The sequence below is a fragment of the Poromitra crassiceps genome (genome assembly GCF_964638095.1).
Source record: "Poromitra crassiceps genome assembly, chromosome: 16".
Lineage (NCBI taxonomy): Eukaryota > Metazoa > Chordata > Actinopteri > Beryciformes > Melamphaidae > Poromitra > Poromitra crassiceps.
Window position 1 is genome coordinate 26,851,946 of NC_139645.1, and position 72,089 is coordinate 26,924,034.

The following is a 72,089-nucleotide window of genomic DNA, read 5'->3' on the forward strand; positions in this document are numbered from 1 at the left end:
TTTCTATAGAACTCCCACAACATACAGGGTAGTCAAACAGACTTCTATAGAACTCCCACAACATACAGGGTAGTCCAATAGACTTCTAGAGAACTCCCACAACATACAGGGTAGTCCAATAGACTTCTAGAGAACTCCCACAACATGCAGGGTAGTCCAATAGACTTCTATAGAACTCCCACAACATGCAGGGTAGTCCAATAGACTTCTATAGAACTCTTACATCAGTCTGTCTCCTCAACACTGCAGCTGCTCCTCCAGTTCTGTGTCTTGAGGTGGGCAAAGAGAAACCACACCGCTGTCTGTCAGTGAGTCAGTTTATTATAATCTGATGGAGAAACTGAGGCCTCTGGTTACTGGTGTCCAGTAAAATGAAAACACAGGAAGGAGTGGAGTGACTCGTGTTAGCTTACAGACTCAGTCTGGTCATCTGACTCCAGTCTGTACCAACATATGAACATGTGAACGGAGCTATTGAGAAGCTGAGGAATATTGTTTGATGTTGAATGGAGGATATGAGTGACGGTGTCTGGAAAATCACTCCTATGGAAGATTATGAAGGTTATTTGTTGATTAGCAGAGATTATGCTAACTTTATTTACCCCCCTCCCCCACAGTGTGGACCATGATGCAATGCGGTGGTTGAAACCAGGCCTGAGGAAGTGTAAGTGTGTATTTAGTTTGATTCTTGAAAACAAAGCAGCACATTCAGTTTCTATTGAAATACAAAGCTCATGTGTGACATCTATTCATTCAAATCCTATTCTGAAACAAGATGGCTGACAAAATGTGTCATGATGAAATTGAAGAAATTAACTGTCAGTCTGGTAATGCCATAAAAACTTCAATTAAAAGCCAAGTCCCTTGCTTACATTCAAACGTCAGTCCCAGGTCAGATAAATCTGCGACCTGAATTTCAAGCTGTCAGGTTTTTTATTTTTTTTTATTTTTTTGGCTGAACAAAAGTCAGAAGCAGCAGCAAAACATTTCTCCATTGATTCCAAGAGAGAGAGAGAATGGTGAAAAAAATAATGGTGATCTATGCAGTTTGGCATTTATTGTTGTTACGATGATTTAAGATGCTTAGCGGCATTAGCCAATGTATCACATTAGTTGATAGTTGATCCGCATCACATTAAAACGTGGCCAAAAGCAGCCAATAGGCTACATTGCACACTTTGATTGAGCACATTGGTTTCAGCTTCATATTCATTACGAGCTCACAGCAGCGTTTGACTGCGTTCCACTTGACTCACTTGCTTATTGTAGAATCTGCCATTCGTCTCCTCTGTCTCTCCTGTGCTCTTTTGGAAAGGAAATCCACTTCCTTCCTCTTCAATCCTTTCAGTCTTTCAGCTTAAATGTGTCCAGGGGACTTGAATAATCCTCAACATATAGACAGTTTTCACAGAATTGTGTTGCTAGGGAACATCTTATTTCCTGTCAGCTATTGTATTAGCAAACACTGTAACAGGAAGTATAGGGGAATTTAGAATGTTTATGTTGTCTGCGTGGGTCAGGCTTTTTTAAGGCCCAAAACGTTAAGAGAGCGTTAAGGTAGACCATACGTTTTCTGTACAACTTTCCATATTTGCAATGTGAATTTAGTCCACCTGTTCATACAGCCATCTCCCAAAGGAAGTCCCAAAAAGGGTATACTGCTAACCCATGTTGACATGTATTTCTCCATGTTTAACCATCGAGTATCTACTTCATTTCTTATCCATACAGTCATTGGCTTCACTTGACCTGCCCTTTTTTTGTTGTTGCAAATTTGGGAGTGCTACGCCTCCGTCCACCTTTGGGAGTTGCAATGTTTCATATCTTAGATGGGGGGAAAAAGAGTCCAAATCCACATGAAGCTTTAAACAAACCTCAAACTCCAAAACAAATATAGGCTAATAATAACATTTTCCCCAAGGCCAACACTGATAATTACTGTTAGTTTAATTACCAGATCTAGTGTCACTGGTGGGTCCCAGCTCTTTCATGCCTTGTATCACTTTGTGGCTCATCAGCTCTGCTGGGCAGCGACGTCCGCTTCCGCCGCTGTCTGCCAACCTCCGCAGTGGAGGTCCCTCACCGTCTGCTCCTCCTCCTCCTCCTCCTCCTCCTCCGACAAGCTAGCTGATCATGTTGCCGAGTCCCTGCAGGCCCTCCGCCGCCTCCCAAGATGAGTGGAAGGTCTTGATCGCGCTGTCTAGGTTGACTTTCAGTAATGCTGGATAAGGTGTCTGATATCTGATGTTCCTCTCACGTAGCTGCTTTTTTATTTCCCCATATTCACGCCGTCTCCTTTGCAGCGCCGGTGAGTAGTCTTGGTCCATCGTAATTGACCTATCGCTAAGCCACGCCCCGAACGCAGATGAGCCAATCACAGCGTGTGTAGCTCCCCAATACACTCGGACACCCGGAGCCGAGAGCTCCATAGATAACCATATAGAGAAGCAGAATAAATCGGGATTCTCCTCTGGTTTTATGGTGTTTCATACAGTTATAAGTAGAACAAAATGGTCAAACGATGTGCATGGGGGTAAATGCAACATTACGAGGTATCCTGGGAGGCTAGGCAATGGATAATAAGAAACTAGTAAACGTAGATCCACTCACATCCACAATGATGCTGCTGTTTGGATGTTAAATCTGCAATCGTGGTGACAGCGAGTCTTCTCCCTGATTTGCCTTCCGTGATCCAAAGGTATCATGAAATCATCATGGTATTCAGAAATTCTGCAAAAGAAAATGCTGAATTATGCGAGTTTCCAGCCATTACGTTATGCACATAATGCCGGAGTTGGTTGAAGAGGAAGTGCATTGATTGATGTGATTAAAACATCGCCAGACACCAGTCAAACTCGTTCCCCAAATAAATGTGAGGTAGTCTAAAGAGAAAACATGATGGAAAAAGTGGTCTGCTGTAGGCTATGCCTCTCTTGATCTGCTACACCCATGCGTGCGTGCTGTTGTCTCGCTATGAAAAACATTGACACTAAGTTTCTTGATTATACAGAGGTAGGCCTACATAAAATAGATTGACAGGCGGCACTCTTCAATTCAGCATATATATAATCCACGGAGAGGTTACTCAAGTGAATAAAATGTAAATTCTGGATGTGAGTTGCCTGTTATCCCCACCGGTTATTGCGGTAATTTCAAAATATTTATGAGAAAACCATCTGTTATGGGATCAGGGTAACTACGTGCGTAGCCATTTAAGAGAATGGGAGGTGCTAGTGGTTTTACGTAGCGAGTGCGTGGTGGAACGAGAGAGAGCGAGTGGGCGTGTGCGTGCGTCAGTCAACGTCGGGTCGGACAAGGAAGAGGCTGTGCGTGGGTGAGACCGCGCTCAGCAAGACAAGGAAGAGGCTGCGTGTGAATGAATGAGCGGACAAGTCTAACGTTAATAGCAAAGTTAGCACGTAACATAGAATAATAATAACAACTGTACTGTACGGAAGAAGTGGTCGGTAATAAATGCAACATCATCTCAAGGCTGAAGGTGTGTTCCGGTGTGCTGTTGTGTCTCCCGCTGCTGTGTATTGTGGGTGGTTGGTCCCGAGGCTAGCAAGTAAGCTACTTCGGCCCTGGAGGACAGAGGAAACCTCCCCTGTGCTTCTCGACTACGGTCTGGGAGCAGAAGCAGGAAAGATCTTCCAACACTGGCGACCGCGGCAGGACGTTCTAACGTCCAACAAGCAGCAGTGGTGAGCACAAAAACAGTGAAATAAACCGGGACAATTACCAAGCCCACCTGGCTAAAAGCTAGCTACCAGGGGTGCTAACTGCTAATTGCTAACTGCTAAGAAGACCACGTGCGATGGTACGCATACTACGCAACGGAAAATGGCCGTCGCTGAACGGGGGGAAGGAGCTTATACTGGGTCCCCTTATAGTGGCGTTCAGCTCGATGCTGGCGGGCATGGAAGCCCGTGTGTTAAAGGAGGTCGGACGGCTGTTGGAAGCCACGCCTGCCTGGGCAGAGGAGCTGATGCGGGCGCTACGAGATGATACGCAGCGTGTGGACTTGCTGAGCGCGGTGGTGGCGCAGCGTGGTGCACGGCCGGAGGAGCCGCAAGAGAGACTGTGCTGGACATGCAAGGAGCCGGGGCACCGAGCGAGGTGGTGTCGCAGCGGTCCTGGGGAACAGACCAGGTACGCGGGACAACGACCTGGACAGCAGGGAGCCTGCTGGGCATGCGGCGCGATTGGACACCTGGCTAGAGAGTGTCAAAAGGCTGTCGGAGATCGGAGGACAGCGGGAGAAGAGAGACGTGCAGGCGGCGGGCAGGTGAGACTCTGCTGGACTTGCCGTTCGCCGGAGCACTTAGCCAGAGACTGCACTGAGAGTGTGAGTGGACGGAGAGAAGAGAACGTTTTTTCGGTCAGGAGAACGGTGCTCCAGGGGAACCGCCAGAAGGAAGAGAGAGACATCCCCTGCAACGCTGTGACGGCCGGGGGAGCGACGCTCGTGTCTCCGGGGGAGCGAGAGGGGTTGCCGCCGGAGGAGCCGGCCCAGCCTAGCTGCTGCACACCCCCCACGGTTGCTGCGGAGGTGGAGGTCGCTGTCGTTGGTGTTCCCCCTGCTGTCCTGAACACGCCGCCCCCTGGGGGAGGGGGACAGGAGGACGAGCGAGGGCGACATGGCGAGGGCGACATGGCCATTTGGTCGGTCGAAGCGGAGGAGTGGAAACGCAGGCAGGCGGAGGACGCGGATATCGGTCCGGTGTACACGTGGGTGGTGGCCGGACGCCGGCCCCCTGTGGAGGAGATTCACACGTTTTCCGGTGCCACGAGGGGACTGTGGGATATGTTTGCGAAGCTGCGTCTGAGTGAGGATGGAGTTTTGGAGAGGGGGGAGAAAAGAGGGTTCCAGACGGTTGTACCCAGCTCCCTCCGAGGGCTGGTACTGCGGTGGGCGCACAAGGGCCCCGGCTGTCTCGGGCATCGCGGGCCTGAGGAGACGCTCCGCCGTGTTCGTGGGGGACACTACTGGGGCAAACACAAGGAGGATGTGCGGAACTACTGCAGTGCGTGTGAGGACTGTGGGACACAGGGGGGGAGTCGAGGAGAGTCACCTGGCGGAGGAGTGACCCCACTTGGGGAGTCGAGGGCCCCCAGATCCGGTCCCCCCGGATCCGGTCTCTTAAGCCACGAAGAGACACTCCGCCATCTTCATGCAGTTGGCTTCTGGAAAAATCTTCCGGATATAATGAAAGGAGGAGAGGAGATGAAGGACTAACCCCACTGGGGGTTGGAAGGGAGTCTGAGGATAGTGGGGGTGGTGTCGCGGCGCGACATCAGCGGGGCCCTCGTTCCCAAAGGCCGAACCGCCGGCGAAGATCACCCACCAGGCATGGTGAGTGGGTGGATCACTGAGTTGAACAGTTTGATGGACAGTTGCTGAGTTCAAAGGATAACTCATCCTGACAAGGTGCAAGCCGAGCGCTGCCTTGGTCAGAGGAAGAAGAAATGTTTTGCTGCTGTCCAAATGTTTTATATGTTCTAGAAGAAAAAGAGAGAAAAAAAAGCCTTGAGTAGTGGTTTGCATACCACATGTGATGTGATCAGAACTTGAAGCTGTGCTATAATTCCCTGTGAGGGTAATGTTTTTGACTTAAAAGAAGTTTAAGATTGAATTTTCACGCTCGCTAATTTGCTCAAGATAAGCCATAGTCTGTATTATGGGTGTTATGAATGCCTTTGTCATGGTTTATGTCCACTGTGATATATGCTCACTCTAGAAAGCTTGTTGCTGCTACTTAATTAGATAGCACTGAAAACCTGTACCTTTACTATTGCCCACTGTCTTACACCTAGACTGAATGCAATAAGGATTGCTTAAATGCATGTTAAGAAAAGAAAACATGTTGTATCTACGGTGCTGGAGTGCAATTGTTGTGCTGAAAATTGCTATCCAGAGTGGGGGTAGTGTTATGGGATCAGGGTAACTACGTGCGTAGCCATTTAAGAGAATGGGAGGTGCTAGTGGTTTTACGTAGCGAGTGCGTGGTGGAACGAGAGAGAGCGAGTGGGCGTGTGCGTGCGTCAGTCAACGTCGGGTCGGACAAGGAAGAGGCTGTGCGTGGGTGAGACCGCGCTCAGCAAGACAAGGAAGAGGCTGCGTGTGAATGAATGAGCGGACAAGTCTAACGTTAATAGCAAAGTTAGCACGTAACATAGAATAATAATAACAACTGTACTGTACGGAAGAAGTGGTCGGTAATAAATGCAACATCATCTCAAGGCTGAAGGTGTGTTCCGGTGTGCTGTTGTGTCTCCCGCTGCTGTGTATTGTGGGTGGTTGGTCCCGAGGCTAGCAAGTAAGCTACTTCGGCCCTGGAGGACAGAGGAAACCTCCCCTGTGCTTCTCGACTACGGTCTGGGAGCAGAAGCAGGAAAGATCTTCCAACACATCCATCCATCTTTTTAAATTTGATCATCTATGTCAGTCAATGATTCTCAACCCTATAGATGGTGCCTATTAGGCTATTTTTCACAGCTTTTACAGTAACATTTATGGAATAATTATGAACTTAAATCAAACTATTACGAAACATGAACTTGACCACTGCATTTGCACGAATATTTTTTGTCTGTTTTTGAAAGTATAATTAATCAAGCGTGATATCTTCACTCGCAGCGATGTAAGTTTTATTATGTGAAGTTCATGCCACCTTTGCTCATCTGGACACAGACGAGATGTGATGTGATATTACAAAATACATGTTAATTCATGCCATATTTAAATCGCCCAATGCTCCATTCAGTAAGTTACTGTCAACCAGACGTGCTAATACACTTCCTGTCATTCTTGCAAGTCAAGTCACTGCAGCTCTATGAGCAGCCTCAACGCGAGACTCTTCAGTCATTCATCCTTCAGAGTCTGGGATGCGTGGTCCCCTCAGCCACTGCAACACCGGCTAAGTGGCTGCACACGATATACATGCTATTAGTATTAATCACAATAAAACTGTACCTACCTCCGAGCTACTGGTGCCCTGGCACTCCCAAATAGTGCGTAGTTTCCAATACCGAGCACTTTTTCACATGGCAGAGCCGATGCTCAAAATTGTAAGCTGCACTACACCCTCCCAGCCTCTGAGTACCGAACCGATACATCCAGCGCTGCACCTAAAAACTTCACACACACACACACACACACACACACACACACACACACACACACACACACACACACACACACACACACACACACACACACACACACACACACACGCACACACACACACACACGTGACAGTTGTGGATGAGCACAGACGCAGCGGTTCTTTCGTGTCATTATTAGTTATTTCTGCGTCGTCATGACAAACTTTAAATATCACGCTGTCTTCAATGAGCCACAAAAGGTCTCAAAAGGAGGTCGGCCGACACAAACACTCCTTATTCTTTACAATATCTTTTCATTCAAGTTGAAGAATAGATCAAAGTCCATTAACACTCAACTCTGTGGTGGAATTAGTTTATGGACACTTCAGATAATAATGACAACTGAATCATCCTACTGTCAGACGTGTGTGTGTGTGTGTGTGTGTGTGTGTGTGTGTGTGTGTCTGTGTGTACGTGTGTGTGTGTGTGTGTGTGTGTGTGTGTGTGTGTGTGTGTGTGTGTGTGTGTGTGTGTGTGTATGTGTGTGTCTGTGTGTGTGTGTGTGTGTGTGTGTGTGTGTGTGTGCGCACGTGCGTGCGTGCGTGCGTGTGTGTGTGCGTGTGCGCGTGTGTGTGTGAGAGAGAGTTCATGTCTTTAGTAAAGTGTTGTCTGCTTGTCAAAATCCGCATTGGATATTTTTAGTCTGTTCCCGAATGACTGTCTAAAGTTACCACTTTTATTCACATCAGTCATTTATTTGAAGAGCGGTTTCTGCCTCCACGTATCCTACAGCAGCTGAATTCACCCTCTCAATAAACTGCGAGTGGAAGCAATGTGTAGCCTAATGTCTCAGTCCAAAATCCGTAGCCTATGTATAGACCATTTAGGCTCAACGAATAATAATGATGTCATGATGTGTTTAGTCGCACTGATTGAATAATTCCTATAGGCTATCAATAAAAAAAAGAATGATAATAAAATTAAAAGAGGCTTCTGAACGACACGGTACGTGCGGGCATAGATTTCATTTATAAAAAATAGCCTATTTTGTGGTCACATATATTGTCAGCAGAGTCGCATATCTCCATATTTCATATAATGATGCTGGAAATATGAACTTCAATCACATCATACAGGCCAAAAGCAACACAGTTGCAGCTGCAAAATGCAGGAGTAGCCTAGATATGAATCATCTTAATATGGGATCGCCTGTGTGCAGGTGATCCCATATTAAATTGCTTAGATGTAGTAGGCTATGCCAGCATGTAGGCTATGACCATTTCAATTCCAACCCAACGTCAGTCTCAGCTCCGTTGCACACACGACACAGTGCGCTTTGGAGATGTTTATGTAACCTTTTTATGCCGGTTTAGTGATATTTCTCCACTCACTATTCAGCTGCAATCGATCAGCGGGATCAAACAACGTATCTAGGCTACTTGAGAGCACAAAAATGAATATATAAAAACATATTCCAAAGTGGTAAGTAGGGCTTAATTAAAATAGCCAACAAGTGCAAGGCTTTAGTCCTTGATTAACATTAACATTGATTAACATTACTCATTCAACATTACAATTCGTGCTCCTTCCTAGATGGGAAACTCGTCCAGAAAGGGGTTGGCCATTTTTCCAAACTGCTGATTCGATTGGTTCGTGGGCGGTGTATTTAAGGTCTAATCTTATCCTTGCAACTTAACCTGCTGCGGACCAGGTTAAGTGTGAAGCATAAGTTGCTATGGAAATATATGTCGGTAAGAAGTTAACTTGCTTTGTAGTACCGCCAAACCAGGTTTAAACCTGAAGTTACCTCGCTAAACCACTAATCTTGCTTTGTAGTACAGGCCCCGGGACTCTATATAGTCATTTTTATAGAAGTCATATTCATACTGGGTAAAATATAAATAGTCTTTCCAAACTTTGCTGAGCTTTTGAGTGTGAAGGAAACTAAACAGCAGACGCAGGTCTCAAATATACACCGGTTGAATTCAGTGATTGAAGCAAATAAAAAAACGTGATTAAAAACACGATTTCAGACGGACAAGCCCGTCTTTATTGTCACACGGTTACACATCAACACATGCACGGAGGGCCACAAACACACACATGCTGACGGTGGCCGGTGAAATTTGTCCTCTGCATTTAACCCATCCTGGCTTTGTCCTTTCCTCCGGGGGGCAGGCCAGGAGCAGTGGTCGCTTTCTCGTACAGCGCCCGGGGACCGACTTCGGATGTTGTCGTCACTGGTCGGATGACGATGACGATCTGATCTTCTGCATGTTTTTAATGGGGGGGGGGTGTTATATACGGAGGAACCCCCCTGGGGGAGCACGGGGAGAACATGCAAACTCCACACAGACAGAAAGGCCCCCACGACGAGATACCCCACCTGGGCAGTAGGCACTGAAGATATAGGGGGAACACAACCACAGCGCCCGCAGTGTCCCAGGCGAGAATCGAACTCAGGACCTTCTGACTGCGAGGCGACAGCTCTACCACTGAAATAAAAGGCTATTAATTGAAGTTTGATGGTAAATCATCCAATAATAAACACAACAGATGTGTTAGATGAGAAGCTGCTGTTGTATTGAGTCTTGTTGTCTCATCAGATGCCTGTGAACTCACACTGGACCCAAACACAGCAAACAGAGAGCTGCTCCTGTCTGAAGACAACATAAAGGTGACCGTGGTGGAAGAGGAGCAGCCATATCCTGATCAACCAGAGAGATTTGACTCCTATTATCAGCTGCTGTGCAGAGATGGTCTGACTGGTCGCTGTTACTGGGAGGTGGAGAGGGAAGGAGTGGTTGTTATAGGCGTGACTTACAGAGGAATCAGCAGGAGAGGAGAGCGTGATGACTGTGAGCTTGGATATAATGAAAAGTCCTGGTGTCTGTTCTGCTCTGATGGTGTTTACACTGCCCGGCACAATGACAGAGACACAGCCATACCTCTCCCCTCCTCCTCTGTCTCTAACAGAGTTGCAGTGTATCTTGACTGGCCTGCTGGCTCTCTGTCATTCTACAAAGTTTCCTCTGACACACTGACCCACCTCCACACCTTCTACTCATCATTCACTGAACCACTCTACCCTGGGTTTGGGTTTGGGTTTGATGGTTCCTCAGTGTCTCTGTGTCAGATTAAGGAGTGAGAGAGAAACACACTGTGACCAATCACAGCTGCTCAGATGATGCTTCACTCTGTACAGGATCACACACACACACACACACACACACACACACACACACACACACACACACACACACACACACACACACACACACACTCACACACACACACACACACACACACACACACACACACACACACACACACACACACACACACACACACACACACACATTTTGGAGTAAGCCAAAACATTCTAGAAACTGTATATAAGAGCCTAGTGGAAAGTATTTTATCTTTTGATATGATTATGTGGTATGGCAATCTGAACATTAAATGGAGAAACTAGCTGCAGAGAATAGTGAATATGGCCTCCAAGATCCTAGGGAAGCCACAGAAGCAGCTAAGTAGTCTGTACGATGAAATAATTAGAAGTAAAGCTGAGAGGATCATTAACGACTCCTCTCATCCACTGTTCAGTGAACTTGAACTTTGACCCTCAGAGCGTTGCAGACTACCGATGGCATCTATAAGAAGTTCTTTGTCCCAGCTGCTGTAATGGCAATAAATAAAACTAGGATGCGGTAGATACTGCATATAGGGTGGTGTTTTTACTTTTTTACTTTGCTGAGGTTTTTTGTAAAGCAGGTTTTTTCCTGAATGTTTTATTATTGTTCTTGTTTTTGAATTGGACAGGTCCTAGACCTATGATTTATAAATATGACCTGTATGAGGTGTAGCCTACTTTTATGCATCGGTATGCCTTTGAATGTGGATGAATGTGTGTCGACTGCATTGTAAATGTCTCATCATATTGGAAATGTCTAGTCATATTTCTTATCACTTTGCATTAATTCATGTTTTGTTGTGTTTTATGCTTTTAAGACATGTCTATAGTGGAACCAAAGACACATTTCCACTTGTGGATAATAAAGTTTTCATCATCGTTATCATAAAATTAAATGTTAACGCGAGCCCTTCCTGGGTGCTGGGACAATGCAAGGCATTGGGGGTAATCTGGTAGGCTACTGCTACTGTGGACAAGAGAAAAGCCAGCACTCCAAATGTCTTTTTGTTGATTTATTTCCTCAGTACACCTGGGCAGCAGCAACGAACGTTTCAGTCAGAGACCTTCCTCAGCGTTGCGTTGAGGAAGGTCTCTGACTGAAACGTTCGTTGCTGCTGCCCAGGTGTACTGAGGAAATAAATCAACAAAAAGACATTTGGAGTGCTGGCTTTTCTCTTGTTCATAATTCGTGCTTGCCTTGCACCCAGTGAGTTTTTAAATATTTTCGAGTGTGCTTGCAACCTGACTTTCTACTGCTACTGTGGCTAATGCTAGCGGCTAATGTTAGTTATGTTACATGGCAGTAAAACGCCACTGTATGACCAGATTGATATAATTTTTAACCATTTAAATAATGACATATAGGCCTACATTAAGGAGCCTATAAATTAACAAACCTGAAAATGTGTTCTTGTTTAGTTTTGTGGTAGCCTAATTCAGTATTCAGTAGCAGACACAATTTGATTTTGATTTGAGGCAAGTGATAATTCAAAACCAGACAGATCATCATCCTATAATGTGTTGCATCTAAAACCTGCATCAGTGCAGATGGATTCATCAACAGTGAAGAACCTAACTTGGTCATTTATATTTGTGCTTCTGTGGTGATATCATGGTGATATGACCATCTAGAGTGTTTCCCAGGGTGTTTTCCTGTGAAATATGTGCTAGACCAGACGCTTAGCTAAACTGGAGCTTTAGAGATTGCGAGCGGTGTTACACGCATATCCACCCCCCTGTACATGCGTGCCCCCCCTATGTAAATGCATGCATCCACTAGGGGGCGCATGTACTCCACCACTGACTTCATTGTCTTCACTTTCTTGAAGCAAAACTCATTAGCAAAAACTCGAGTCTGCTCGTGTCTGCTGCGGGGGCGGGGCTTGGTGGGGAGGCAGTTTGGTCCGACCAGCAAACAAGCTTTGTTGGAACACCCAGGTGTATCTTGCTAATACGTTGAATTAACAGGAGATTCATGTTGTATTCTTCACCATTAAGCTTCTAATTTACTAAGGTCTCAGAATCTTTCATTGCTAATCATTCCTTAGCAGACTTGTGCTATAGTCAAAATGGTTTGTCGTTGATATTTTGTTGTATTTTATTTGGTCAAGTACTATTTTAAATAAACAAGTTAAATGCAATTCTTAGCCTCATTTTGATATGCAGGCAGGCTCCTTCTTTCTTTTTGTGTTCAAAGCAAGTCACAATTGGCTGTCTGAAACAAACCAGATAGCATATAGGTTTTAATCTACTTAGTGACAGATGCTGAAATGCTATTATTTTCAAGCAAAACACATGTAGGCCTATTCCTTGTTGATCAGCCTACCAACCATTAATAAATGTTATTTCATTTTAAATGTTATTTCTGTGATTGTTGCATTCTGCTGCAGTACTGCATTTCAGCCATCACACATGCTAGCTGTACAAATGTGTCCCCTGTGGATGGTTTTCATGTTAAAAAAGAACCTCATTGAGTATTTTCTGTACACAATGTTCAAAGGGAAAGAGGTCCCAACGTATATCCTGGCAGTGAATTGCAGTACCAACGTCTTAGAATTCTGGAATTCGGAGTTAACCCATAAATCACTTTAAATTGTTGAATGTAGACTAGCCTAACTGTCCAGTACAAAAATAAAGAACCTCTGCTTGTTGCATTCTCTCATACATACAGCCTGACGAAGACCAGAGAGGCTGAAACGCGTTGCGTTTTGTGCCCCTGTCTATTGAAGATGTACATTGTTTGTTTAACTATTGCAGTAGAAATGTACTTTACTTAATTAAAACCTGTCTATAAATATCCAAGAAGCTATTTTTTCCCCTTTTCTGATTCACTTTTGGCTTGCAGAGCTTAATTCCTTGTGCCACATTTTTGCTTTTTCCTTTTTCCATTCTCTCATACATGCAATTATGAGACATGATCATCATGATGATTGTGAGAAATAGTTGACACCTAAGATAATAGTAGAGTTACCACTGCGCCCAGACTGGTGCGTCGTCCCAAAAAGACTTAATGGAAGGAAGGAGAAGTGGGGACCGCACTCGAATGCAATAAAAAGTTTTAATGTACTTTGGCACGGGCCCGGCGCCACGAGGGGGCGCCAGGGGGCTTTGCACCCTCAGTTCAATTTTCTGCCCCCTCACTTTATTATTTTTTTCTTCTTTCTTTAAGAATAGTTCATCTATAAAGGCCAGTTAGGCAATGTTTGTACCTGACATGTTTCGGCTGCTGTTTCTGCAGTCTTTATCAAATTTGATCAGTTTAAGTTGATGTAGGCTACCCTCTATAAACATAGCTCTGTTGTTTCAGAATTGGCAGGGAAGCGCTATTTGCTGTGCTTTGGTTGTCACAAGGTGTCAGAAATGTAGCTATTTATTAAATTTCAACCTCACTGCATGTTGTAGTGATCATGACGTGATTAAAACACACACACACACACACACACACACACACACACAGAAATCAGCTGCACCCAAGCACACAGCATGCCATGAGCAGAAAGATGGAGACAACGCATCTGATCACTTTATTTCTTTAATTTAATGAACCTGGCATTGACTGGCTATTATTTTGTTTAGTTGTTTGTCGATTTTTGCAGCAATTGTTTATTCTATGACTTTTCATATAGACATATATGTTCAGAGTAATCCAGACAGGTCCCGCATTTCACGTTATGCAAAGCTCAGCTCTATTAATGCCTTAATCTACTGCTGTGAAATAAATGTTTTATTTGATTTTGAATAGTAGTCTTTCTTGTGTTGTTATTGCGCTTTTCAGAGGTTATTATGGTTAAAAAGTCCAGAAATAGGCATAGCGGGTATATAACCTATGTTTTACGGTATAAAAATATCATATAAAAAAAATAAAAATAAAAACAACCAAAAAAACAAAAAAACAGCCCCCTCCCCAGTTATAACTGCCCCCTCAGTCATTTCATCCTGGCGCCGGCCCTGCTTTGGCACAGAACGTTTTCGGCCGTCCGGCCATCATCAGTGTGCTTGCTGGAATGGTGTACAAACAGGCCTTGAATAGGCAGTGAGGCAACATGAATGATCAGGTGGTAAATCTTGACAGGTGACAATCATCAGTCATCAGCACCTAATTAGGTGATTGGGAGTCAAGCTCCAGCTTGTTCAGCTATACACATGTGACATGTCTATGTCACAGAAAACATTATCAATATGTTCACAATAGACCCTTCTCACGGGGGCCATTTTGTGTCGAGAAGCCAGGGTAAACACAGGTGCAAGCAAAACACTAATGAGGGTTTCCAAATTCCAATCATGGAAGTTGGAAACCCTCATTAGTGTTTTGCTTGCACCTGTGTTTACCCTGGCTTCTCGACACAAAATGGCCCCCGTGAGAAGGGTCTATTCACATTAAAACAATAACCTGCTTATGCAAATCAATTATAGCTCACTGGCATCAGGTTGTTTAGACCGTTCATAAATCAGTATAGGCTGACAAAACAATTGTTTACAAACAATAGACAAGACAAGAGGGTGAGTACATAGTACATAGTTTTCCCTAGCGTACCTATGTTCCCCGGGTTCTATGTTCCCCGGGTTCTATGTTCCCCCGCTCCTGCTAAAAAGGGTCCTATGTTCCCCGGGTCCTATGTTCCCCGCTCGTATGTGTGAAGTCGGCGAGTGCAAACCGCAATATCTCGAGGTTGTGAAACTTCATTAACAGACTGCATGAGGGAAACCCCCCCTCCCTCCTACAGTAGCGCACCGCCGCACGCCTCCACAACCATCCTTCACTTCACTTCACCCCCAGCACCCCACACCCACTGCCCAGAGACAGCGGCGCGCACCTTTTTAAGCTTGACTCCATACTACAGTGCACTGCCTCGGGTCTCTGGCTCTCTCGGGCTCATCTTGAAAATATGGGGTTCGGCTTGCAAAAGTTCCAGTTTCAGAGCCGCATTTAAACGAGAAATAAATACACAATTTAACTTTGAAACAACAGTATTTATTGTGTTTATTGTGTATTTTCAGGGGATATGGATGTTTCTGATGCGCTATGGCGCAGTAGGCTATGCCTCACGTTTTCCTGGCACAATGCCACGATAAGAAAGTTTTCCCTAGCAATTTGTAACATTCATACAGGAAAGCTAAATTAAACAATTTATTTGAATGGCTTTACAGAACTTGTGCATGTCTGTGGGTTATATAGGCAGAGGCGATTTCTGCTGCGTGAATGTTGCAAATATTGATCTCTCTCTCTCTCTCTCTCTCTCTCTCTCTCTCTCTCTCTCTCTCTCTGAAAAATGTAATATTATGGATAGCATGTTGCTGCTCCTGCTGCTGAATGTGTGCATATGATATATCTGAGCCTATAGACTCGAGCTTTCCCTCATGCAATCTGTCAATGAAGTCTCACAACCTTTTTTTTGCGGTTTGCACTCACCGACTTTATGCATACGAGCGGGGAACATAGGACCCGGGGAACATAGGACCCTTTTTCGGGAGCGGGGAACATAGGACCCGGGGAACATAGAACCCTTTTTAGCAGGAGCAGGTAACATAGAACCCGGGGAACATAGAACCCGGGGAACATAGGCATGACCCCAGTACATATGCCCCCTACAGGAAAGGAGTCATGTTAAGTTCTTCATTCATTCCTGTGGGGAACATGGAATTAAGCCTGTGAATCCATAAGCACTCCCGCTGCAATAATAGTTGCTCGTGGTTGCCACCTCTTCTGTTGAGCCATACCCTTTCTAAGCCAATGCATTTGAGATCACTAGTTTTATGATCCATTTCAGCGAAATGTCGTGCCACAGGAGAGTTTATATCACCCCGTACAATGTTGCTTCTGTGTTCATTAAGTCTCACTTTCAATTTACGGGATGTTTGTCCTACATAATATTTCTGGCACGGGCATGATAGTACATAAACAACTTGGGTTGTATTACAAGTGATAAGAGATCGAATCTTGTAATTTTTCCCTGTGTGGGTGTCATTGAATGTATTGGTCTTGATCATGTTGCTGCATGATGTACAAGATATACATGGGAAATTCCCATAAATAAAGGGTTCTGGTTTTGAATATGTATCTGCCGGCGTGTCTTCATCGTTGAGCTGACGGTCCCTTGGGAGGATGCCATCGATGAGGCATACGAAAGGAAAAGCCTGCGCTATGCCAACTTAGCAGCTGAAGCAGAGGAGCGAGGCTGGAGTGTGAGGCTGCGTCCAGTGGAGGTGGGCTGCAGAGGCTTTGTAGCCAGTTCCACCACAAGGCTCCTGAAGGAAGTAGGGATCAGAGGGCAGGCCCAACGGAAGGTCATCAAAGAACTTGCCACTGTTGCCGAAAGGAGCAGTCACTGGCTGTGGCTGAAACGAAAGGACACAGCATGGGCTGCAAAATGACCACAAGGAGCAACCATGCAACACAGACCCAGGCCTGATCAGCCTGTGGTGGGCCAGCCTCGGACGAGGGTGTATTGTGATAAAAGGCCGAAACACCCAGTGAGTCTGGGGTACACAACTGACGATGTGTTGTGCTGGTGGCTCCTGGTGGTCATCGCCAGTTCCAACCCCACCAAAGAGAACATCTCCAACCCTACTCAAGAAGACATCTCTCAAGTGTTGTGCTGATTTCATCAGGGATTGTAACATCTAGTCCTATTAAGCATTCATTCTGCCCTTACGAGGCGGTCTCTGAGACTGGTCGCCCGTTTGTGTGTAAAGAGTGGTGAATTGGAACCGGTTGTTCAACGCTTTGTCGTTGTCGCACGCACTCACAGAGGGTGAATTGTGAATGGAGGAGATGCCTTCTCCATGCAGTGATCTACCTGGTATTTGTGAAACAAGATCACTGAAGTGAAAGTTCTGTCACAAAACTATATTGTTGCATATCCCTGCGCATTTTTAAGTGGGTATACTGTGTGTGTATGTATACCTGCGTATCACGTAGACGCAACACGGCAGGGGACTATTTACAGCGACACACAGAGAGGAGGGAGCGGAAGCCGCTCTGATTGACATGGTCGGATTGACATGACAGAGCTTATCCGGCAGCGTCTGAAATCGACGCTTCCGATGGGAGAGCAGCTGTAGAGCAGGGGAGGGCTTATCCCAGCAGCCTGTTTCTGTGCAGCCAGACTCCTCTCACGGAAGGGAGGGGAGGCTGGCCAGCGAGACTACTGAACCCCTAACTGCTCCCGGCGAGCAGTTGGCACCTTGCATGGCTGCAGACGCCGTCGGTGTGCGAATGTGAGTGTGAATGGGTGAATGTGAGGTCTTCATGTAAAAGTGCTTTGGGTAGTTGATAGACTATATAAAAAATGTGCTCTATAAATACAGTCCATTTATCATTTACAAGGGCTGGACAGCTCCCCCCTCAGGCAGGGACGATAACAGCTCAGATAAATACACTCAAAATAGACAAAACAGACTCCCAGGGTTAAAACACATGAAGGTGTAAAGGGCAGACGTGGCAATCTGGACCACAGAGGAGCTGCAGGTGAGCAAGTCAAATACCTGTTATGGGGAAAGACTCAGGTCATGTAGAACAACATATACCATGACATTGGCTGAGTTTCCCAACAAAGAAGCTTCTTAAGAGTTAAGAAGCTTCTTAAGGAGTTAAGAAGGCTCCAAAGAAGTGTTTCCCAAACGCCTTCTTAACAGCCTTCTTAACACATCGCTAAAGAAGGCTCTTAAGAAGCATCTTAACTGGAGCTGTCCAACATCTCGATGTGAGAGGTCCTCTGCCGCCCACTAGATGGCACTCTGAGCCCACCAGTGGGCCACGACCCAGTGGTTGAGAAACACTGTTGTAGAATAACCTAATCGTGGTCATGTTAACACGTTGACTGCCACTGACGTATTAATACGTCAAAAAAAATCCAGCGGTTCACTGCCATTGACGTATTAATACGTCAAAAAAATAGTTTTTTTTTTTTTGACGGTGCTACGTGGATCAATGCCCCCCGCGTCTCCTATGGAGATATTGGAAGTATTGAATGTGTATAATCTATTTTACCGACCAGCTAGGTGGCGACGGTGCCCTCCCGACAGAGAGAAAGTCAACCAAAAGCAGCCGCCTCCCGCGGCTGCTTCCTCCATTCTCAAGGAAATGGCTTGCCGATTTTACAGTCATCAGTCACCAGACTCGCCGCTCTCGGGCCGCGCCAGCAGCAGCACACGGGGGATTGCAAATTTGCATAATATATTATGGGTAAAACACACTTTGAAACGCCCGCAGAAAGGCCAGAATCGCACGCATTCCGAAAACCCAGAAACGAACGAGCCTCATTCTCATACTGTAGGCGGGGAGGGAGGCTGCTCAAACTCGCTGCCAGGGAGGGAGGCTGCAGCAGAGCACTCGCTTGTGACAAACGCAGGCTGAAAGCCACTAGACACGCCCACGGAGGGAGGAGTTGAAGGAGAGGGCGTTCGGAACTATATTGTTTGGATGTCTGATCTCTCACTGATGCCAAAAATAAATGGTTAAAGTGACTGTTCTGCCTGTTTGATTGAATTTCACAAAACTGCGATTATCTCAGCTTTCACTCTCAGACAGCTGAAACCATGCTGTACTCAACGGCTAATATCTACATAACTACTAACTCTACAAACTAACTCTTTTAGACAGAGAAAGCACACATTCTATTAGTACTTTTGTGAACTTCGTGTTCACAAACTCCAAGCAGAAAAGAATCCTCGGCTCTTGTAAAATGAGCCAGAATCCTCAAAAAACGGCCTGGCAGAAGCTACCTACAGCAAAAAAAAAACGGCTGGCAGTCAATGTGTTAAACAAGAACTTCTTCTATTAAACATTATTTATTTCAGACATGGACTGCAGTTCAAATTGCTTTATATACACAGCATACAACAAAATTGCGAGAAACTCTACAGAATTTAAGCGACCTTGGGTTCTGTGAAAGGTGCTATATAAATCCACAACATTCTTATTATAAAAGGAATCCATTCTGATTAGAGGAATATAGCCTTTGGTAAAACATTTAAAACACAAGTAACCATACATACAGGGGAGATTTTCAAGTGTTCCCCAATTTTAAACACTAAAGGGTGCATGAAAGAAAGGAAAAAGGGAAAAACACAAGAGGAACAGTGGACACAAGTATCTCCTTTTGCCTGACGCGGCTGGATCTGCCAGTGTTTCGTCATTAAGAAGGTGTTAAGAATGCCCCAGAGCCTTCTTACAAAACCTTCTTAACGAAAGATCATCTTAGCGCTAAGAAGCTTTTGGGAAACGCAGCCTTCTTAACGGAAGATAATTTTAGGCTAAGAAGCAATCGGGAAACGCGTTGGCTTCGTTGGCTTCTTACGGAAGCCTTAAGAAGGGTCAAAGAAGCTTCTTAGCGCTAAGAGGCTTTTGGGAAACGCATGCCTTCGTAACGAAAGATCATCTTAGGCTAAGAAGCAATTAGGAAATGCGTTTGCTTCTTAAGGGGGCCTTAAAGGAGAACTTACCTCCAAAACACTTTTTTTCAGCTTTTAACCAATATATATGACTTTGGGGGTGATGTGTGAAGAATTCTGGTCAGAATTTCCACATTTGACACCAAACTGTTGCCATTTTACCATTTGTATCATTTTTCAGCAGCATACCTGGCATAAGCGCCCTCTAAGGGTGGAACACTGCTTTTTTTTGTGCCCTCAAATGAATGGGATATTTGGTACAACCTGACGTCACGGTGGGTTTAGCGCGTGCATCTGGTGCATCTCCAAAGCCTATACAACTAGGCAAGATGGAAAAACCTTACTTAGTATCAGGCTCCAGAGGGCTCTAACTGAAGTAAAAAAAAATCTGTTTGCTCTTAAAATACTGAACCAAACGTCGTCAAAGTTGGCACATGTCTTAATTATAGTTAGTTTCCCGCTGAAGGTGTCATTACTTTATTGATATCTTACCTGGATAAGCTCGAATGATGATGTTTATATTATCAGTCCGAGTTGCAAGCACTGTCTCCAGCCCAGGCAGGCGGGAGAGAGTCGTACTGTAACATGGACGAGCCCCAAGCTCCGCGGGCGCGCGCAGCAGGCCAGCAGCAGCTGGGCTCTCTGTGCTCTGAGAGCAGAGAGAGCAGTCTGATATTTCCGCAAACAAATATGGTCGCAGTTTAGCGCACATGTAAAATATAACGCTATACTACGACGTGACAACGTGACAAAGCTTCTCTAAACACATCGGCTACTATCATATTTCCCTGCATCCCTCCTACTGAGATTATATCGGTAATGATTTTGGACAGACTGAATGCGCGGAGGAGGAGGAGGAGAGATCTGCAGCTGTGCCCTGAGTAGCCCTGAGAGACACTCGCCTCGCTCCGACTACTGTGCCCGTCTGTGAAAAGCGTCCTGTCCAGTCGCACCTTCGCAAACAGATGCGGGATTCCCTCAATCCTGTACCCAATCTCAGACTGTATTCTCTAAATCGCACACCAGCTATTTCTGTCTGTGTTTGTTTGTTGCTCCGTGAGGTTAGAGCGCCCCATGCATGCAGCAGGCTGTTTCGCCAGCCTGGGTCTGGCAGGAGGGAGGAGGCGCAGCCTGCCCTGCACTGCGCTGAGAGGAAAACTTTTGCACAACTTTTAACAAGAATCACGAAAAGCCCCCAAACTAAAATGAAAAAGGGACTATATGGCAACTTGGACGAGGGAATGACGTAGAGAAATCTCGCATTGTGTTACCCCAGAACGGGGGGTTTGTCGTATTGTGCGGTGTGCTGCTGTAACGAGCCCACGTCACTTTGCTCTCGTAACGTAGTTTTGACACACTGCCATAGAGATACATGCAGAAAAATAATTAAATTTCTAGTTCGCCACTGAATTACCAAATTGATATAACTTTCAACCATTTTGAGCAAAGCTCTTTCCAAACAGGCCACCAGCGTTGGCTAGTTGTTGATATTTATAAAGATATGGCCCCTCTCAAATAAATTATTTTTGAGGCAGTAGGCAAACTGTAATGGCGTCGATTTCCGAAAAAGAATCTTGACTTAAACACAGCCAAAGAGTCCAGTATAGACAAGAGCATATGTCATTTCTTGGTTTTTTCCATAGGTATTTTCAAATCACTGTTCTAATACATATCTAGGGGGTAAGTCCTCCTTTAAGCTTAAGCTTCTTAGCGCTAAGAAGCTTTTGGGAAACCCAGCCATTATCAATTACCTTGATGTCTCTGGTACAGTAGGCTACAGTAGGGTTACTTTTTTTATAATAATTTTTTGGGCAGTTGTGGCCTTTATTCGATAGGACATGGCAGTAGGCAGACAGGAAGACTATCAGCTGACCATCAGCATAGGAGCGCCCCAGGGGTGCGTCTCCAGCCCCTTCTGGTACGACCTCTACACCCACGACTGCGTGGCGACTCAAACTTCGAACACCATCGTGAAGTTTGCAGACGACACAGCAGTCGTGGGGCTGATCTCGGGGGGCGACGAGACGGCCTACAGAGAGGAGGTGGGGGCCCTGGAACAATGGTGCCAGGACAACCACCTCTCTCTGAACGTCTCCAAAACCAAGGAGATCATTGTAGACTACAGGAGGGGGGGGGGGGCGCACACCTCCCAATCACCATCAACGGCACAGTGGTGGAAAGGGTGGACAGCTTCAAGTACCTGGGAGTCAACATCCACCAGGACCTGACGTGGGCCGGTCACACCGCCACGGTTGTCAAAAAGGCCCAACAGCGAATACACGGACTCAGGCGCCTGAAGAAATTTGGGCTAAGGCCAGAAATCCTTAGGGACTTCTACAGAGGCACCATTGAAAGCCTGCTGACTGGCTGCTTCACCACCTGGTACGGGAACTGTACCACCATGGACCGCAGGGCGCTACGGAGAGTGAGACGCGCGGCCCAGCACGTAACAGGATGTGAGTTGCCAGAACTGCATGAACTGTATAAACAGCGGTGCCTCAGGAGGTCCCTGAAGATCATCAAAGACACAAACCATCCCCACAACAGCCTGTTCTCCCTGTTACCCTCAGGGAGGAGATACAGGGTTCCAAAAGCACGCACAAATCGCTTGAGGAACAGTTTCTTCCCGCAGGCCACGAGACTCCTTAACATACACAAATAGTGTAGTAGCCGTACTGTACCGTACTGTAGCTGCTACCATTACGTATGTCTAATGTTTAATTGTATGTTTAATAAGGTATATGCTATTAGCACCTGTATGTCAAATACGTCGAATTTAAAATGTTTAAGCACGTCTAAAGTATGCACACGACATGTGCACCTATGTGTAGTGAATATGCCACCGTCTCTGACTTGTCTTATCACTATACTGCCTTATTGTTGTTGTGTCTCTTGCTGTTTTTGCACTCATATGCCCTGTTATATTTGTACTATGTTGTAAACGGAGTCCACAGCACAATAATTTCACACGTGATACTTGTACCATGGAGTGACAATAAAAATCTTGAATCTTGAATCTTGAAAAGTGGGGACAGAGAGAGGGGATGACATGCGGCAAAGGACCTCGGGTCGGATTCGAACCCGCGTCGGCCACGCGAAGGACTGAGCCTCTGTATCCGTGCTACCAGGTGAGCCACCAGGAAGCACGGGAGGGTTACTTTTAAAATATATTCCACTTCAAAATTGCTGAGCCCATTTGTCTGGGTCACTCTGAATGTAGTTACCACTTGCTTTAGGCCTACATGGTGTAGTTAACACTTGCTTATGATACATGGACAGTTTATGTTAGCCTATTATCCCTAACAGTGTCCTGGCTGTGTGTCTCCTCATACGTTGCCATTACCTTGTGGTGTGTAGCACGTGCACTGTTGCACATTTTTCAAATCTGCTTATTGGAAATGTATGCTTCATATGAATTTTAGAGCAAATGAAACAAAATAAACAATTAAAGTAATACCTTAAAGTAATTATTTTTAAAGACAGTAACTGTATTCCGAAAACCACCCATTTAAAATGTAACTGTAATGGAACACAGTTCCTTATTTTGTATTTTAAACACTGTATTTTGTATTCCGTTACTCCCCAACACTGACTGTCACACACACAGTGTCACATGACTTGTGGTTGGCTCGATGAAGAAAGTTTGCAGCCTTGGAGGAAGTGGCTGCTTCCTGTCAGTATGTGGTTTCTATAGCAACCAAAAGCAGATCCTGCTCTGATTGGTTGGCAGTAGCAGAGAGTTTGCACCATGCTTACACCTTGTGGCTGTGCAGACTCAGAACGGACGAAAAACAGGAAACATCATTCTGTCAGTCTCCTCTACAGACAACATTAGAAAGTCCGTTTGTCTGATCGGGATGTGATTTGAGGTAAAGATCCTACCAGGAAACATTAGACCTGTTTGATAGATGAAGTATGGAGAATTGTGTTGTGTTTGTATGACTGTTATGACTGTGATGATGATGTGAAATCTTTCATGATGTGTATTTGATGCGCACAGATGCACAGATGTGAATATTCATTGGATTTCCAAAATTTGACTTTGGAGTCAAAGTGATTCTTCTCTTAAAAATGTTTTATTTTATGTTGCCAGATCAAATCAACACTAGGTCACCAGTTAGACCGCTGCCACGCAATGTTTCACATCTTGCGTTCATGAGGAAGTCAACAAAGAAGCAACAATGGCGGCGGATACAGAGAAACGCTCAGCTGAACTGCTCATTTTCAGTGCACTGCTAAGTTTGGGAAAGGAAGAGTTCAGAAACTTTCAGTGGTTCCTGCGGCAGCCTGAGATCCTGGAAGGCTGTCCAGCCATCCCAAAGAGCCGACTGGAGGAGGCAGACAGGCAGGACACTGTGGATCTGCTGGTACAAACCTACACCACACGCTCTCTGGAGATGACCAAGACGATTTTGACGAGGATCAACAGGAATGATCTTGTGCAGAGTTTGTCAACCAGCAGCTCAGGACCTGAAGGTAACGTGCCTCTCTGCCTCTCAAACTATCCCTCCCTCCCTCCCTCCCTCCCTCTATTTCTTTCTCTCTCTCTCTGCCTCTCAAACTATCCCTCCCTCCCTCCCTCCCTCTATTTCTGTCTCTCTCTCTCTGCCTCCTAAACTCTCCCTCCCTCTCTCTATCTCTGCCTCTCAAACTCCCCCTCCCTCTCACTCCTCCCTCCCTCTATCTCTATCTCTGTCTCTCTCTCTCTGCCTCCCCCCTCCCTCTCTCTCTCTCTCTCTCTCTCTGCCTCCCCCCCTCCTCTCTCTCTCTCTCTCTCTCTCTCTCTCTATCTCTGTCTCTCTCTCTCTCTCTCTGCCTCCCTCCCTCCCTCTCTCTATCTCTGCCTCTCAAACTATCCAACTATTCAAAGACAATACCGAATGATGTTCGCACAGGAAAAACGTAAGAAACGTAAATTCAGTATGTGCTCATTGTCTGTGAAGATCACTCTTTTTGAAACCTTTTGCACCCCAATGTATACTGCCCACTTGTGGCGGCACTATAAAAGTAGCAATATGCAGAAACTCAAGGTGGCTTATAATGATGGCATGAGGATGCTGCTTAAAGTGCCAAGAAGGAGCAGTGCAAGCCAAATGTTTGTTAGTGTTGGTGTATCTACATGTCCTGCTGTACTCAGGAACCTCATGTACAATATATGTGTAGGATATCTAAGTCATCAAACAGCATAATTTCAGCTCTTGTAAATCCTGCCATGAGTACGGTTAGGTTCACCTCAAGGCTTTGGAACCTTTGGCGTTTTAGCTTGTATGCAAATATCTGATACTTTTTGTATCCGTCTGTCTTTTATTGTGTTTTGTAGTTTTCTATTTTTTATTGTACTGTACTATGGACCGCCTCTGTGTCCGGAATAAAGTGTTGAATTGAATTTAATTGAATTGAATATCCCTCCCTCCCTCTATCTCTGTCTCTCTCTGCCTCCCAACTCTCCCTCCCTCCCTCTATCTCTGTCTCTCTCTCTGCCTCCCAACTCTCCCTCCCTCCCTCCCTCTCTCTGTCTTTCTCTCTCTCCCTCCCTCCCTCTCTCTCTCTCTATCTGTCTGTCTTTCTCTCTCTCTCTCCCTCCCTCTCGCTCCCTCCCTCCCTCTATCTCTATCTCTCTCTCAAACTCTCCCACCCTCTCTCTATCTCTGTCTCTCTCTCTGCCTCCCTCCCTCTCCCTCCCTCTCGCTATCTCTGTCTCTCTCTCTGCCTCCCTCCCTCTCCCTCCCTCTCTCTATCTCTGTCTCTCTCTCTGCCTCCCTCCCTCTCCCTCCCTCTCTCTATCTCTCTCTCTCTCTGCCTCCCTCCCTCTCTCTCCCTCTCTCTATCTCTGTCTCTCTCTCTCTCTCTGCCTCCCAAACTCTCCCCCCCTCTCTCTCTCTCTGTCTATCTGCCTCTCAAACTCTCCATCCCTCTATCTCTGTCTTTCTCTCTCTCCCTCCCTCTATCTCTCTCTCTGCCTCTAAAACTCCCCCCCCCCCCCCCTCTCTCTCTCTCTCTCTCTCTCTCTCTCTCTCTCTCTCTCTCTCTCTCTCTCTTTCTGTCTCTCTCTCTCAGTGGGTGTCAGTGATGTCGAGGAGAGTTCAGAGAACAGTCAGCCACAGTCTGCTCCTCTCCCTCAGCTTCCCACTGGCAGCAGTCAGACTGAAGGTAAAGCTTCTCTCTGGAAACTTCTATCATTTCAGATTCAGATCACTTTATTTTGATGGTAGGAAGGAAAACATATTAGTTTGTATGTAGCTTGAGTTTTTGTTCATTTTGAGTCTCATTGTCCTCCTTTACACCTGACCTGGCATTAGATATGTTTTGGGTAATGGGATTGCAATGGGATAGTGCTTGACCACATGAAAGTAGGCTACGGCTGTAAATGCAGTCAAGAAGCTATTTATGCACTTTGTGTGCTACACCTGCCATTATCTAAACACAAGAATTGGGTGGTATACAATTTGTGTTGCTTTCAAACAACACACATCAGCAACTGAGGCTGGATAGTCGACTCTTAATTGCCAGTAATTGGGTGGAGATTTGTCCACATTTAGCTAAGAGTTAATATTATAAACTGAGTACAGCAACAGACAGATATATTAACCTGAAGACCTCAATAGCTTTGATCTTAGTGAGGGGGTGTGGTCCACTCTGTTGCTAGGTATGATGCTCTCTTTAGACGCTGTGATTGGTCCACCAGGAAGAATCCAGTCATTCAGAATGCACATAAGGAATCACAAGTGATCATCACAGTTTAGTCTATAAAAGTGTTCTTTACTTATACTGTCAAACATGAAAACGCCTGTTTAATCAATAGTTAATCTGATAATTTAGACAAAATAGCCTAACTTTTTAATACTTGCACGGTCCTCATTGATTTTTATCTGGGTGGATGCAGCAATGTTATTATGACTTTACCAATGATGTTAAGATTTGGTGAAAATGGCTCACGACTTAATAGTATTAGTACTGATTATTTATGTAATATATTGTCAAGAATATATATGAAAAGGGGTGTTGAACAAGAGCTCCTGAAGTACTGATTCAATCTGAGTAACAGGTGCAGAATGGGGCTTGTGACCTGAGGGTCGGCAGTTCAAATCCTTAAACTAGACAATCATGAGAAAGTGAATGAAGTAATTATCTCCACTTCCTTTAACAAATATTGTCAAGATGCCCTTGAGCAAGGCACCGAACCTCCAGCTACTTCAGTGAAAGCTGAGGTAAAAGAGCATTTGTCCTCATCAAAATGTTATCAGGAAAATATAGTTTACCAAATTTATGAATGAAAGCAGCTCATAGTTAATCAGGTGACACATTTGAAAACACAATGAAATATCAGAATAGTAGAATATTATCCACAGTCTGCTCTGCCTGATATCACAACCTGTCTGTTCCACTGAGGCTGCATGTCATCAGGAAGCCTCTCTTCACAACAGTACCTTCATTTGTTATTTTAACCCGTTGTTGGCCTACTTTGACGAGGTTAAGAGTGACAAGTGACTCGCCCAGCTGATTTCTCATGACCCCCTTGAGACCTCATGCACAACATCTTTCATAAGCACATAAGCAGTTTACGCTGCTGGTAGCCTGTTTTTGTACACATGTATGCCTTTGTCTTCTTTCTTTACTCTCTGAGCTTGTTGTTTGTGGTTTAAGGAAAATTTTAGGATAAAATATTGAAAAAAGATAAGTGGGCAAGCAGAGAGGCAACCAAATGAGCACTGGTCTTTCTCAAACTGTATGTAACCCTCTCTAACATGAACCTCAAGATTAACCCAAGCCTCTATAGAGGCATCACAGAGTTTGTAAACGTTTTAGTGACACATTATAGTCACTTGATAGAAAGTTCAGTATCAACTTTGGACAATCCAAATACTGTGATCTTTTTTATACCAGCAACTTAGAGAGTGTGAGCTGTATAATTTCAGATTCAGATAACATTCTCTCTCTCCCTCTCTCTGTCGCTCTGCCTCTCTAACTCTCCCTCCCTCCCTCTCTCTATCTCTCTCTGTCTGCCTCTCAAACTCTCCCTTCCTCTCCCCCTCTCTCTATCTCTGTCTCTCTCTATCTGTCTCTTTGCCTCTCAAACTCTCCCTCCCTCTCCCTCCCTCCCTCTATCTCTCTCTATCTCTGTCTTTCTCTGTCTGTCTCTCTCTGCCTCTCAAACTCTCCCTCCCACCATCCCTCTCTCTATCTCTGTCTCTCTCTCTGCCTCTCAAACTCTCCCTCCCTCCCTCCCTCCCTCCCTCGCTCCCTCTCTCTCTCTCTCTCTCTCTCTCCCTCTCTCTCTGCCTCTCAAACTCTCCCTCCCTCTCCCTCGCTCCCTCTATCTCTCTCTCTCTATCTCTCTCTCTCTCTCTCTCTCTCCCTCCCTCTCCCTCCCTCTCTCTATCTCTGTCTTTCGCTGTCTCTCTCTCTCTGCCTCTCAAACTCTCTCTCTCAATCTCTCTCTCTCTCTCTCAAACTCTCAAACTCTCTCTCTCAAACTCTCTCTCTCTCTCTCTCTCTCTCTCTGTCTCTCTCTCTCTCTCTCTCTCTCTCTGCCTCTTAGAGGGGTTGTTTCACTGGTTAGAGGGGTTGTGCCAGTCAGCAGGTGAGGTTTTTTCTTTTCATTTGTACATTTTTTCGTCCTAGGTATGCACCCCAGAGGAGGCAGACTCCAGGCCTGGTTAATTTCCTGTTGGGCGTGGCTAAGCTGGCTATTTGGAAAACACGAAAGAACCGGATCCGGGGACACAGGTCAGTGGACCCTCTTTTCAAGATGAAGGGGCTGCTTATGGCTTGCCTTACGGTGGAGCATGCATACTACAGGCTGGTGGCCCGGAGGCCTTCAGGGCAGCCTGGAGCATGAGGGGGGTGTTGTGTACTGTACAAGATGATGGCTTCTTGTCATTTGGTTTTTGACTATGCTCTCTGTGTGTGCATGTGTGTGTGCGATGTGTGTGTGTGGGGGGGGGGGGGGAGTGTGTGTGTGTGTGTGTGTGTGTGCGATGTGTGTGTGTGTGTGGGGGAGGAGTGTGTGTGTGTGTGTGTGTGTGTGTGTGTGTGTGTGTGTGTGTGTGTGTGTGTGTGTGTGTGTGTGTGTGTACAGCTCATCAACATATAAAAATGGACGCCGCCTCGGGTCCCGTTCAGTGAAGCCGCTGCATGTTAGATCGCCGCTCTGGCGGCTGTAGCCAGTATAGGTCACAAGGCCCGCCTCCCCCATGTTAGTGGATGGGAAAATCACAACCGAAATAATCACAGTATACGTCAGATCATTTTTTTCCAAAGGTGGTTTGTATCATTTTAGATAGTCATTATCATGCTAATGCCTGTGCAAGTGGTCATTTTTCTGATCAGTTTGTTTTAAAGTAATTATTTGACATATAAAAAGGGATACAAATGGATGATTGACAGCTGTGGCAGCCAGTCTCAAGCCGTCATTGGCTGGACAGGCTGTTCATATTATACTGTAGATCTATCATCATAGACAAGACACACGGCTTCATCTGTTATCTAACGCTGCCTGGGGGTCAGGTTCTTAGCACGGGTACTGGCTCCCTTGAGGTCGGGGTGGCTGTGTTGGCTACCAGACATATCCAATAAAAAGGACATTGTTTTGAGAAAGGTGCGCGAGGAAGTAATGTTGGTTGGGGACTGAAGTAAGTTCAGAAAAGATGTGTTTTATTAGTTCCAGCCACGTTATCGGTACACAATGGTTTTTAACATGCAGGCTAGCACAGGGACACCCCGGCATTCCGAAATGTCGGCACTCCGAAATACCGGCATTCCGACAAAATTGTCAGAATGGAGATCTGTCTCACCATTGCGAAAGAACCCTAACCCTAACCCGGGGGACCGGCTGGAGCTAACCTCTCCCAGCCCCCACATCTAAACCTAACCTCTCCCACCCCCCATGCCTAAACCTAACCTCCTGCAGACCCTAACCTAAACCTAACCTCTCCCACCCCCCACGCCTAAACCTAACCTCCCCCAGAACCTAACCCTAAACCTAACCTCTCCCACCCCTGTAGGCTAAATAACTCAAGATGCTATGTCGGAATGGCGGACCTAATATCTTTCGCAATGGTGAAACCTTTTTTGGAGATAAAAAGGGCCGCCTCTCCGAAAGCATAGAAGTCAATGATCGGAATGCAGACACTTCGGAATGCCGAGAGGACCCCGGCTAGCACTAGCGTTAGCCGCTTGTGCTAGTCGGCTGTTTTTCATTATTTATCGGCTTAATATTACTATAACTTAACAACCAATAACGATAGCTGGAATAACACAATAATAGACACATATTTTCAGAACTTACCAGGTTGTCCAACTGCCTGCATATGCCAGGAAATGTGTTTTATAATGTTAACTCAAGGGTATAACCAACACGGGGCCTACATAAGTGTACAAGATTCAAGATTCAAGATTCAAGATTTTTATTGTCACTCCATGGTACAAGTATCACGTGTGAAATTCTTGTGCTGTGGACTCCGTTTACGACATAGTACAAATATAGCAAGGCATATGAGTGCAAAAACAACAAGCAATAGGGCAATAGGCAATAAGCAATAGCAATAAGTAACAATAGCAATAGGGCAGTATAGTGATAAGACAAGTCCGAGACAGTGGCCTATTCACTGCACCTAGGTGCACATGTCATGTGCATACATTAGACGCGCCCAAACATTTCAAATTCGACGTATTTGTCACACAGGTGCAAATAGCATTTACCTTATCATACAGGTGCAAATAGTATGCACCTTATTAGACATACAATTAAACATTAGACATCCGTAATGGCAGCAGCTGCAGTGCGGTACGGCACGGCTACTACGCTATTTGTGTATGTTAAGGAGTCTCGTGGCCTGCGGGAAGAAGCTGTTCCTCAAGCGATTTGTGTGTGCTTTTGGAACCCTGTATCTCCTCCCTGAGGGTAGCAGGGAGAACAGGCTGTTGTGGGGATGGTTTGTGTCTTTGATGATCTTCAGGGACCTCCTGAGGCACCGCTGGTTATACAGTTCATGCAGTTCTGGCAACTCACATCCTGTTACGTGCTGGGCCGCGCGCCTCACCCTCCGTAGCGCCCTGCGGTCCATGGTGGTACAGTTCCCGTACCAGGTGGTGAAGCAGCCAGTCAGCAGGCTTTCAATGGTGCCTCTGTAGAAGTCCCTAAGGATTTCTTTCCTTAGCCCAAATTTCTTCAGGCGCTTGAGTCCGTGTATTCGCTGTTGGGCCTTTTTGACAACAGTGGCGGTGTGACCGGCCCAGGTCAGGTCCTGGTGGATGTTGACTCCCAGGTACTTGAAGCTGTCCACCGTTTCCACCACTGTGCCGTTGATGGCGATTGGGGGGTGTGCACCCCCCCCCCCCCTCCTGTAGTCCACAATGATCTCCTTGGTCTTGGAGACGTTCAGAGAGAGGTGGTTGTCCTGGCACCATTGTTCCAGGGCCCCCACCTCCTCTCTGTAGGCCGTCTCGTCGCTCCCCGAGATCAGCCCCACGACTGCTGTGTCGTCTGCAAACTTCACGATGGTGTTAGAAGCTTGGGTTGCCACGCAGTCGTGGGTGTAGAGGTCGTACCAGAAGGGGCTGGAGACGCACCCCTGGGGCGCTCCTATGCTGATGGTCAGTGGGGAGGAGGTGAGGTTGCCCACCCTCACCACCTGGCGGCGGTCTGCCAGGAAATCCAGGATCCAGTCGCACATTGCTGTGTTAAGTCCCAGGTCCTTGAGCTTGCGTACCAGCCTGGTACACAACCACCATTAGCTAATCGCTAACGGGTTAGCCTTAGCTTATACAGACACTGGAGGTTTTATTTTTGGTAGTAAAGCAATAAATGTTTTTATATAGATATCTCAGGGAAGTGCTTTGACTGTGGGGATGTTCGTTCTTCACAAGCTCCTTTCTTAGCTGTTGTAAGGATATAGTTACAGAGAAGAGACCAGGCAGCTGGGCTAACGTTACCACTGAGCTATATTAAATAGAACGTTACAGGCTGCCCTACTCACACTATACCAGTAAACAACGTAGCGTAAAGCGTCAAGGTTAGATTTGTTAAACCAACATTTGCTCCAAAAGGAATTAAATCATAAAGTTAATCAAAATGCCACGGAAACATTAGGCTAATCAACACAGCAGTGCATCTGAGGCTATGAGCATCCCTGGCTCCTCTTCCAGCCCGGAGGTCTCAATCTCCGAAAACCAAAATCAGATTTTCGTACAGGCGTCATTTTGATAAACTGATCTCATAGTGGGAATCTTCCTGGTTACTTTTGGCGAGACAAAAAATATTACAACTTAAAGTGCCATATTTACAGAGCTAGACTGTATACACAATGCACTGTGCGCATTCTAGAACAGCAACTCTACATAAGAAAGTATGGGGGGGGGGGGGGGGGGGGGGCTCAGACTGAGGTTTCAACCCAAAAGAGCTAGTGCGCAGACTGGTTCTCTGATCTGAGAAGATTTTGGCTTCAATAGACCATACAGGGAGGAGATAGGGACGCGTTCTCCATTCATATTATATCTCAATGGTACAGCATGTGTAGGGGTGCGTCAATTGCTCTATCGATCTTGCTTGATTGTCTCTGTTCATGTGCCGCTTGGCTGAGTTGTTTTATATATTCTCAGTTGTTTGATGCCCGCATTTGAGTGTGTTTTGTTTTTCATTATGGTGGACTGTTGCAATAACGTTTTTTTTTATTCAAATTCTCTCTCTGCCTCTCAAACTCTCCCTCCCTCTCTCTATCTCTGTCTCTCTCTCTCTGCCTCTCAAACTCTCCCTCCCTCCCTCTCTCTATCTCTGTCTCTCTCTCTCTGCCTCTCAAACTCTCCCTCCCTCTCTCTCTCTCTCTCTTTCTCTCTCTCTCTCTCTCTCTCTCTCTCTCTCTCTCTCTCTCTCTCTCTCTCTCTCTCTCAGTGGGTGTCAGTGATGTCGGGGAGAGTTCAGAGAACAGTCAGCCACAGTCTGCTCCTCTCCCTCAGCTTCCCACTGGCAGCAGTCAGACTGAAGGTAAAGCTACTCTCTGGCAACTTCTATCATTTCAGATTCAGATCACTTTATTTTTCTGGTAGGAAGGAAAACGTATTAGTTTGTATGTAGCTTGAGTTTCTGTTCATTTTGAGTCTCATTGTCCTCCTTTACACCTGTCATTAGATATGTTTGGGTGATGGGATTGCAATGGGAATCGTGCTTGACCACATGAAAGCAGGCTACAGCTGTAAATGCAGTCAGGAAGCTATTTATGTGCTTTGTGTGCTACACCTGTCATTATCTAAACACAAGAATTGGGTGGTATACAATTTGTGTTTCTTTCAGACAACACACATCAGCAACTGAGGCTGGATAGTCGACTCTTAATTGCCAGTAATTGGGTGGAGATTTGTCCACATTTAGCTAAGAGGTAATATTATAAACTTGAGTACAGCAACAGACAGATATATTAACCTGAAGACCTCAATAGCTTTGATCTTAGTGAGGGTGTGTGGTCCACTCTGTTGCTAGGTATGATGCTCTCTTTAGACGCTGTGATTGGTCCACCAGGAAGAATCCAGTCATTCAGAATGCACATAAGGAATCACAAGTGATAATCACAGTTTAGTCTATAAAAGTGTTGTTTACTTATACTGTCAAACATGAAAATGCCTGTTTAATCAATAGTTAACCTGATAATTTAGACAAAATAGCCTAACTTTTTAATACTTGCACGGTCCTCATTGATCTTTATCTGGGTGGATGCAGCAATGTTATTATGACTTTACCAATGATGTTAAGATTTGGTGAAAATGGCTGATGACTTAAAAGTATTAGTACTGATTATTTATGTAATACTGTATATTCTCAAGAATATATATGAAAAGGGGTGTTGAACAAGAGTACACTGTTTGTGAATACAGTGTCTGTGTGTGCGTGTGTGTGTGTGTGTGTGTGTGTGTGTGTGTGTGTGTGTGTGTGTGTGTGTGTGTGTGTGTGTGTGTGTGTGTACAGCTGTGTAGGGGTGCATTAATTGCTCTGTCGATCTTGCTTGATTGTCTCTGTTCATGTGCCGCATGGCTGAGTTGTTTTATATATTCTCAGTTGTTTGATGCCCGCATTTGAGTGTGTTTTGTTTTTCGTTGTGGTGGACTGTTGCAATAACGTTTTTTTTTTAATTCAAATTCTCTCTCTGCCTCTCAAACTCGCCCTCTCTCTCTCTCTCTCTCTCTGTCTCTCTCTCTCTGCCTCTCAAACTCTCCCTCCCTCCCTCTCTCTCTTTCTCTCTCTCTCTCTCTGTCTCTCTCTCTCAAACTCTCCCTCCCTCCCTCTCTCTCTCTCTCTCTCTCTCTCTGTCTCTCTCTCTCTGCCTCTCAAACTCTCCCTCTCTCTCTCTCTCTCTCTCTCTCTCTCTCTCTGTCTGTCTCCCTCTCTCTGCCTCTCAAACTCTCCCTCCCTCCCTCTCTCTCTCTCTCTGTCTCTCTCTCTCTGCCTCTCAAACTCTCCCTCCCTTCCTCTCTCTCTCTCTCTCTCTGTCTCTCTCTCTCTGCCCCTCAAACTCTCCCTCTCTCTTTCTCTCTCTCTCTCTGTCTCCCTCTCTCTGCCTCTCAAACTCTACCTCCCTCCCTCTCTCTCTCTCTCTGTCTCTCTCTCTGCCTCTCAAACTCTCCCTCCCTCCCTCTCTCTCTCTCTCTCTCTCTCTCTCTGTCTCTCTCTCTCTGCCTCTCAAACTCTCCCTCCCTCCCTCTCTCTCTCTCTCTCTGTCTCTCTCTCTCTGCCTCTCAAACTCTCTCTCCCTCCCTCTCTCTCCATCTCTGTCTCTCTCTCTCTCTCTCTCTCTCTCTCTCTCTCTCTCTCTCTCTCTGTCTCTCTCTCTCAGTGGGTGTCAGTGATGTCGGGGAGAGTTCAGAGAACAGTCAGCCACAGTCTGCTCCTCTCCCTCAGCTTCCCACTGGCAGCAGTCAGACTGAAGGTAAAGCTACTCTCTGGCAACTTCTATCATTTCAGATTCAGATCACTTTATTTTGATGGTAGGAAGGAAAAGGTATTAGTTTGTATGTAGCTTGAGTTTCTGTTCATTTTGAGTCTCATTGTCCTCCTTTACACCTGACCTGGCATTACATATGTTTTTGGTGATTGGATTGCAATGGGATCGTGCTTGACCACATGAAAGTAGGCTACAGCTGTAAATGCAGTCAAGAAGCTGCTGAGAAAAGCCCTGTGCACAGCAGTGCTCTTCTCCTGGGTGCTGGCTGGTGCAGGGTGAATCACAAGAGTAAAAAATAAGTTCTCCAGCGCACACCAGGTTAAGAAAATAGACAGTTTATTAACTTTTAGGCTACATTAAAAACAAGAAACAAGGCGAACAACGCGTTTCACAAAGTGCTTCATCAGGTTCGCTCAAGAAGCTATCTATGCACTTTGTGTGCTACACCTGCCATTATCTTTTTTACCCCCAATATTTTATTTTCAGTTTTCAGAACATGAAAAAACAAACAAACTCAGACACAGGGAAAGAAAGAGAGAGAAAAAACATCTACATTTCAATGTTACAACATGGTGCTACCAGCTGCTAGAGGTGTCCATGTGCTTCCAAGATATCTCATACATGGAATCCCACATAAGGGGTTAATGAAAAACCAGCTGGGTGAGTCTCAGCGGTCGCCCCTAACCTCTAACCGTGAGTTGGTCCGCAGGAACCTGAGTCTCTCCATTGGTATGATGAAGATCATGTCCACCAGGAAGAATCCAGTCATTCAGAATGCACATAAGGAATCACAAGTGATAATCACAGTTTAGTCTATAGAAGTGTTGTTTACTTATACTATCAAACATTAAAATGCCTGTTTAATCAATAGTTAACCTGATAATTTAAACAAAATAGCCTAACTTTTTAATACTTGCACGGTCCTCACTGATCTTTATCTGGGTGGATGCAGTAATGTTATTATGACTTTACCAATGATGTTAAGATTTGGTGAAAATGGCACACGACTTAATAGTATTAGTACTGATTGTTTATGTAATATATTGTCAAGAATATAATATGAAAAGGGGTGTTGAACAAGAGCTCCTGAAGTACTGATTCATCTGAGTAACAGGTGCAGAATGGGGCTTGTGACCTGAGGGTCGGCAGTTCAAATCCTTAAACTAGAAGATCATGAGAAGGTTAATCACTAATTCGCTCCACTTCCTTTAACAAATACTGTCAAGATGCCCTTGAGCAAGGCACCGAACCCCCAGCTACTTCAGTAAAAGCTGAGGTAAAAGAGCATTTGTCCTCATCAAAATGTTATCAGGAAAATATAGTTTACCAAATTTATGAATGAAAGCAGCCCATAGTTAATCAGGTGACACATTTGAAAACACAATGAAATATCAGAATAGTAGAATATTATCCACAGTCTGCTCTGCCTGAGATCACAACCTGTCTGTTCCACTGAGGCTGCATGTCATCAGGAAGCCTCTCTTCACAACAGTACCTTCATTTGTTATTTTAACCCGTTGTTGGCCTACTTTGACGAGGTTAAGAGTGACAAGTGACTCGCCCAGCTGATTTCTCATGGCCCCCTTGCGTGAGACCCCATGCGCAACATCTTTCATAAGCACATAAGCAGTTTACGCGGCTGGTAGCCTGTTTTTGTACACATGTATGCATACACACATACATGTGTGCCTTTTTTTCTTTCTTTCTTTACTGTCTGAGCTTGTTGTTTGTGGTTTAAGGAACATTTTAAGATAAAATATTGAAAAAAGATAAGTGGGCAAGCAGAGAGGCAACCAAATGAGCACTAAGGCGTAGGAGAAATGGAGCAATGTCATCCTCACCCTTAAACTTCTTAGTGTTCAATTGTGAAAGTGCCTGAAAGTAGTATTAGTCGCTTACCGGTCTAAATGAAAATATATGAACAAAAGGGGAGGGGTTCGAAGAGTTCTCAGCTACCGAGGGGGCGACACTGGCTGAAAACTGGCTACCTGACTTGGTAGAGTGGAGGTGGGCCTGGTGTTTAGTGATTTTACGGTTTTCCAAAAGCTAGCTGTATTTCCTTGAGCATTAGCGAGAGAAATTAAATAATAATCATATTCATCTTTTCTGATTACGCTAATACATTTATTCTGCATCTTCCTGAAATGTAACCTGTCTGCTGAATTAACAGTGAATCTAGCTTCGACCAGGTGGAGTCTCTGAGTCAAAGGGCTTCAGTAACATCCTCTGAGAACCAGGGACTAGAGCAATCTTTCTTTTACTTTTATATGAGAGAAGTGATCAGAGGCTCAGTCAGGATCAGGGATTAAACATACGGTAATCTCTCCAAATCAGAGTGAGATAAATCATGTAAAAAGCCCTGTTCTATAAAATCTTTAAAATTATGCTTTTTGATGACATGATCCTTAGATTGAATAGCTTTGGCTACTCTAACACAGGCTATGGGGGAATGGTCAGTAATGCCTTCAGCCAAAAAACCCACTCAGAGGATATTTGAGTGGTCTGTTTGTTAGAACAATGTCAATCAGAGTGGATTTAGGAGGATTTTTATGCCTCCGCTGGCGATAATGCGATATCTCAGGAATGCCTTGATGGAATTTCATCAAATTTGCCTCAAACATCGACTTAGACTCAAGGATGATCTAATTAGATTTTGGTGGTCAAAGGTCAAGGTCGCTGTGACCTCTCGAACAGCATTTTCAAGCTTGTTAACTATGCTAAAAAGAAATTAGACTAAACACACTTGGGCTGACATCCCAAAATCCTACAATCTGCTACAGAAAAATGTATGTTTATTGACTGGCCCCTTGCCTCCTGTCACTTTGCAAAAGTGGCCCCCAGGCAAAGCAATTTGAGTATCCGTGCTCTAGGGCCACGCCACTTCCGGGAACCCCCATCCTGTGTAAGTAGGGTTCCCAGAGTAAAACCTGGCTATTTCCGCCACTGCTTATGGATGAGCATCATCTGCTGCATGCCATCGAGAACCGTTGGCTGGATCGACTTCAAACTTTGGGAGTGTGCCCTGTTGTGCAGTGCAGTGCCCTCTTTTCGTGCAATTCGGCATAGCGCCACCTCCTGGCAACATAAAAAAATGCTGTTTATCTCAAGAACCGTTCGTCCGATTGACTTCAACTTTCGGGAGTGCTCTTAGGGGGACTCAAGGGAGTGCAGGGAGCTGAATCCCGTGCAATTTGGCATAGCGCCTCCTACTGGCAACACAAAAAGCGCTTTATCTCATCCATTCATCTGATCGACTTAAAACTTAAAACTCGGGGAGTGTACTTAAGGCCACTCAATGGAGTGCAGGGAGCTGAATTCCATGCAATTTGGCATAGCGCCACCTACTGGCAACACAAAAAGCGGTTTATCTCAATAGCCATTCATCTGATCGACTTCAAACTTGGAGAGTGTGCTGCTGGGAACGTGACATAGAGCAGTGCCGAATTGTGTGCAATTCGGCACAGCGCCACCTACTGGCAACACAAAAAGAGGTTTATCTTGAGACTTGTTCATCCGATTGACTTCAAACTTGGGGAGTGTGCTCATGGGAACTCGAAGTAGTGCGGCGCTGAATTTCTTGCAAATCTTGCAATTTCCCACGCCACCTACTGGCAACACAAAAAGCAGTTTATCTCGAGAAACATTTGTCCGATTGACTTCAAACTTGGTTGACTTCAAACACTGTGCGGTGCCGCATTTCATGCAATTTGGACTTATTCCAGGACTGTCTGTATGTCTGTCCTTCGCGTATCTCCAGAACCGTTTGTCGGATCAACTTCAAACTTGGGTAGTGCGCTTAGGGGGACCTGACAGAGTGCAGTGTGTGTGCGGGGGGAAGCGCCCACGGGGTGGTGCATGGGGGAACGGGCACTGCACTAGTCTAAAATAATGTATTCAAAGCATTTTGGAACAGAGGAGGCTGTAAGAACATGTGTAACTAAATGTTCTCTAACAAATATCACAACTCCTCTTTTCTATCTATTTTAAAGAGATTGTAGCCATTTATGGCAACATCTGAATTGGGGACTCTGCCAGATAGCCATGTTTCTGAAATGACAAATATGTCAGGGGCGGCCATCATTAATTAGCACATTAATAAAATCCATCTTAGGCCTCCTGACATTTAAATGTAAGAATTTCAGGCCGTCGGCAGCTTGAAACTCTTGTGGCGACTTTAAATCAGCAGAGTTCACATCATAAGTGACACACCCGCGGGAGTCCGGCCTAGTGGCTCCGCTACGAGCTGTGGTGAAGGCAGTGGCGTGCCTGACCAAATTGGTGCCCTAGGCAAGATTTGTGCTGGTGCCCCCCCTCCCCCAAAGAAAATATAATAAAAATTATATCGCAGCGAATTCCACCACTGCAGTGCAGGCTCAGAATCGCCCTTCCCCAGTGGCGCTGGAAGTACTTTTAGGAAGGGGTGCTGTAAGGAAGGGACTCTCGGTGCTGCCCGCAAGGCAGCGCAGAAGAAAATTTGATGTTTTTTGGACTTTAATCCATATTTAGAAGAATATTTAATTTTAAATTAACATTAGGATTATACTGTTGTGATGTCATTATTCAGTATCTTCTCCTTTTCTCACTCACTTTCATATAAGCACCTGCTCTCCCTTTAGTCGTTTTACACTACAGACAGCAACACAGGCATAAACACTGAACTTATTATTATTATTATGGAAAACCAGATTATGATGAAAATCAAACACTTTTGAAGAGAGAGCATATTAAATAAGATCAGAGCTGGGAAGCACAAACTGTTTTTTAATGCATTTTGTTGGTGGTATAAACACAAGACAGCCAAATCCAACAATTTCGAAAATCCCATTTCTTGCCACCAGGGGGTGCTGCAGCACCCTCAGCACCCACCTTCCAGCTCCCTTGCTCCCCCCCCACTCTGGGAAAAAGCTCTGAGCAGGTAAAAGGGGGTGCGGCCGCGCAGGGGGTGGGGTGGTATGGATTAGGGACCATGGTGAAAGTGCTGCAGCCCAGGCAGCCAGAAAGCCAGAATTAGAAAAATGATTTCACTATTATTTAAAGACTTAAGATGTTGTTGTGCTTATTTTTTGTCTACTATTGTAAAATAATAGTAGGCCTATTATCATGAAAAAGTATTTCTATTTTTTTTTTTTTTTTTTTTTTTTTTTTTACCCTCTCTGGCGCCCCTAACGGCTCAAGCGCCCTTAGCATTTGCCTAGTTCGCCTAATGGACGGCACGCCACTGGGTGAAGGAGCTGTCCATGTGCTGAACCGGCCAGAGCGCGCCGGACCAGAGCATGCGGAGGCCAAGCAGTTAGTGTGCCAACCAGGTGCAGGCAATCACAGTGGAATTAGCAGGGTTATGTCATTGTTCACTCATAGGCTGCCTTCTCCCGCTCCTGTCAGTGGTGCGGGAAGGCTGCCTAGCACCAAGGACAGCGTCGGCTTGGCCTCCGCTCGCTCTGGTCCGGCGCGCTCTGGACGGTTCAGCATCACGGACAGCTCCTTCACCACAGCTCGTAGCGGAGCCACTAGGCCGGACTCCCGCGGGTGTGTCAATAAGAGGGAACAGAAGGAACACATACATATTCACCATTGCTGCTGTGGAAAAAAAGTGTTTGATTGAGGCGGGGAAAACACATTTGGTATGGTTTAGTATATCTGGCATTTTAATTACAATTAATCAATTGAGTAATCACTCGCTCGTTAACGTTACTACGCTACTGTGCATTTAAAAAAGTTACGCCAAGGGGGCCTGACCCGATCGTCAATATTTGACGAGTTGTGAGTGATAAAGTGTTATTAAAGGATACGTTTTGGTTCACACCAGGCACTATTCAGAAGCAACGCTTAACAGAAGCCACGCTAAACCGGTCACACCAGAAGCACTCTTCTCACTCTTCTTTTCCTCAGCGACGCCTCGCTCGGCTCAGCTCGGGTCCTGCACCCTTGAAAAATAGGCTTCAGAATAGTGTGGTGTGCGGCTGGTGTCTCGCCTTGTTAACAAGGACACGGAAATGAAACTGCCATAGCGCTGCGTAGCTTCAGCATGGGATTGCTGTGTGAACAAGGGTTACCTAACGCTGGTGTTTTTAGTACATTGCTTACATCAGCAAATCCTATGAGCATAACAAAATCAACATATCCCATTATTTTCTGACTTCCCACGTACCGTCTTTAGCCGGTAACCCGGAAGTCATTGGCTCCAATTGTAAGTTAAAAACCTTTAAATGCAGCACACAAAGACATACTTTCAATTTTAAAAGTCAATAGCAACAGCATGGCTCTGTCATGTGTCTGTGAGGGGAGTAGCTGGTGAAAAAAAGGTGAAAAAAAGAATAATTGCTGATTTTGTTATTTTCATGGGATTTGTTGACGGGAAATAATCAAGAAAATCCTGGTTGAGCTAAATTGTCAGGAAATGTTTGCATTACTCTTTACTCACTTCTCACTTGTCATTGATTTCATCTGTTCTTTCAGAAACTGCTGCAGATTGTCAACGTCAATACAAATCTAATCTGACGGAGAAGTTACAGTATGTGTTGGAATGGATTCCTAAAGCAGGAAACCCAACACTTCTGTATCAGATCTACACAATGCTTTACCTCATAGTGGGATGGAGTGGAGAGGTCAATGATGAACATGAGATCAGACAGATTGAAGCATCCAGAAACCAGAGACCAGAAACAACAATCACATGTGAAGACATCTTTAAACCCTTACCTGGAAGAGATAAACCAACCAGAACAGTGATGACAATGGGAGTGGCTGGTATTGGGAAAACAGTCTTAACACAGAAGTTCACTTTGGACTGGGCTGCAGACAAAGCCAACCAGGATATACAGTTCATATTTCTGTTCACTTTCCGAGAGCTGAATCGGCTTAAAGAGAAAAAGTTCAGCTTGGTGGAACTTCTTCACCGCTTCTTTTCCGAGATCAAAGAAGCAGGAATCTGCAGGTTTGACGAGTTCCAGGACAAGGTTCTGTTCATCTTTGATGGTCTGGATGAGTGTCGACTTCCTCTAGACTTCGAGCACAACGAGATCCTGACAGACGTTGGAGAGTCAACCTCAGTGGACATGCTGCTGACAAACCTCATCAAGCGGCACCTGCTTCCCAAAGCTCGCCGCTGGATAACAGCACGACCTGCAGCAGCCAATAAGATCCCTCCTGAGTTCGTTGACGTGGTTACAGAGGTGAGAGGCTTCACTGACCCACAGAAGGAAGACTACTTCAGGAAGAGATTCATAGATGACGAGGAGTTCAAAAGAATCATCTCCCACATCAAGAAGTCACGAACCCTCCACATCATGTGCCACATCCCAGTCTTCTGCTGGATCACTGCTAAAGTTATGGAGTCTGTGTGGAAAACCAGTAAGATAGAAGACCTGCCCAAAACCCTGACTGAGATGTACATCCACTTCCTGTTGGTTCAGTCCAATCGGGACACCAAGTATCAAAGGAGAGCTGAGACAGTTCCCCACTCGACTAAAGAGACCGGGAAGATGATTCTCTCTCTGGGAAAACTGGCTTTTGTGCAGCTGGAGAAAGGCAACCTGATATTCTATGAAGAAGACCTGAGAGATTGTGGCATAGGTATCACAGTAGCCTCGGAGTACTCAGGACTGTTCACACAGATCTTTAGAGAGGAGTGTGGCCTGCACCAGTACCAGGTCTTCTGCTTTGTTCATCTGAGCATTCAGGAGTTTCTGGCTGCTATCTACATGTTCCACTGTCACACAAACAAGGATGAGCGGGTACTGGAGACATTCCTGGGAAAAGGAAACAACAGTAAACCATCCCTGGATGTCTTCCTGGAGAGAGCCATGGACAAATCCCTGGAGAGTAAAACTGGCCACCTGGACCTCTTTGTCCGCTTCCTTCATGGCCTCTCAATGACGTCCAACCAGAAACTATTGCGAGACCTGCTGAGTCAGACAGAGTGCGAACCAGAAAGCATCCAGACTGTCATCAGCAACCTGAAGGACATGAAGAGTGACGATATTTCTCCTGACAGAAGCATCAACATCTTCCACTGTTTGATGGAGATGAACGACCAGTCAGTACATCAGGAGATCCAACAGTTCCTGAAGTCAAAGAACAGATCAGAGAAGGAACTCTCTACGATCCACTGCTCAGCTCTGGCCTACATGCTGCAGATGGCAGAGGAGGTTCTGGATGTGTTGGACCTGGAGGCCTACAACACATCAGAGGAGGGACGACTGAGACTGATCCCAGCTGTGAGGAACTGCAGGAAGGCTCGGTTCGTCCTGTTGTGACTACCAACAATATAGAACAGTGTAGAGCAATCTTCATACCTGACACCATCAGAATTACAATAAACATCTATAGTTCCTCAAACATGCACACTATTAACTGTTGTTCTACACAGAATTGGTACACCATGTTGGACATAACACGTTTTTTAACAACCTTTTTCCTGTAACAGAGGTTTGGTTTCACAGTCCACTTACTAATCTAGTTGAATTATTTATTGGAATTGGTATTTATTGGTATCTATGAAAGATTCCCCTCATCTTCTCCTGCCTTCAGCTCATGTCAGGAATATCAGAATTACTGAGAGGGACATGAATGAGCTGGAAAAAGTCATAAATATGACTTTAAAAGTTGGAATGTAATGCTGTAGGCTCAAAACTTTAAAAGTAACTAAACCCCAACCAAATCTGTGGTGCAGCCAGACTCTGATGGTGTCAGGCTCTTTTACTGAGTTGTTTTCCCAGAAGCTGAATTGAACTGCATCTGTAGCTCAGGCTGAAATCTTTATCATTTTAAACACTTTAGAGCAGGGATATTCAACTTGCTTTGCCCGGGGGCCACTTTTGTAAAATGATAGGAGGCCACAGGCCAGTTAATATACAAACATTAATATGAATTTGTCTGTAGCGGATTGTAGGTTTTTGGCGTGTCAGCCGGAGTTTAGTCTGACAATTTTGTGCACACAGGATAGTTAAGTTAAGTTAGTTAGGTTAAGTTAACGTTAGTTTTCATTGTGGATTAGAGAATGGGCGGGGGCCACTCTGCACTCTATCGCGGGCCGCATCCAGCCCCCGGGCCGCAAGTTGAGTATCACTGCTTTAGAGAAATGCTTTCATGTAATTGCATGTATGCATTATTTTCTGTTTGGTTTCAGCGTACTGTACATTATATCTTAACCACTTTTGGAAAACTTTTATAATACTAATTATTGTCATTACTAGTAGTGGTAGTACAGTAGTAGTATGCTGTATAAGTTTTGATAATTATGCTAGTCTCAGCTCTGCTTTGATAATCTCTTATTTTACACTAAATCTGTAAAAAATGCTTTCTGGCTGAACTCTCAGAGACCTCAGCTCTGAAATCCTGGTCTCAGCTCTGAAGTTCTGTATTTTTTATTCAGATTAAGGAGGTGCAGCTTGTCAGAGACTCACTGTGATATTGTGGCCTCAGCTCTGAAGTCCAACCCCTCCCATCTGACAGAACTGGACCTAAGTGAAAACAAGCTGTGTGATTCAAAAGTGGGTCTACTCTCTGCTGGACTGGAGAGTCCACACTGCATACTGGAGACTCTCAGGTTAGACACCATATTTAACCAGAAAAGGCTACATTTCCTAATGAAAATTTAAATTTGCTTGCTGTCCTTGGCGTCTCTAGGCGGTTGCAAGGGTGTACTAAGTGGTCGCTAGGGTGTTTACAGGTGGTTGCTATGTCCTATGTTTGTAGATGGTTGGTAGGGTGTGCTAAGTAGTTGTGTAACCGTGCCAAAACAGCAATAAATACACCATGGGTAGGAGCACCTCAGTAAGTATGGAGACAGGACACAGGATAGATTGACACACTGCTTTACTCAATCTCAAGGAACAATGATACAGTACAGTCATTAGATCAAATCCGGTGGGCAGTCCACACAGCACATACTGAACAAGCAATAAAACAAACTGAGAAGACACGATTAAGACTCAGGTAAAATAAGGTTCAGATGATTGTGGGTTATATGCACTCAAAACACACAGGTTAGTGGTGATCGACGATACAATGTTCCTTGAAATATAACGAAAGCACATCTAATACAGCCAAGTAAAATCAAAGGGCTAAAATGCAACAATACAAATACCAGTATACAAGTTAGAATCAAAATGCGTGCACGCAAGGATCAGCGCCCCAGAGTGACAGGCGGGAGGACAACTAGTTAAGCAGGAAGAATCTCTCTGCTATGGAAGCAAGGTTTAACTCGATGCCCCAGCACCATAAGCTCACGATCAAGGAAGGTTTGTTCTCAAAGTCAAAGTTTACAATACCACCAGGAACAGACGCACAGCCTCCGCCTTACTCACTCTGGAACACTGAAGACAGTTACTGCTAGAAATCTTTTAATAGGGAAGACGCCGACTTGATTGTCCCGATTTGCCACAGCTGTGGCAATTGTCCGCGGCTCACCGGCAGACCGGAAGTGAAGGAGAGAGAGCGCACATTACTGAGTACCAAAGTAAAAGTCACACCAATGAAATAATAAAACATCCCGCTGCCCTCTTTACAGTTGTGGTCGGGAAAAATCAGTCACATAGAGTCTGGCGGATTGGAGCTTGATATTGTTTTCAAGGGAAGGGAAAGGGGCGGGAGTACCTCCCTTGAGCTCCATCAGCCAACCAGTTTAGCATACATAGCACATGCACAGTACAACACATGATGCCGTCATGGCGCACCCTTTATTATTAGCAAGCCAGCTAAGCATTCCTAGCTAACGCGACATGGCCACCAAAGCAAAGCTCGGGCTGAAGCCACCCTTTCCTTTCCCATCATTTCCCCTGTTGGACGAATAATAAAACAGTCAATAATTTAATCTCCATGTGGACTTAGCCCCTCAAACACTCATAACATTAATCGGTAACCCTTTATTTTACAGGTACCCTAGTTACATATGAACTATTTGTAATTACACATGAACACCAAATGTAATTACACAGTAATTACCAATAGTTCTAAATTACGTTCATATGTAGTTACATTGTAACAGTCCTGTAAAATGGAGTGAGTCTGTTCAACTGTAGTTCATATGTAGTTACATTGTAACAGACCTGTAAAATGGAGTGAGTCTGTTTGTCGGGATCCGAGGGGAGAAGTGTGGATCTAATCGCGGGTAGTTGATGACCACGGGAAACTTGGTAGGTCTGGAGAAGCCGGGGTGCTGTGGAACTTGGTAGCTTGAAAGCTGGGAGCTGCACTGTTCGGGGTTTGGGAACAGTTGGTTGCAGGTTGCAGACGTTGCTTGAGATTGGTATGATCCTAATTTAGATTATGAATCCCTGGCCAGAGCCTGCCGGAACAGGCCTTTATAGATCCGAGCATGACACCACCTGTGCTATGACATCATACCGTTTGTGACATCATCAGAGACATGACATCACCTGTGCTATGACATCACTAGCGAAAGGCATGAAAGACACTTATGAACCATGACATCATCAGTGATCGATGACATCATAGTCGGAATGATGACGTCAAAGTAGGGATGATGACGTCATCCTAACAGTACCCTCCCCTCAACGGACGTCACCTGGCGTCCAATGAGGCCATCAAGGATGGCATCTGGGAGACAAAAAATCCGTAGGTTCTGGTGGAGGTGGTTAGACGCAGGTGGTTAGGCCCCAAAGGGGGGTGCAAGAGAGTGGAGGTGCTCCTCCCTAATACAGGATATCGAAGCCATAGATGGACCGATACGTGGATAGGACTTCCACCGGGTCCGGTGGATCCTCTGGGACCGGCCATCCCCCGGGGCACGATCCAAACATGGGAGGCTGGCGACCATCAAAAGGGTCAAATGCCGCCGTCTCCGAAGGCAGAGCCGCAGGGGGATCTGACACAGCGAGGCCTGCCCTCCCGACCTGTAGTTTGGGGAGGTCACCCACCGTCTCCTCCTTCAAACGCCTCTTATTTCTTCTTGCTCTTGACCGAGGGCTGACGACCAGGGTGCGAAATACCTCATGACAATCGGGGGGTCTCCGTATTTTAGTGCTCCAGACAGTGTGCTGAAGTCTTACACAGACGTATAGGCTACACGGATTTCATCATGCAAGCAATAACAAGGTTATATATTAATTGCCACACACAACACACAGAGCGAAATCGTGGATCATATAATCCACACAGCACAAATCACCTCCCTCCCGACAGCAGACACACACACACACACACAGGCATTGCCGCGGCCTTTTCTCATCGAAGTCAAATAGATTTGTTTTCCGACCAGGCCTATATTTTAACAATTTCGTTGCCTATATTGAAGACTTTCGTTGCAAATATATAGTAGTTGTCCTGGCATTTAATTTATTAAGTTATTTTAAACTTAATTTAGCGTGTTTATGAGTTCGATAGTCTATTTTTTTTATTTTTTTACCAACCCGACACTGCCGACAGCCGACACACACGCACAACTTCTGACTGTAGCCATTAAAATAAAGTGTTTAATTAAGCTTTGTATGTTAGCTAGGTATTATATTTTGAAATCCAAATTAAGTTTAATATGCATTTGTTTAGACTTGGTGAGGCATGACGGGTGCGGCCTGCGCTATAGTGTTTTTCCTCAGCTGAAGTCGGTTAGTTTTCCGACCAGGCCTATAGACATTTTCGTTGGCTATTAAGATTTTAATTGCAATATTGTATAGTTGTCATTCCGTTTAATTTATTAAGTTACTTTACACTTAATTTGGCATATTTATTTTTGTTTTATAGGCTATTGTTTTAAATGTTTAAGTGATGAAGATAAAAGAGCCACGGCTAAAACAGTCACTGTAGGCTACACCTTTTCACTGTAGGCCTATGCACTGATGATGACAATAAAATATTAATAATAAATAAATAAATAAAATATTCTTCTTACCTTAAAAAAGAGTGGACCAGAGAGGCCTCTCGGCAGTTTCCTCTCGTTTTCGTCCTGGAATCCATGAAGTGGAGAGGCGATGTCCTGCTTTGATCCAGCTTCTCACGAACGGCAGGGGATCAAATTTGTCCATAGGCGGTCCGTTTAGGTCCACAAACAGAAGTGAAGACATGCTCTCTTCACGCAACCTGTTGCGGCTCTGGTTGGCTGTGTCATTTACAGCGGAGAATCCTCTCTCACACTCAGCAGACGTGGGGAGATAAGTGCGACTTGCTGTGCATATCCTTTCTAATGTTTTTCCCGGTGGTGTGCCCTGCAGTTTCCAATCTCTAAACTGCTCCACGGCCTCCCTAGCTGGTTCCCCCAGTGATTTAGCCAGGCTGCGTATTTCTTCTTCGCCATACAATGTCAATGCCTCCTGCTCTGGCCAAAAACGCTTATCAAGAGGCTTGAGCTGCTGAACCAAGCTTGACTCCGGTAAGCGCTTGGTTAGACTGGCAATCACAGAGTCATAAAAGCGAGCCTTGTTTATTTTCCCCCTGACTTCTGTCAGTTCCACATCTTTAAAAAGGCCCGATGAGATGCGCTGTTCAGCCTTCTTCATTGATTTCCCACCAGATGTCGCCATGGCTGTCAAAACAGTGATAGTTTGTTGAATGTTGAGACTTGACTCCACAAGTGTGGTTTCTCTTCGCTGCAGCTTGAGAGACAGACTCTGAAGTTCACGCAGGATATCTTTCATGACAGCCAAATCTTCCACAAATCCTGTGTTGGTGAGGTGCTTGTGAAGACCTCTGTATTTTTGCCTCTCAACATCAGGGCGCGATGTGTCCTCACTGGATGTTTTAAAATGAAGTGCTAGCGCAGGGAAATCTTTCCATACAGCGTTTACTGTATTGAAGCTGCTGGCAACCCATCTGATGGTGAAAATTTGACCAATTTTCAATATTTGCATGTTGAGCTCAGCCGCTGCTTCCTGAAGCAATCTGGCGTTCCTGGTTGACTGATGATAGAGTGAATATAACTTTGAAATAAAGAACTCAAAGTGATTACAGCCAGCCACTTCTTTGAGAGAATCTTTGACTGCTAGTTCTAACCTGTGCGCAAGGCAGTGTACAGACTGCACATTTGGAAATTTGTTTTTCAGTCTGACAATTAGTCCACTGTTTTTCCCTGTGAGCACCGCAGCCCCATCGGTGGCTATGCTTATGAGATGAGTTTTCAGAAACTCATCATCCAGTCCTGCTTTATGTAGACTTGCCATCATAGAATTGTAAATGGATTCCGCATCAACCCCATCTGTGAGTTCCACAATATCCAGGAAAACATTATCTACATCACCCTTGCCAGTGACATCACATCTTGCATAAATAATCATATAGGGACGGCCGTGAATGGTACTTTCATCAATTGTGATGCTTACTCGTGACTGCATTCTCTTCACATTGGAAACAAACTTGCAACGCATTTCCTTTGCGATGTGGCCAATTATCTCTGCACAGGCTTTGTCAGATTTGTGGATATTGCCTACTTCAGCGCCATTTAGCTCCTGCAGTCTCATGATGGGAGTGAGCTTTTTATATGACAATCTTTCCTTTGCCACTGTGTACGCCGTTCTGAACGAGATTGTTGTTGTCTTTAACAAGCCAGCTTGTATATCAACGAAGCTGTTTGGGAGGATTTCTTTTTCTTTCTCTTTGCCAATTTCTACAGACCTTGCATGAGCCTGGCTGTCTCTGTGTTTATATATCTTTTTACGTAATTTGGCTGCATCAATAGCAGTAATTTCACCATTAATCCATTCTTCTGCTAGGTGTATCCCCGGGCCCTTTTCTGATAGCAGCAAGCTCTTTGCTGTCCGACACACTGAGCATCCTAGTTTTCCTTCCCTTATTTCAAGCCAAGCGATGCGGTCTCTCCATTCCCGCATCTGTTTCCGCGTCCAACCGACCGGTACCTGCGGCTGTCTAGCAGCACCAGCCGCCCCGTCGCCGCGGCCTCCATCTCCCTCAGAGGCGCTCCCGCTCTCGGCCTCAACTTCACCCGGGCCGGGCTCTTCTGAATGACTGCATTGCAGCATTGGCGGGACTGTAGTAGCTCCTTCCCCGACATTCACGTTAGCTCCAGGGAGGCTAGGTTCGCTAGGTGCACTGTTCGCTGCAGCTCCAGACGAACCGGCTATCGCGTCCTCCTCCTCATGGCCGTTTTTGTCACGATTCGCCTTTTTGGTAAATCCAAAGTTAGCAAGTAGAGATGTTTGCTTTCGCTTTGACATTTTTGAAGGTGGGGAAGAAATCGCTGATTGCGTTGTGTGTTGTTGTGTCAAGTCAAGTGTCAAGCGCGGTCGCCGGTCAGTGGTTCACGTTCACCTGTCATGCAGAATTGCAACACAGCGCCACACATGGAAGGAGGGCTTACCAGAAACAAGCGAAACGCCGAGGAAACACGACAACAAGTGTTTTTGTATTTGTTTATAAATGTTTTGTTATTTGAATAATGAAAACTGACATAGTAAGCTTTTAAAATACATTTTAGTGACAATTGCAAGTGAAAAATATTCATTTCAAAGAGACCCCCCACAAATTTGCTGTTGAGGCTTTCAGGGGGTCTGACCTGTCAATCAGGGGATCTCGGACCCCCCGAGACCCCCCGTATTTCGCACCCTGCTGACGACACTACGGGAGCCTCCCAGCATGAGTTGTTGGTCCAGCATGAGTTGTTGGTCAAGGACAGGAATTGGCTGCTGCTGGGGTACGGGCTCAGACTCGGCGAGGGGAAGGTCCACAGGTTGTGCCTCAGGTACAGGTTCAGACTCGGCGAGGGGCAGGTCCACAGGTTGTGCCTCAGGTTGTGCCTCAGGGCCAGTAGACTCGGAGGCCCCCTGCGGGGGGACGGAGCCAATCTGCAGGCAGCGATTGAACTTCCCAATGAGACGGTCGACAGTCCTCTCCAACTCGTTGAGACGGTTGGAGACATACTGCCACTCCTGGGTCCTGCAGGGAGCGCTACCCAACAGTACAGATCTTTCGGCTGGACACGTAGAGTCTTGATCCACTGAGAGTACCACGGGCCGGCGAGCGGTGGGACCACTTACTGGACGCCGGGAGCAGGAGGAGAGGTAATGCCCGGCTCGACCACAGTACAGGCAGCTCCGGGTGTCCAAACGGCGCTGCCTCTCCTCTGGTGTGATGCGAACCCTGCCGGTCGGATCACGGTACAGATGGCTGCTGGGACTCGAATGTGGCTGCCCCTGCTCTGGGATGACGCGAACTCCCCCCCAGAATATGCCCTTAGCAGCTGGAGGCGGCCGAGAGGCAGAGCTAGAAGCAACGACCGCTGTGGGCGGGGGAGTAGCAGGTCTGGAAACCTCCGGAACGGCAGTGCGCTCGGAAGCTGGGGCTTCGAGACGATCTAGCCGGCCAATCAAGAGGGCGTGCCGATCAGCGGCTGCGGAAGCCAGAGCCTGGATTGCTTTTTCCTGGTGGGCAATCAGGCGTCTTGACTCAAGTGCGAGGTCTTGCAGAGGCTGCGGGGTGACACCCTGGGGGCCTAGCCCTTCGAGACGATCTAGCCTTCTATCGAGACGATCTAGCCTTCGATCTAGGTGCTTAAGTATGACATGGAAGTCTCCGAACGTGATAGGACGAGTGGAGACATCAGGATGAGTGAAGGTATCAGGATGAGTGGAGATATCCAGCTGACCGCCTGGTGGGTCAGCTGAAGCGACCGGCCGGGTAACTGGCGTTGGGGCGACTGATCGCCCAGAAGCTGGGGCAGGAAGGGCAGAAGGCTGCGCAATGCCCCCCTGGTCGAGATGATCTAGCCGTCTTGCCAGGAGGGCGTACAGGTCCTCGGCCTTGGAAGCCTGAACTTGACTCTCCTCGACCATGAGGGCGTGCCGATCATCGGCTTGGGAAGCCTTGAAAGCTACGTCCCGAAGGATGTCATCGAGGAGCGCCTGCTCCCGTTGCATCTCCGCGAGTCGCGCGCCCAGGCCAGAAATAGTAGAAATCAGTGCTGTCAGGGAGGTGTCGCCTGGTGGACTGCCTGACGTGGCCGGCGGGGAAACGGGGGTCTCGGGAGCCTCCTCCTTGACTGGCGGAAGTGTGTCCGCTGGATCCGCTTCAGAGTGATTGGGGGCCTCCTCCTTGATTGGGGTGAGAGATTTGCCCGCTAGATCCATTTTTGAGTGATTCATACTGTCGGGATCCGAGGGGAGAAGTGTGGATCTAATCGCGGGTAGTTGATGACCACGGGAAACTTGGTAGGTCTGGAGAAGCCGGGGTGCTGTGGAACTTGGTAGCTTGAAAGCTGGGAGCTGCACTGTTCGGGGTTTGGGAACAGTTGGTTGCAGGTTGCAGACGTTGCTTGAGATTGGTATGATCCTAATTTAGATTATGAATCCCTGGCCAGAGCCTGCCGGAACAGGCCTTTATAGATCCGAGCATGACACCACCTGTGCTATGACATCATACCGTTTGTGACATCATCAGAGACATGACATCACCTGTGCTATGACATCACTAGCGAAAGGCATGAAAGACACTTATGAACCATGACATCATCAGTGATCGATGACATCATAGTCGGAATGATGACGTCAAAGTAGGGATGATGACGTCATCCTAACACTGTTCAACTGTAGTTCATATGTAGTTACATGGTACCGGACCTGTAAAGTGGAGTGAGTCTGTTCAACTGTAGTTCATATGTAGTTACATTGTAACAGACCTGTAAAGTGGAGTGAGACTGTTCAACTGTAGGTCATATGTAGTTACATGGTAGCGGACCCGGCTGGGACAGAGATTGCTAAAACCCAGTGGTGGATTCGAACCACTGAACTTCTGATTGCAAAGCAAGCGGCTTTAACCACTCAGCCACGAGGGCTTTCCAAATTTCATGGTGGAGTTTAAGAGGATAACTGTATGTCAGTCAGATGTAGTTGCTGTCACTTCATAGCTTTGTTATTATACACAGAGACTTGGGGGGAAATATTGATACTTTATTTAGTTGTAGGTATGATTTTGTCCAGAATTCCAATACAAAAATTCTAATAAAAGTATTGTAGATATAGGGGTAACAGTGAAACTATAATCAAAATAGCCATTCTTCTACATTCTAATTGTTAGCTTATTGTAAATGAGTCATTTCCCCATCAATTTCCCAATTTCTCAATTTGTTGGGGACCCAGTCGAAGCCCCTCAAAGACCCCTTTGGTCAGCAGACCCCCGGATCATCTCTCCCCAAAGTCTATACCCCCCCCCCCCCCCCCCAAGTCTATAAATCCCCTAATCCGCATAAGGGGGGAACTCCCCCCTATTTGCTAAATAAATTGTATGCACTGTGCTCTAGAAACATTTAGTTATATTTAAAGATTTTAAATAAAAAAAATACATTCTAATAATTTTCTGAATTGTGGTGTAAATAGTCCCATGAGCCATTTACAGCTCATTGGGGGGGGGGGGGGGGGTTGGCACAGTCACACTGCAGAAATGCATTCACATTAATCAATATTGCCTGTCTTTCAAGCTACAACTAACAAAGTATCAACATTTTCCCCCAAGTCTATGCTTATAATAACACAGCTAGGAAGTGACAACTACATCTGACTGACATACAGTTATCCCAAACTCCACTAAGGAAGTTGGAAAGCCCTCGTGGCTGAGTGGTTAAAGACGCCTGCTTTGCAATCTGAAGTTCAGTGGTTCGAATCCCCCACTGGCTTTTAGCAATCTCCGTCCCAGGCCAGAGCTTCTTTACAGGTCCGGTGCCATGTAACTACATATGAACTACAGTTAAATAGACTTACTCCACTTTACAGGTCTGTTACCATGTAACTACATATGAACTACAGTTGAATAGACTCACTCCACTTTACAGGTCCGTTACAATGTAACTACATATGAACTACAGTTGAATATACTCACTCCATTTTACAGGTCCGTTAAAATGTAACTACATATGAACTACAGTTGAACAGACTCACTCCATTTTACAGGTCTGTTACAATGTAACTACATATGAACATCATTTATAACTATTGGTAATTACTGTGTAATTACATTTGGTGTTCATGTGTAATTACAAATAGTTCATATGTAACTAGGGTACCTGTAAAATAAAGGGTTACCCATTAATCTGTAGATCTCAAAATACTATTAGTTTGTATTTACCATTTGTGAGTGACGTGTATCTCGTCGATAAGAATCCACAACAATAACAAAGGATTAATGGTAGGAAAAATCTTCATTACCAACGTTTGATAAATCAAACTATTCCCAAATCCAGTCAGAAGAATGGCGAACATCTTTTCCACCGAGAAACTCCACTAGTGCACGTCGTTGTTCTTGTTTAATTGCAGTGACTGAGTCTATTTCTGCTATAACCAAACTTATATCTGTTTTCACTTTACTTTCCCAAATGCAAACGCTCATTGGCGGTATAGCCATAGCTACCTAAATGCTATTGCTACATCTGCCGCAGCCGTTACACGTCATTGACAAAGACGCACTCTCTGATTGGCACATCACGGCAGGAACTGATGGTGGCAGTCACGCCGTCACTCAGTGGCTGCAATTCTGCGATTGAAATCGACTCGCGTGGGAAATCGCTCTGAATAGACAGACTTCCAGACGAAACTTGCATTACAGAGATAGTCTGTGACATCACGTTGAAGGCTGGGTTCACCCAGGCTAGGTGGACCTAGGTGATTAGAAGTGGGAGGAGCCAAGGTATCCAGGGAAAAATAATTTTGATTGTAGACGCTACAGTTCAAAAGTTAGAAACCAAAATGTAAAGAGGGCTGTTATAGCACCACCATTATGTCAATCAGTGTAATCTTTTTAGACCAGCATAATGAGTATAAGTGGGGAGAGCCAAGGAACCCAGGAAAAAAATAAGCTATGGCTAAAATTATGGAACAAAATGTAAAGAGGGCTGTTGTAGCGCCACCATCAGGTCAGGTTTATTTTAAGGATGGAGTAGAAGTATGTACCTAGTTTGGGAACTTTCGCTCTTGTGGTTTGTGAGCTACAGGTACTTAATGTTGCTATAGTGCCCCCTATAGGCGTAATAATGTAATAGTAAAATAAATAATAATAATTTTTTATCAGCTTTATCAGCCGTGTGGTCTTTCAAAACTCTGCGAGAGAGGTTTTGTGCAGTACCGTATGGTGTGTCGTAGGGCATTCACAACTAGTGAATTTTACTAGTCGACTAGTCGTCCCTAAAGGTAGTCGACTAGTCGACTAACCGTTTTTAATTTATTTTTAATATTTTTTTTTTTTTTTTAATCTTTAAGAAAGAACATGAGGTATTTACACGACATACAATACATGGACTATCATATCCCATATCCCCCACAAAGAACATCAAAACACAACAAAACAAAACAAGAAAACTGCATAAGATACACAATAATCCAAGAACAAACAAGACTATTGGACAAACAACCAAACAAAAACAATGCATTCAGCTCCTATCCTGATAAGCCTAATGACACTGGGGTAAAAAGTTCTTAAAGTCAAACTCTGTATGTGGTTGCCATATTTTGGGGATGTCTAAGAATCTGCCTTTGCTCTTGTAGTAAATGTTATCCAACGTATGGTAGCTTGAGAGTTCATTCCACCAGTGAACTACAGCTGGGGGATTGGATGGTTTCCAATTTAAAGCTATGCATTTCCTAGCTGCCAACAGGGCAAGATCTATGTATTTACTTTGAATGCATTGTTTTTGTTTGGTTGTTTGTCCAATAGTCTTGTTTGTTCTTGGATTATTGTGTATCTTATGCAGTTTTCTTGTTTTGTTTTGTTGTGTTTTGATGTTCTTTGTGGGGGATATGGGATATGATAGTCCATGTATGTTCTTTCTTAAAGATAATTTTTTTTTTTTTTTTTTTTTTTTTTGCTAAAACGACTAGTCGACTACTAAGCACAGTGTCGACTAGTGGTTTTACTAGTCGACTAGTCGACTAGTCTGTGAATGCCCTAGTGTGTCGTGGTTTGGTGAAGATTGGACAAAATTTGGAGGAGTATAGCGGGAAATTTTTCAAAATGGCTGGGATGATGGTATTAAACGTAAATGCTGAACTGAAGTCCACATACAGGTGTTGCAGTATGTGGCTGCATCATCCGACCTGTTTGCCCAGTAGGTAAACTGCACGGGTCCAGCAGATGTCCTGTCACATCCTTCAGGTGGGCCAACACCAGGCAGTCTCTCAAAGGTTCTTATGACCACAGATGTTAGGGCGACGGGCCTTTTAGTAATTTAATCCTGTGATGGAGGCCTTCATCGGAACCAGGATCATAGTGGAGCGTTTAAAGCAGGAGGGGACTTTACACAGCTCCAGTGATCTGTTGAAGATCTTTGTGAAGGTGGGGGCCAGCTGAACATCACAGGCTCTCAGGCAGGATGGAGACACTCTGTCCGGGCCATGGAGCCTTCCTGATCTTCTGTCGCTGAAACCGCTTTCTAACCTCCTCCTCACAGAACCTCAGTGCAGGTGTGTGGCTGTGTGTGGGGAGGGGGAAGTGGCAGGGGATGACAGGAGTAGGAAAGGATGGGGTGGTGGCAAGGGGGGCAGATTGGGGTGGGGTGTTAATGGCTTATCAAACCTGCAGTAGAACACATTCAGCTTGTCTGCCAGCTGAAGGTTCTCTACATTACATTACGTCATATAGCAGACGCTTTTATCCAAAGCGACTTACTATATCACATTTTGTCAACAGTAGAGGAATCAACTATGCAACACAGTCTATGACAGCTATGACTTTCTGAACGAATAGCGTAGCACTTGAAAGTAGTCTGTGAAGGAATAAGTACCATTCATCAACCCCCCCCCCCCCCCCTTTCTTTTTAGAAAAGGGAGAAACGGGCCCAGGTGGAGCCGGAAGATGGGCAGTGATTCAGCCGTCCTGAAGGGGGAGCTCGTTCCACCATTGTGCACATATACCCTTTTTATATTTGTAAACAGTAATTACGTATTTTGTGGGCGGAGCCGAACTGGTTGCAGAAAGTTACAACTAGCGGTTCAGTCATATAAATTAGGGATGGGCATTTCTAGCAAAAACACTATTCGAAATTCGCTGGCCAAATTCGAATTTAATTCGAATTTCGAAAATAAATAAAAAAATGTAATTTTTTTTTTTTTTTTTTTTTTTTTTTTTTTTTTTTTTGTGAGTGAAATGTTGCATTGTCTCCCCTGATTCTAAGTCTACGGCTTTATTAATTAATATAAAAAGCTTCTGCTGTGGATTTTTAGCTCAAACAAGCATTGCACCACTGAAGTAAAGAACATGTTACATGACATTGACATTTTCGAAAATAAAAAACAGTTTTGACAATCATGAGTGGTTCATTAAATATTTAGTAGGCTCAGGTCTGAGTGCCAAAGGGGTGCCAAAGTCACCCCCTCTCCCTCTTCATGGGATTTCATCTGCCATTAATTTTTCCATAAACCTTGCTTAAAATGCTTATAAAAATTGTTTTACTTGCTCAAACCAAGCGATTTGACTATACTTAGAATCAGGGGAGACAATGCAACATTTCACTCAAAAAAAAAAAAAAAAAAAAAAAAGATTTTTTTTTTTTTTTTTTCGAATTTCGAATTTCAATAATAAAAGTCGACCTTGATAATAACAACGATTATTCGAAAATTCGAAATTCGATGCCCATCCCTAATATAAATATGGACGATCCAGACACCTCCTCCATGTATTTTAAAGCTTTGCCAGCAACAGACAGGTTTCCTTACACAACTAAGCTAACTGTTTCAATGGGGTGAGGTTTCCTGACCCGTACTCACTGTCATGATCGGCCTAGGATCCAACTACATCGCAAAGTTGCAATGCCGGACATCATCATAAGTGGGAATGTCCAGCGTCCAGGGGTGTCAGACTCATATTAGGTAGAGGGCCGGATTTGTTCAACTGAGACCTCATGGGGGCCGGATTTTTTTTTTACTCAAATCAATTCGACTCATTTACCCATTTACTTCACAAAAGAAATACTGCTCTTTCCATTTCTCTTGAAACTGCCTGCATTCCGTGTCAACCTTTCTCTTTTTCGACAGCATCTTGTTGATTCCTTTGTTTTTTGGTAGGTAGCCGAATGCGCGATTCAATTCCAGCGTGGCATCATGGCGGCTTTGTTTACACCTGATGACCTACTGACATACTTCCTTGTAGTGCAGGTTAATTAACTTATGAATGAACTCTTAGCTTGCTTAACACGTTCACTGCCAATGACGAGTTGAGTCATCAAACACAATCCAACCGTTCACTGCCAATGACGAGTTGAGTCGTCAAAAAAAAAAATTTTTTTTTTTGACGGTGCTACGTGGATCAATGCCCCCCGCGTCTCCTATGGAGATATTGGAAGTATTGAATGTGTATAATCTATTTTACTGACCAGCTAGGTGGCGACGGTGCTCTCCCGACAGAGAGAAAGTCAACCAAAAGCAGCCGCCTCCCGCGGCTGCTTCCTCCATTCTCAAGGAAATGGCTTGGCGATTTTACAGTCATCAGTCACCAGACTCGCCCGAGAGCGGCCGCGCCAGCAGCAGCACACGGGGGATTGCAAATTTGCATAATAGATTATGGGTGAAACACACTTTGAAACGCCCGCAGAAAGGCCAGAATCGCACACATTCCGAAAACCCAGAAACGAACGAGCCTCATTCTCATACTGTAGGCGGGGACGCTTTCGCGCTGCTGCGGTGGGGGGTTCCAGAAATGGACTGGGTGGGCAGCATAAAGCCTAGAGTCGCACGGGGCTTCATCGGGGCTCTCAAACCCAAGAGACGAGTGAGCCCTATCCACACTCGCTGCCAGGGAGGGAGGCTGCTCAAACTCGCAGCAGCAGCAGCAGCAGCAGAGCACTCGCTTGTGACAAACGCAGGCTGAAAGCCACCAGACACGCCCACGGGGGGAGGAGTTTGAAGGAGAGGGCGTTCGGAACTATATTGTTTGGATGTCTGATCTCTCACTGATGCCAAAAATAAATGGTTAAAGTGACTGTTCTGCCTGTTTGATTGAATTTCACAAAACTGCGATTATCTCAGCTTTCACTCTCAGACGCTAAAACCATGCTGTACTCAACGGCTAATATCTACATAATAAACTCTACAAACTAACTCTTTTAGACAGAGAAAGCACACATTCTATTAGTACTTTTGTGAACTTTGTGTTCACAAACTCCAAGCAGAAAAGAATCCTCGGCTCTTGTAAAATGAGCCAGAATCCTCAAAAAACGGCTTGGCAGAAGCTACCTACAGCAAAAAAAAAACGGCTGGCAGTCAATGTGTTAATAGCCACACGTAGTTCATGATAATGGGGTGCGAATTTAATAATAATAATAATAAAAAAAAAAAAAAAAAATTCCAAAACATCTGGGCCGGATCCGACCCACGGGCCGTATCTCTGACATCCCTGGTCTATACGCATACGAGAGAAGATGTATTTTCCCTGTATTCCGGGGATGTCTCTCGTTTCAGCTACAGTTTTCTGGGTTTTGGATACTGCGATGCGTGCAAAACTAACCCTGTGACATCCACTCTAAATGGGTCTTTAGGCCTTTGGTTTAGGAGCTATCCAATATTTAGTGTGGTTATGGTCGGTTACAGAATATGTTCAAGGAAAACGGAAAAATCCAGAGACAGAGGTGTGATAGCCTGTCTGCTTTCAGATGGAAAAAGACTATAAGGCCAACATGATGCTGATCCACAATGGATTATGAAACAGTGGATTGTGCTTTCAGGAATATTATATTTATGTTTATTATAATGTATTTATTTATTATTATTATTATTTATATTAATATTTCGGATCAGCCAAAAAAAAAAAAAAATCAAATTTTTCCAAAGTTAGTCCTGTAGTATAAGCAGCAGGAGGCCATTGATGTGTGCCGTGATTTTGGTGAAGCTACACTGTACGACAGTGAAGTTATGGAATTTTGTGTTGTAGTCTGTGTTGCACTTTGTAGACAATCCCTAAGCACTCGCTGCACGAGACCAATGTTATTTGTCCAGCTCGGAGGACGTTTAGGTGAAAATGAAGTTGTAGCTCATTGTGTACCTTACTAAGATCAAGATGGGAAACAGGCATCGTTTGTGCATGACAAACGGCTCGCTTATGAGCTAGTGATCCGGGAAGTGTGAATCTGTCAATATAGTATTTCCAACTGTTCTTGGCCGAAGTGGAGCGGAGCTGTGTTTTTCAAAGGGAAGGCAGACGTGAACATGCTTTTTTCGATGTATTGCTGGGCCCTCCTCACTCCAAGCATCTTATTTCTAGATTTGTATGTCTGTTTGACAACCGCAACACAGTCTCTACTGAGAGGATTAAGGAAGCATGGCAGGGGGAACTTGGTATTGATTTATCTGATATTATGGGAAAGAAGTCTGTCTCTGGTACAACTCTGCTCAGTTAATAGCAGACACCAGCTGATTCAATTTAAGGTCACTCATCGTCTTCACTACTCCAAGCATAAACTGCACAGGATCTTCCCTTCTGTCTCGCCACTGTGTGACAGGTGTCAGGCGTCAGAGGGCACACTATCTCATGCCTTTTGGTTCTGCCCTTCTTTAACGGGATTCTGGGCCAAAATATTTGACTGGTACTCCAAGGCTTACAAAATTACCCTACAGCCGGAGGCAGAACTCGCCATCTTCGGCTGCTCTGAGTCTGAGTCCTCTCTGAACTTTCCCACGGCTGTGCAACAATCTCTGACACTGGGGACAACTGTCGCCAAAGGCTTATTCTGAAGGAAGTCCTCCTCTTCGCCTTCTTTTCGGGTGTGGCTGATGGACATGATCTCTGTTCTACAGATGGAGAGACTCAGGTCCCTGAGAACCAACGCGTTTAAAAGGTTGTCAGATATCTGGGACCCGTTTCTGACCTACTTTGACGAGGTTAGGAATGATAAGTGACTGAGGTTGGGGATGATGGATGGCTCGCCCAGTTGGTATCCCATGGACCCCTTAGGCGGGATCCCAGGTACACGACATATTTTATAAACACATAAGCACCTTATGCGGCTGATAGCACGTTATATTGTTGAATGTTAATGACGTATGTATGTTTTTTTTTCTTCTTCTTTTTTCCTTTTCTTTTCCTGTGTCTGAGCCTGTTTGTCTTGTTCGTATATTGGGTAACACTTTACAATAACGTACACAAATCCTATAGTAGTTACTGATAAACTAACCATTAACTAATCGCCAGTTAATCATTCGCTAATGAAAAATTTGGCATTAGTTTATCACTAGTTAATCATAGTTAATGAGTAGGTAGTCATTAGTTAATGATTAGTATCTAATTTCCTGAGTAGAGTAGTTAATCAGTACCTAATGATTACTAAATTTCAGCTCGTGAATAGAGTAGTTAATCATTACTTAATGATTCCAAAATGTCAGTGCGTGAATGTATTAGTTAATCATTAGTTAATCATTAGTTAATCTTTTTGTGTACCCTATTGTAAAGTGGTGCATCATACTCAGTAGTTTATGAATACTGAATCATTACCTGTCCATTAGTTACTCTTTTCGCACCCTAATATAAAGTGAAAGATATCCTTATCAAATAAACACTCCCTCCAGGTGAGATTCGAACCCTGAACCCCAAGATTGTTAAATTGTAAGTCTGGTTCTCTACCATCTGAGCTAACCTGTTGCTTGTTTGAGCCATACTATTGAATGTAGAGCCTGAGACCAAGTATTATAGTTTAAAGGTATATTCCACCCAAATACTACTTTCTGTCCAAGTACTTACAAGCAGTGTTGGGAGTAACTAGTTACTAAGTAACTAGTTACTGTAACTTAACTACCTTTTTCAGTAACTAGTAATCTAACTAATTACTTTTTCAAATTCAGTAACTCAGTTACAGTTACTAAAATAGTAACTGGACTAGTTACTAGTTACTTTAGGACATGAAAATAACGGACAACTTCAGAGGATTACCCAGTTTCTGATCCTCAGACCTAGTCCGGGGAAAGAGCTGCAGCCAGAGCCCCAGAGGCTAAGGACCTTGATAGGCTATAAGCCTCCCCAATAAGCGAATGTTCAATGCCACACTGTGGCACAGCAACACTAACATAATGTGTGCATTAATAACAATCGAAGCGGACTTTTAAAAGTAACGCAAAAGTTACTTTCCCTAGTAACTAATTACTTTGAAGTAACTGGTAACTTTAAAGTAATTAAATTACCTTTTGAGAGAAGTAACTAGTAACTGTAACTAATTACCAATTTTCAGTAACTTTCCCAACACTGCTTACAAGTACTTAGACATAAGTAGTATTTGGCTGAAACATACCTAAGTACTTGGACATGAAGTAGTATTTGGATGGAATATACCTTTAAAACTATAAGTATTTGGAGAGAAGGTAGTATTTGGGTGGAATATATCTTAAAAACTATAAGTACTTGAACAGAAAGTAGTATGTGGATAGGACATAATACTTAGTCTCTGACTCTACAGACCTATAGTATGGCTCTACCAAGTAACAGGCTGGTTAGCTCAGATGGTAGAGAACCAGACTTACAATTTAACAATCTTGGGGTTCAGAGTTCGAATCTCACCTGGAGGGAGTGTTTATTTGATAAGGATATCTTTCACTTTATATTAGGGTGCGAAAAGAGTAACTAATGGACAGGTAATGATTCAGTATTCATAAACTACTGAGTATGATGCACCACTTTACAATAGGGTACACAAAAAGATTAATGAATGATTAACTAATGATTAACTAATACATTCACGCACTGACATTTTGGAATCATTAAGTAATGATTAACTACTCTATTCACGAGCTGAAATTTAGTAATCATTAGGTACTGATTAACTACTCTACTCAGGAAATTAGATACTAATCATTAACTAATGACTACCTACTCATTAACTATGATTAACTAGTGATAAACTAATGCCAAATTTTTCATTAGCGAATGATTAACTGGCGATTAGTTAATGGTTCGTTTATCAGTAACTACTATAGGATTTGTGTACGTTATTGTAAAGTGTTACCGTATATTGTTCTATAAAAAATGGAAAATAAAGTGGAAAAAAGGGGAAGGCAAACGTGACTGGCAGTATTGTGTCGTATTAGCTGCATGAAGTTCACAATGTTGTGATCTATTTCAATGTTAACAAAGCTCAGTTTCCCCACTGGAAATGCCCGAAGTCACAGTCACTTGAGGCTCTTTTACCCCCTCCCATTGTAAAGTAATGCACTTCTTCACTGCAACTCTGCATGGATCACTGCTACACCGCATCAATAAGTAATGTTAATTGTTGTTACTGTAGAAAGGGACAGCGGCAGTTAACTGTATCACTGATGGTTCAATGTGCAATTAATCCGCCGTTCACATGCGTGGCAAAAGCTGGTACGGGCGTGTTGCAGTGAGTGAGTGAATGAGTGTGTGTGTGTGTGTGTGTGTGTGTGTGTGTGTGTGTGTGTGTGTGTGTGCATGCGTGCGTGCGTGTGTGTGTGTGTCTAGGTGCGCTCGTTGTAGTTCAGGCAGTGCCGCAAGTGGGCGGGGGTGAACATTTAAGCAGCACAATTGGAACACCATCCCGTCAGGAAACGAGAGGGAATCTCACCAAGCGCTCCCGAGTGTGTGTGTGTCTAGGTGCACTAATTGTAATTCAGGCAGCGCTGCAAGTGGGCGGGGGTGAACATTAAGCAGCACGATTGAAACACCACCCTGTATAGCCGTTTGTTTACAAACAACCTGATCCCTTGTATTTTTGTATTCAGATTGAGTAGCTGCAGCTTGTCAGAGAGAAGCTGTGAAGTCCTGGCCTCAGCTCTGAAGTCCAAACTCTCCCATCTGAGAGAGCTGGACCTGAGTTACAATGATTCAGGATGGAAGCTGCTCTCTGCTGGATTGGAGAGTGCAGACTGGAGACTGGAGACTCTCAGGTAAAATCTGTTTCCAGTTTTTCTCAGTTGATTCAACATATTTCTCTCAAAACAGGATTCCTGAATCTGCAAAGTTCGCCCTGCAGGTTTTACATGAGGTTTTGACTTTTATTGATCCAGCTTCATATACACAGCAGTGAAGCTCAGTGACTGAGACAGGATCCTCCATGCGCTTATATCTTGTCATTAGATTACTGCACCTCTCTGTTACTGTCAGCCATAATTCACTGTCACATCTCCAGCTGCTTCAGAATAGAGCAACTAGTGTTTTAGTGCAAAGAAGAGCTAGTATAACCTGAAGTTTAGCATCTCTTTTTTTTATTTATTCGTTTATTTGTCAGGGACAATGCAAGAATCATTGTAACAAGTTACAAGAACATGAAACATATGCGATGCATATAGGATATCTAGCCAAGGCTAATTTGCAATCCCTGTCCCTGGGTAGGCTTTTCTAATAAAAAACATAATCTAAACAAAGTGCAAACATAAAAATTGTGACACGATCATACAAAATTTACAGTAAAATTATGCTACTACATCATACAAGATTTACAGTAGAATTACACCACTACATCAGTAATCAATGGTCGCAGGTTTGATTTTGCTTCAGCCAGTGTTTCACCTTTTCATTAAAGCTTTTCAGATTAGTTTGCATTTTTATTTCTGTTGGTAGGGAATTCCACATGTGTATCCCTTTTACTGAAAAGGATGACTGACCGAAGGTAGTTTTGCGTTGGGCCACTCTACATTTGCTATTCGCTGATCCCCTTGTGGCAATTCTATTGCTGTTTATTTTTGTGACATATGGTGAAAGTACGGCTGGGACGAGATTATTCACACATTTAAAAATCAACTTGACAAATGAAAACTTAATGAAGCTGTCAAAACTGAGCAGCTTGTACTTGTGTAGAATTTTACAGTGATGCCATTTCATTTGTTTTCGATCCATTATTTTCAGTGCCTGTTTGTACAGTGATGTGACAGGTTTGACAGTTGCCTGTGAAGCCTGGGCCCATACAGTTACACAGTAAGATAAGTGAGAAAATATCATGGCATGCATGAACAGTTGAGCTGCCTTGAGAGGTATGTAATGTCTTATCATTCTAAAGCAGTTCAAATTGATCTTGACTGTTTTGCATATCGGGGGGTACGGTGGTGCAGTGGTAAGCACTGTCGCCTCACAGCTCGAAGGTGCTGGGTTCAATTCCCACCTGGGATGTGGAGTTTGCATGTTCTCCCCGTGCCTCCTGGGGGTTTCCTTCATGTAGGAACCCCCTTCACCAAAACATGCAATATCCTGGTTGCTAATGTGGTTCCTCCTCTGGTCGTTAAGGGTGCCTGTTCAGAGGAAGGGGAACTGGTTGGAATAGTGTGAACCTCCCACGTGCTATGTCCTACCGGTGAAGCTTCCCCTGTCAGGTGAAAAGAAGCGGCTGGCTAACTGCCCATGTCTCGGAGGAAGCATGGAGCCAGTTTCGGCTCTCCCCAGATCAGCAGAGGGTGGAGTTGCAACCAGGATAAATAAATTAAATTAGCACTAAGGGGGGATAAAAATGGGATAAAAAAAGAATCAAATTTAAAAAAAAAGTTTAGCATCTCTTCACTGGTCCCCACTTAGATGAATAATTCATATTAATATTTCACTCATGACATTTAAAGCCTGACTAGTTTTGTCTATGAGTTTAGCTGCAGACCTATTAGTTCCCTGAGTTTTTCAGGGAACTTTCCTTCAGTCTAGACTCAAGACTGAAGATGAAAACCCTTTTGCCATCACCTTCCCTACACAGTGGATCTTTTTTAAACTTTATTTTATTTTATATTAGTTCACATACAGTCACATATGACAAACACACACACAATGTTCCTTGACCACTGGGCTCTTCTGACAACTTGATCTAGATCTGTTTGCTTGGGGGGGCGAGAAGGGTAGGGGACATTTATCAAACATTATTCTTTGCGGAAGTGAAGCATACATTCATATTTTGTGTTATACTATTAATCTGTAATTGATTGGAATGTTCCCTTTTCTTGTATGAGGTAATTTGTTCTCCACTGACACACACACACAGGTTTCAGACAGTCCATGTTGGTCAAACAGGAAGGGGGGCCTCTCTCAGCTGGATTGTTTCCAGCTGTGTACTGTGTATCTTAGCAGGAGAGATGAGGGGCACCCCATATGAGTTGGCGACTAGCTTTGTCACGTTGTGGGGTTACATACAGTATGTGACCTGGCAATGTCATATGACATAATGTGCACATGTACAGTAATGACCTCTCAGAAATACTAGCATAATACTTAGAAAGGATGAATATTCAACACTGTATTTTGAATAAAGGTATAAGGCTTGTCCCCTTTGTGTGAGATTCAGAACGAGACCATTAGATTGCTCCTTCTCCAGATGGAACTGCAGACATCTGTAATACCACCTGCTGCACTTGAATAAAGTCTTTGCTGTTGCAACCAAGCTTGGTATTGTCAGACTCCATTCATCCCAAGACACTTTGAAGACTGAAGAGCTGAATTAACAACAGGAGTATCCCAAATGAGAGAGAGAGAGAGAGAGAGAGAGAAAAAAAAACTTAACAAACAAATAAAAACAACTTCAGCAAAAAAAAAGACAGCAGCTAGTCAGTCATCCAGATACAGTTTTACAGGTAGCCATATCCGCACAAAATTGTCTCTCTTCATTTGCAGCAGTCATTTCCTCTATAATGTATACCTGTCTCAATCTCTTAGTCCATTGTTCCACTGTAGGGGGCTGTTTTTGCAACCAGGATATAGTTATCATTTTCCTTGCAATTATGATGAGTACCTTAAAGACATACAGAGTATCTCCATAGAGTATGTTACTTGGTGTACATCTAATGATATAATACAACAGGTTTAAAGATAAATCAATATTTAAAAAAACATGTATGTAATTTTTTATACTCTCCCAGAATTTCTGCAGTTTTGGGCAATCCCAGAAAATATGTGTATGCTCTCCAATCATACCACAGCCTCTCCAGCACAGTGGTGAGGACCCACCTCCAAACCCAGAGACCACTTGAGGGGTGCTGAAAAACCTAACTTTAACTTTCCAGTCAAACTACAACATAGGAATATTTGTGATCTTATGGGTAGTTGAGAAACTCTCCTCCCACTCTTCATCTATTATCACATTAGCTTCTAGTTACCATTTTTCTTTAATGTAAAGTGTGTCTCCTGAATCATCTAGTTGTAGCATTCTATAAATATCAGATATATATTTTCTTTCACCCAAATCCTTTTATATCATGCTGATAAAATGTTGTTCCACCTGTGTTGGAAGTCTCTTAATTGCTTCCCATTCACTGTGAGTTGATAAATAATGCCTGATTTGAAAATATTTAAACAGATATTTTGAAGGCAACCCAACACTTTCTTGTAATTGTGCAAAGGATTTCAGACAATCTCCTTCCAGTAGTTGATTGATAGTAACCAGGCCAGTGTCTGCCCAGCTCTTAAAGCCACCCTCACGGAAATCTATATTCTTTGCTATGGGCATAGCCCTTGATATTGACCTGGGTCCTCCCCCTTTTTTTCTTATGTCTCCCCACACTTTTGTATCCAGTTATTCCAATCTTATCGTTTTTTCCAGTATGCTCGACCCAGGAAAGGTATTGATTGGAGAGGAATGGCAGGAATTTTTCAATCTGAGTTTTGTTCAATCTGTACCTATCCTGTATCCAAATCACTTTTAATCCAATGGACTAAAGTCCGTAGCTGGGCCGCCCGTAGTTTTTAAGATTTGGCATGCCCAGACCACCCTTCTGTTTTGGTAAAAGGAGCATTTTGAGCCTAACTCTAGGTCTTTTCTTTTGCAAGATATACTTCGAAAAAAGTTTCTCTAGCATCTTAAAAGTTGTGGAAGGTACTGGTATGGGTAAAGACTGAAAAAGAAAAAGAAATCTGGGTAGGACATTCATACAGATTAATTCGATTCTTCCAGAAAAAGAAAGAGGTATAATTTCCCATCTAGCAATATCAGATTTTATATGTAAAATCAACTTCTCATAATTTGCTTGATATAACTGATTAATCATGGGGGTCAAAATAATTCCTAGGTATCTAAATCCTTCTCTAGCCCAATGGAAGGGAGCTATATTGTTCACGTGAGGTGGCCAAGTTCCCACAATCATCATGGCTTCAGATTTGGTCTCATTTATCTTATAGCCTTATAGCTCACCATAGGTTCTAAGACTTTTCATTAAAGTGGGAATGGAATCTGTGGGGTTTGTAATGTAAAGTAATATATAATCTGCAAACAACGAAATCTTATGTGAAATACCTTTTTGGTCATTTATTCCCTGTATCTGGGGATTTGATCATCTCTGCCAAACCGGAACAGCTAACTCTGGGGCTATGTGAGGTCTATAACTATGCTCTATCCGAGAATGACCCACCAACAAGCTGGTCTGCGGCTATAATCTCAGTAATACATAAAGAAGGTAACGACCCCACACGATGCAGTGCATATAGACCTATAAGTCCTCTCTGTAATGATTTCAAAATCCTGACATCTATACTTAACACATTCACTGCCAACAGTTTTTTTTTTTACTGTAGGTAGCTTCTGCCAAGGTTTTTTTTTGAGGATTCTGGCTCATCTTTCAAGAGCCGAGGATTATTTTCTGTTAGGATTTTGTGAACACAAAATATCTCAAAAGAACTAATAGAATGTGTGCTTTCTCTGTCTAAAAGAGTTAGTTTGTAGAGTTAGTAGTTATGTAGGCATTAGCAGTTGAATACAGCATGGTACGGCAGTCAACCGCTGGTTTCTGCTTGACGAGATATCTCGTCCACGGCAGTGAACGTGTTAATAGAAGGATACAGAAATATATTGCAAAACTCATTCAACCAGATCAGACAGGGTTTATTCCTGGACGCCACATTAGAAGAACTCTAAATCTGCAATCAGTGGCAGGAACTCGAAAAGAACCATCAATGCTTCTCGGCTTAGATGCCAAGAAAGTATTTGACAGAGTTGACTGGCTGTATCTGTAATTAACATTAAATTGTATGGGAATTAATAACACATTTATTGACTGGATAAAAAATAATATATAAAAATCCTAAATCTAGAGTTAGGGTAAATGGCCACTGCTCTGATTTTTTTTAGATATACAGAGGGACACGTCAAGGGGATGTACTGTCTCCATTGTTCGCGAGTAGTTAATTTTAAAACACTTTAAATCTGCTTTATATAACTTACTATTCCTATTTATGACTGATCTTACAACTATAACAGCATATGCCATTTGATGGATGTATCTTTACAAATCAGAACATTATTGTTTGTCTTTATCACTCATTTTCCTTTAGGCTGAGTCACTGTCAGCTGTCAGTGAGAAGCTGTGAAGCTCTGGCCTCAGTTCTCAGCTCGCAGTCCTTTACTCCGAGAGAGCTGGACCTGAGTAACAACGATCTCTATGATTCAGGAGTGAAGCTGCTCTCTACTGGACTGGGGAGTCCACACTGTCGACTGGAGACTCTCAGGTCAGGATCACTTTTAAAAATGTTGTCCAATGTCGTCTGCATGCATGGTCCCTTTTAAATAAACTAATAAATATGGCCTCTTAAATATTGAAATATTGCTATAGCACCCCCTATAGGCAAAATGACACAAAAAAAATTACTAGCTTCGAGTATATACCTGCACACCTGTACCAAGTTTGGTCAATTTTGGTTAAGATTTTTGTGAAATAGGCTCCACCCACAAGACTTTGGAAGTCGATTATAATGCAAAGCTGTGAACTTGCATGCTTTGTGTTGTGGTTTGGGAAGATTGGGACAACATTTGTAGGAGGAGTAGTGAAAAACTGTTGTAAAGAAAATTCAAAATGGCGGAAAATCTACTTAGGTGCGACCTATATCAGTAGATGCGTAAGGACCCAAGAAATCAAGCAAATTTTGATTGTAGACGCTATGGTTCAAAAGTTGCTGACCAAAACGTAAAGAGGGCTGTTATAGCGCCACCATCAGGTGGACTGTGGCCCCCCTCAGACAAAACTTGGAAAAAGGTGCCCCGCTCCCCCCATTAGTTTACTTGCTTAGTTTCGCTCAATTCATGGATGCCTATGGGATCATGATCATGCTTATGATATTTGATTCCATAGACAACAATTCAGCCAAGATAGCCTGATATTGCTGTTTGACATACTACAGACTACACCAAAACTTTAATACATAAAAAAGGTCTGTCTGAAGGCAGTTATTTGTTTCTGATTCTGGGAAAAGTAGCAAAACCAGTACAATTCCCTTAAACTGTGTCTCTGAACTATCTCTTTAACCAAATCACACCCATGTAGGCTATTCTACATGATCACCTTTTAATGAGTAATGCAATATTTTTTCACTTCCACTCACTGAGCCTCTCCTGAAATTGTTTGGAGCCCACCTGGGGAGGCCCGCCTCCCACTTTGTTTTAGGCCATAGCAAAAGTGGGCTCTCTACCTACCAAGTTTGGTAGCTCTAACTCTGGTTTCTGAACTACAGCTACTTTCATGCAAACATTTTCGAAACCCCATTCAAATGAAGGGGGGGGGGGTCACACTTTATATCACACAAACCGCATGTCTATGTAGTGTAGTGTAAATAAAAATGTATATGCAATGTGAAAACTGTAGGAGAAATAGCGTACACAACGGTAACACACTCGCACACATGTCCGAGCACATTCCCAAACTCAGACACACGACACAACTCATGATCTCCTCCTGGCTTTGCCTGCCGGAGATCATCATTATATTGACCAGAAGTACAAACTATACATCACTGACAACATGAAAGATGTTTCTGTGTGCATTTGTCTCTCCCTGTGTGTGTGTGTGTGTGTGTGTGTGTGTGTGTGTGTGTGTGTGTGTGTGTGTGTGTGTGTGTGTGTGTGTGTGTGTGTGTGTGTGTGTGTGCATGCATGCATGCACGCATACATGCGTGTGTGTGTGTGTGTGTGTGTGTGTGTTTGTGTGTGCGTGTGTGTGTGTGCAGGCTGTCAGGCTGTCTGCTCACAGAGGAATGCTGTGCTTCTCTGGCCTCAGCTCTGAGCTCCAACCCCTCCCATCTGAGAGAGCTGGACCTGAGCTACAATCATCCAGGAGCCTCAGGAGTGAAGCTGCTCTCTACTGGACTGGAGGATCCACAATGGAGACTGGGGGCTCTCAGGTATGGAGAGGCAACATCTGCTAGAAGGCTGTGTGACTGGGTACACCGTGTTTCTCATTCTTCAACACCATGACAGCATACCCAACAACTTGTGTTACGGTTATGTTTAGAATCCTAAAGCAACTTGGTTAAGGTTATAGAAATGGTTTGGGTTAGGCAGGCTTAAATAACAACAACATTGACTGTGACTATTACGGTTTAAATGTAGGGTAACCCTTTATTTTAGAGGTCCCCACTGTAATTACTGTGTAATTACTGTTAATTAATAATTAATTAATTAGTTAATTCATTACAAATAGTTCTTATGTAGTTCCATATGAACTATATTATGCAGGGTAGACCAACAGACTTTTATAGAACCCCCACAATGTGCAGGGTAGTCCTTTAGGCTTCTATAGAACTCCACAACATGCAGGGTATTCCAATATACTTCAAAAGAACTCCCACAATGTGCATGGTAGCCCAATAGACTTCTACAGAACTCCCACAACGTACAGGGTAGTCAGACTTCTAGAGAACTTCCACAACATGCAGGGTAGTCCAATAGACTTCTATATAACTCTTACATCGGTCTGTCTCAACACTGCAGCTGCTCCTCCAGTTCTGTGTCTTGAGGTGGGGCGAAGAGAAACCACGCCACTGTCTGTCAGTGAGTCAGTTTATCATAATCTGATGGAGAATCTGAGGCCTCTGGTTACTGGTGTCCAGTAAAATGAAAACACAGGAAGGAGTGGAGTGACTGGTGTTAGCTTACAGACTCAGTCTGGTCATCTGACTCCAGTCTGTACCAACATACTGTATGAACATGTGAACGGAGCTATTGAGAAGCTGAGGAATATTGTTTAATGTTGAATGGAGGATATGAGTGACGGTGTCTGGAAAATCACTCCTATGGAAGGTTATGAAGGTTATTTGTTGATTATCAGAGATTATGCTAACTTTATTTACCCCCCCCCCCCCCCCACCTCCCCCACAGTGTGGACCATGATTCAATGCGGTGGTTGAAACCAGGCCTGAGGAAGTGTAAGTGTGTATTTAGTTTGATTCTTGAAAACAAAGCAGCACATTCAGTTTCTATTTAAATATAAAGCTCATGTGTGACATCTATTCATTCAAATCCTATTCTGAAACAAGATGGCTGACAAAATGTGTCATGATGAAATTGAAGAAATTAACTGTCAGTCTGGTTATACCATAAAAACTTCAATTAAAAGCCAAGTCCCTTGCTTGCATTCAAACATCAGTCCCAGGTCAGATCGCAACAGAGAAATCTGCGACCTGAATTTGAAACTGTCAGGGTTTTTTTTTTTTACTGAACAAAAGTCAGAAGCAGCAGCAAAACATTTCTCCATTGATTCCAAGAGAGAGAGAGAGAGAGAGAGAGAGAGAGAGAGAGAATGGTGAAAAAATAAAGGTGATCTATGCAGTTTGGCATTTATTGTTGTTACGATGATTTAAGATGCTTAGCGTCATCAGCCATTGTATCACGTTGTATCAAGTTGATAGTTGATCCACTT

At 44.4% G+C, this 72,089-nt stretch overlaps 1 protein-coding gene and 1 long non-coding RNA gene across 2 annotated transcripts; both read left to right on the forward strand.

Moving 5' to 3' along the window:
* Nucleotides 1-41,195: 41,195 nt before the first annotated feature.
* On the forward strand, nucleotides 41,196-42,878 carry LOC310791548 (protein NLRC3-like; the record flags this gene model as incomplete). The annotated part of the gene is made up of 1 exon (XM_083653220.1): nucleotides 41,196-42,878. The coding sequence occupies one exon, from the start codon at nucleotides 41,196-41,198 to the stop codon at nucleotides 42,876-42,878; it is 1,683 nt and encodes a 560-aa protein (XP_083509346.1).
* Nucleotides 42,879-63,269: 20,391 nt separating this feature from the next.
* LOC310790956 lies at nucleotides 63,270-70,534 on the forward strand. Its single transcript, XR_014553411.1, has 3 exons — nucleotides 63,270-63,389; nucleotides 68,734-68,907; nucleotides 70,399-70,534. It is a non-coding gene; the product is annotated as an uncharacterized lncRNA (long non-coding RNA).
* Nucleotides 70,535-72,089: the final 1,555 nt, after the last annotated feature.